The 55,210-nt window shown below is 37.3% G+C and overlaps 1 protein-coding gene across 1 annotated transcript; it reads right to left on the bottom strand.

Annotated features, from left to right (window-relative positions):
* Positions 1-15,971: 15,971 nt before the first annotated feature.
* On the bottom strand, positions 15,972-52,931 carry TES (testin LIM domain protein). Its single transcript, XM_087969308.1, has 7 exons — positions 52,334-52,931; positions 37,568-37,653; positions 35,832-36,084; positions 34,375-34,710; positions 25,424-25,639; positions 23,991-24,149; positions 15,972-18,943 (listed from the first exon to the last, which is right to left on the bottom strand). The coding sequence occupies exons 1-7, from the start codon at positions 52,358-52,360 to the stop codon at positions 18,752-18,754; spliced, it is 1,269 nt and encodes a 422-aa protein (XP_087825434.1). The 5' UTR covers positions 52,361-52,931; the 3' UTR covers positions 15,972-18,751.
* Between the last annotated feature and the right edge of the window lie 2,279 nt (positions 52,932-55,210).

Genomic DNA, 55,210 nt, shown 5'->3' with positions numbered 1-55,210 from the left:
ACTTGAGTAATAATCGATATCTTATTGTAGAACAAAATGTCACGCCTGTTCCCACAATTCTCTTCTACGGTCCAGCTCACTCATTTAATCATTTAATCTTTCAACCTTGCCATTTTTATTAAAGCTACAATGATTGTTGATCCTCCATGTCTTATAAGCCAGACAATACTTCATTTTTTGTTATATCAATAAAACATATTAAGAATTGAATAAAAACAATATGGGGATTTATTTTAAGCTTATTCATCTCTCTTAAAATAAACACTGTTTTCAGGTACAGCCACCAAACAGTCATAAAAAAGTGTCTCTCTGTGTGTGTTAGGCTAGAACCAGGAAATGTAATCCCGCCTTAGGTACAAAGCTGACAGGGGGATCTTGGACCATCACTCTCTCTCAGTCCTAGGAAGGAAGCAATGGCAAACCACATCTAAATAAACCTTGCCAAAAAAAAAAAAAAAAAAACCCTGCAGAGATTTGTGCAAAGAGTCCTCTGGAATCAATGCTGACTCAAAAGTACCAACACATCTAGGAAACGGCTTCTGAACTTTGCGCTTGAAGTGGAAAAGAAGGAAACGTTGATTTGGGGTTTTACCGATGAGATGGATAGATCTTTCTAGAAATGGCTTGATCATATTATTATGGAAAAAAAACCCCAAAAAGCTGTGATTGGATGTTAAATCAAATGTTATTTGACTGCAGCAGAGAGAGTCGGAAGTCAAAGTTTATTTTTCTTTTTTCTTTTCCTTATCTTTCCTCACTTCTCTTTCCCCTCTTCTTCCCCACTGTTTTCCCATTTATTTTCATATTTGGTATCTTATTTTATTTTATAACCCAATAAAAAGGTTAAACATTAAAAAAAAAAAAAAAAAAGCACCAACAGTCTAGTGGATTTAAGGACTATGTCACGACACTACGTCAGATCCACAAAGCTTCATGTTATATTTGTTAACAGAATAATAGAGTTGGAAGGGACCGTGGAGGGCTTCTAATCTAACCACCTGCTCCCCCAAGCAGTAGACCTTATACTATTTCAGATAAGTGCTTGTCCAATCTGTTCCTAAAAACCTCCAGTGAGATGGAGCACCCACAACTTCTTCTTTTTTTTTTTTACAGGTTGAAAAATATTTTACTTTTTTTCTGCTGAAAAATCTTTTAGGGCTGAAAGCAATAAAATAAAATCAGCTTTCAGCGTCATAACTCTGGTGCGCCCATGGCATAAACTCCAGGGGTGGGAAGGGGCCTGTGAGAACCGGTTGACAGCAGCCTGAGAAGAACCAGGGGAGCCGGCTCTTTCCTGGATGGGGTCACCTCAGTGGTGGGGGTCCAGCATCCCCCAGCTGCTTCCGCAAGCACAGCTGGGAGTCTTCCCAGCCCCAGAAGGGCCAGACCCTTCAGCAAAGAGTGTTATATATTTGCATACTCACCTTGGATAGGTTGGTCCGGATGGCGGGAAATTTGAAGAGCCGTCATTGGCCACAAGCCACGAGCAGCCTGCTATAAAAAAAGGCTGCCGTGGTTTCGCCAGCATTCAGGTTCTGAAGAGAATAAAAGATCAACTGGGTCTCGAGCCTTTGTTCCCACACGCAACAAAGAGCCTTGAAAGAAGGAATGGAGGCAAGTAAAACAAAAATGAAAAAGACACAGGGAAACAACCATCTATCATGGTTACAAAACCTCAATGCACTTATATACATACAGTATTTATATCTGAGAAGATGCACCTACAACTTCTAAGGCAAACCGTTTCACTGATTAATTGTTTTAACTGTTGGAAAATTTCTCCTTATTTCTTGATTGGTCTTCTCCTTGATTATTATTTTTCATCTGTTGTTTCTTGTCCAGCCTTCAGGTACTTTGGAGAATAGGTTGACCCACTTCTTGTTTGTGGAAGCCCCTTAGGTATTGGACCATGGCACCCCAGTCCTTCTTTTAATTAAACTAGACAAACGCAATTCCTGCAAACAACCTTCATAAGTTTTAGCCCACAGTCCCCTCATTATCTTTGTTGGTCTTCTCTTCCCTCTTCCTAGAGTCTCAACATCATTTTACAGCATGGAGATCAAAACTGAATGCAATATTCCAAGTGGTCTTACCAAGGCATTTATAAAGTGATACTAACATTCACGTGATCTTGATTCTATGCAGCCTAAGACTGCTCAGTATTTTGGGGTGGCTACAACATACTACTGGCTCATATTAAAGTGGCTGTTAAAACTAGGACTCCAAGACCCCTCCAAGACAGTTACTACTTTTGAGCCAGGTATCACCTATTCTATACCTGTACATTTGGTATTTCTTGTCTAAGTGTGGAACCTTAGTTTTTTCTCCCCTGAATTTCGTTTTGTTAGATAGGGTCCAGAGTATAAGTCTGTTGAGATCCTTCCGCAATATGAGCCTATCTTCCGATGGGTGGACAATTCCTTCCAGTTTGGTGTTGTCTGCATGGCACGATGGCTGAAGGTCAGTAGTCTTGTTTTCAGTCTTTTTAAGGCGGGGAAATGCTGGAAATCTGGAAAAAATGATTCTCATTTCTATTTAGCACAGAAAGATGTTGAAATTCCTGGAGGTGCCAACAAATATGATACAATTACACCCACTATGTCCCCCATGGCCTTTCCAACAAAATGAAAGCCCATAGGGTTCTGCTGCTTGTGACTCTCTAGAAGTAAATGTGTAGGCCTGACCCAAATCCTTCTGAACCAGCTATTCAATTGGGGGGAAAACCTGATTGTTCAATTTCTGTTTCTCAGTGATGCTCCTCAACATACTGAATAGGCTGCCCAAAGTGCCATATTTTATTTCTTATGTCCTTCCCTCTAAAGTTAAAAATTTCAGCATCCATTCCAATCATTACAAGTATACTTACTCTGTACAAATGTATATAATGTATTGCAGGACTGGAGTAGAATTATTATTCAGAGTTAATTCTTTACTGCCTTCCCGTATGCACAACTGTAAGAGTGAGATCGGAACTGGAGCCCTTATATTGTCCTTTTTTTAAGCAGTGCAAAGAAAACCTTTGTTATCAAGCTCACGTTTAACTCTTGCTGCTCTTAATCATTACCACAGTGATCCACCCATATGCAGCTGGAAAAAGGAAAACAGAGCTGCCCTTTTCCTTTGAGCTTGACAGCTGGCAAATATTTATTTCCCCTCTTTTGAATTGGACTTTAAAAAAATTATTTAGAGTAATTAGAAAGGAACCGTCTGTCTTTTGACCTTTTCGGCTGGTAAAAGGGAACAATTGACTTGTGTTGGCATAAAAATAAATAAATAAATAAAAAAGAAGCCAAATGTAATGATGTGAAGTTGAAGACAAGAGTCCAGAACAATCCATTTGATAACTTGAACTAGACAAATTGCAGTCTGTGTATTCCCGCTGGGTTTGTAAAGATCGTTCTTAGAATAGTCACATGTTCTTGTAGTGGCTTTATCGCAGCTTTCCCAATTTAGTTACTCATAGATACGATGGATGACAATACCCAGAATTCCAAGCCAGCAAACAACAACAACAACAAAAACAAAGCATGAAGGGCTGGGAATTTTGGAAGCTGGTGTCCAGCCAGGATGGTGCCAGGGAGGCAGTAGTGCTTAGCTGATCTTAGATAGATAGATAGATAGATAGATAGATAGATAGATAGATAGATAGATAGATGATAGATTATATTTTTGCTACAGGAAATCTGAATAGCCTCTCAACAAATGGGACATTGTTTCCTTCAAGTGACTACCCCAAAATCCATATTCAAAAATGAACAATCAGAATGATCTATTTTATAGGTTTTACAGTCTTTCTCAAGCAGATTGGGCTGAGAAATGGAAGGAGAAAGTGATAGGCCTGTTGAAATCATTCAAGGGCACTGACCAACTAGGGTCAAGGAGCAAATGTGAATGACAGAAGTAAGAGAGCTTCCAAATACCTCCAGGGATTACAGCCTGATTACTTAATGAGAAAGTTGCCCAAAGGAATTCAGCAGTAACTAAGAATAAACTGTTTAAAAATTTCCTCTATGCTTTTCAATGGATGAGAAAAAAAATGAATGGTAGATGCAAATCTCTCTTTAATTAATGTACGTAGTTCAACATAACATTGTCTTAATTTTATGGGGTTGTAAAATTAAAGGGATTTTCCAAGGATGCACACATTTAAGAATACCCCTCCCCCGCTCCCCAAAAAGCACTGTGTTCGTTGGCGTTGTTGGGGCAAACAAATCAGTTAAAAAAATAATTTATAAATAGAATCCAAATATATCTCTTTCAAAACATTTCAAAGGTTCTATGCTTTGGGGCACTCACCACCACCCATTCTTTGATCAGAAGGCAAACTATCTTTCAAGTAGATGCCCTGGATATTTTCGATGCAAAATGTCCAGATTAGCTTGTTTGGTTCAGTGAGGCTCCTAAGGATTTTTTTTTTCTTCATGCTATATACTGATATTACAAATAATACAGACTTTCAGCAGCATCAGACTGTATTATCTGTGAATCACTTGCTTGGTATTTAGCAGTTGCAAGACTGCTAGTTGGGTTGGGGTTGCTTTCAGTTATGGTGCCAACTATTGCATGGGCTAAATCACATTTCCCCATCTGTCAATCTTTTTCATTTTAGATAACAAACTCTTAAGAATTGGGTTTCTTTAAAATAAACTAAATAACATTTTTTTTTTTATCATGGGACTCTTGTTTAGGATAGATGTAGACAGTTTGTGAATACAGCTATGGATGAGATGTGTTTGTAAAATCCCATTAGGCATTGAATGACAGGCACATTCTGAATATATTGCAATTCCTTTGAGTTTTGTTGGCTTTGCTTTGCCATTCCAGGCATGCCAGTTCCACCAAGAGATAGTCTACATTAAAAACAAACAAATAAAGGAAACTATGTGACTCATTCTTTGTGACTGAGTGTTTTCATACGTTTACAGATGTAACTTATTTCTATTTAATCTTCCAAACTGAAGATAAAATTCCAGGGCTGGAATTACATGCCAGATTAGGAGTGGTGGTATTGGTAAAGAAAGGTTTTGTTGTTGAGCCAGCCTAACAAATAAAAAAAAACCAATAATCAACCAGCCTACATAAAGTACAAACCAAAGGAAAACATTGCTCACAAGCATTCTTTTGGAGTGCAAAGAGGGAGAAGTACACATTGAACAGCCCTCCCCAATAGTTCACTTGGCAGAAAATCTTCAGAGGGGATGTACATGTCTTGTTTGAGATATGCTGAACGAGGAAGCAATAATTTGCCAAAAAGGACAAAGGAAGGAAGTAAAAGATGGGGAATCTGTGATATTGCAGATAGTGCTGAACTACAAGAATCCTTATTTTAGTCAATTTTTTTCCTGAGACGGTGGGAGTTTTAGTCAGTCATGGGTAAGAGGACCACATCAAAATGGTTTCCGAAATAAAGGGAGTCAATCATAGTCAACCCGCTTCAAATAGTTCACTGAGCAAACCAAAGAGTTGAGAAGGAAGAATTCAACTTCCACCAGAAACATGTTGGGAATGAGATACAAGATTTTATCCATTTTCTATAGTTATATTAAAGATAAACAAAAAATGGAAGAAGTGGCACTTATCTACAATACGAAATAGAGACACATGGATTTTCCAGTTGGCAGTTCCATTCCTCTATGGAGACAGGAGTCTAAGCTGGTAAAATAGCTTAGATTTTACTGTCAGACCTGTCCTAATCTGATCCCTTAGGAAGGAAAGACCCTCAAATCCGTTTGGTTAAAGCAAAGTGTTCTTTTACTAAATGTATTGTTTGCAGTAAAGCCAAACTAGCTATGAATATTCCCACGTTCAAAAGATACAAAAAGGTTCATCTACAGCCCATCCCTTTTCCCATCACCGGTCTGTTTCCGACCAACTGGACCTTGCCAAAATGTTTTGAGAACACTGAGATATTTGGGGGGTAGTCTGCATATTTTCTCAGGGTGTCTGGCCTTAGCATGCTGGTACAAACTAGATCTGGCTGCTCTGGTCTTTATTACCTGTCATTGCCCTCTCCTGATTTCCCATCATGTATCCAAACAGCTTTATTGTCCTTACATCCTTCACTCACCGCAGCCTTTGATGGCAGGATGCCTGTGAGATGCCAAGCCGAAGCGGGCAGAGGTGACACTTACTTGCAGGAGGTCCCAGATTTGAAACCAGGATTTAGCTGATCATAGATAAGGGCAGGAGGAATTTTCACCTTCTGGCAAATTTGAACTATTAAGAAGGAGCGGGAACTTCTATCCTAAAATACCTCATATACCATGCAAGTATGGATACTCTGAAAATCTTGCCTCCTATTTCTTTCCAGGGCTGGATTAAGATGAGATGCTGGCCCTGACCATTGTCAAGCTCCATAATAGGATTCCATCTCAAAGCTAAATCATACTACTATGATAGGGAAGAATATTTCCTCCAGACAAAGACACATAAGGAAAGTTTTAACCCCACATAGCTGACAGAAATAAAATTGATCCTGAAAAATAAGAAAACCAGACGTCCATCCTCCTTGAGCAAATCATCCCAACAGAATTTCATGGCCTGGCTGCATTTGTCCGTCACCCCATACTTTTGTCATCATGTATAATAGTCATGATTCTGGTCCATGCTTCATAGAGAACAGTTTGTGGATTATAGTTATTATTCTCCATCAAGAACCTGATCGGTCAATTCCTGTCACAACTAATGGATCAATGATTGATCTAAAAAGAGTGGCTCTTGCATTTGTGCAAAAAAAGGCTAGGAAGAAAAAAAATTACTCACTGACACAGAGCTTTTACCAGTATTATTAGGATCATTGTATATCACAATTCTCAGTGTTGATCTGGAAGCCAGAAGCTAATGGGTTTTAATCAATTTTTCTCCTTATCAATAAATCTCCTTATCAATAAAAGTGTTGACCTCCTTCATGTAAACTGTGGAACAGTGGCAAATATTATACTGAAGCGGATTTGCTCTAAGAAAGTAAAAATATCGCAGATAATGTAACAGATATTCTAATGTTTTTCCTAATTTAATTAGCTTTGCACACTCATGGTGCAAGTTTATTTCCTCTTGTGACATCATATGCATGCACGAACCTTGTGTCACGATGTATAACATTACTTTAATCACTTTGATGAATGCTGGGTTCCTGGCGATCGCTCTTACTTAATATAATTGGAGAACTTGACTTTTATACCCATCTACTGAAGTGAAACCTATAATGACAGTTAGTATATTTTGCTATTTTGTAAATCAAATGAGCCATAAGTATTGCTTCTTTATTGTATTTGACTTTATGTTGATCCATTTAGTTCCATAGTTGCAATAAAAAAATCATTTTATAACTCAGGTAATCTTACTCATTTTATAATAAACAGATTGGTTCTTAGCACACCATTTAAACTAACTTATAGGAAATCAAATACATTTTTGCTAAATAGATTGTGGCTTGACTTACTGACCTCGGTAGACAAAAGAAGAACAAATTAAGGAAACAATGATAGCATGGGAAAAAACTTTGGACATGCTATAGAATTAGATAAATGGCAGAAGTTAAAGGACAGGAATTATAAATTAATGATATCGACAGCATATAAAGAAAAATTGTACAAGGTGTTTTATAGATGACACTTTGCACTGGCAAAATTAGCTAAGATGTTCAAAGGTAAACCAGCCAAATGCTGGAAGTGCCACCAGACACCTGAAACATACTACCATACGTGATGGACTTCTACAGAAGCAAAGATATTGGACAAAAATAGACACATGGTTGGAAAAATTGATAAAGCAACACATAGATTTGAAACCTGAAATATTTTTATTAGGAAGGTTACAGTAAAGAAAAAACATATTTAATTATACATGTATAAACAGCAGCTAGAATTGTATTTGCTCAGAATTGGAAAAGCCATAAGATACCGATAGAAGGAAAAGTAATTGAGAAAATATTTGAATGTGCAGAGATGAATAGGTTAAACGCTGGTAATTAAAGAAAAAGAAGAAATGGAATATTACATGGTATGGGACTTATTTTATCAATGGTTGGAAAATAAAACAAATTAAAATGGATTAGACGAATACATAGAGAAACAAGTTAAGATTATTAAATAGTAATAGATATCAAATAATAGCTATAAGAAAATGTGATCATTGTTATATTGGTAAGAATAGTATTAATTATCATTGTAAGTACAAGATATATGTACCCAGTCAACACACGGTTTGAAATGAAAGATGATATTATTGCAAATACAAAATAAAAAACTCCCCCCCCCCAAAAATAATTCCTCTGTAGAACTATCAGTAGCTTGGGCAGTTTAAGCTTTCTGAGTTGGCACAGAGGGAACATTCTTTGTTGTGCCTTTTTAATGACATTTTTGATGTTAGGTGTCCATTTAAGTCTTGAGATATAGAAGAAACTTGAAAGTCTGTACTGTTGATACTGTGTTGTCTACCGTGTTTCTCATATAATAAGGCCGGGTCTTATTTTTTTTGAGCCCTGAAAAAATGGCTAGGCTGTCTTTTCGGGGGTGACTTAATTCCCCCCCTTGCATCTTTGGGTGGGCGGGTGGCAATGGCTTGGATGTTGACCTCGGCGTTGGTGGGGCACTTCGTATCAGGATCTTGCCCATCACAGGTGCCCCAACATGAGTGACATTGAGCTGGCCACGCCTATCCTGGCCACGCCCATCTTTGCCACACCCATCCCAGCCCCCAAGGTCAAACGTAACCCTGATGCGGCCCCCAATGAAATCAAGTTTGACACCCCTGATCTATATTCAAATCCATAAATAATTAATTTTCAGTTCTGTTGTCAGCAAAAAGCCCATAAAGTGTTTCCAGAGCTTTTATAGAAAAAATATCTTATTTTAATCTTGGTCAAACAAACCAACTTTTTATTACTTTCTTTTACTTCTAACAATTTTGATTTTTTTTACTTCATTCACATGTTGTCATAGGATTTGCTCTCTTCAATTTTTCTTTTTTTCCATACCAAATACTTCTTCGAGGCTTTAATAAATCTTTTTTATAAATCCAATTAAAAGTCCTTATCCAGATTATACACTTGGTTTTTCGTTTGTATTTCCAATTTAATTTTCAAAGCGTTACTCAATTTCTTTTATATGGCCCGTAGGAAGTCCTTATCCAGGTCCTTATTCTTGGCTTGTCATTTATGTTTCTATTTTAGCAGCCTTACCTGTAGTATAATTCATCATGCTTTTGTGGTTAGAATAGTTTGTGTCATTTTATAAATGCCTGCACTAAACAAAAAGTTTTCATTTTATCTTTTTTCTTTTCTGCCTAGAATCTTTAGTCCCCTCTAGTGTTCAATTTCTGAAATCATAAAGTCTCAAATCTCTGTTATGATTTAACATACCATGTTTCCCCAGAAATACACACTACCCTTAAATCAAGCCCTAGCTTGATTTGTACACGTGCACACAATATAAGCCCTATTCCCCAAATAAGCTCTAATTAAGACCCTGCCCACTCTGGGGTGCAGGGGGTGGGTTGAGGCACGTGGGTAAAAATTAAGCTATGATTGGGATGGGGGTGGTGGTAGAGCTACCCTACTTACCAGACCTTGCACACCCCAACACCTGCCTTACCTTGCTGGCCCACTTCTTCTGTGGCCTCTTGCTGCTGCTGTGTGCTTCATCCCCAGCCTCCATTTCGCTGTCAGAGGCCTTCAGGAAAGGCCTCTGCAACTGAAAAAGGGCTCCAGATTGACGCACCTGGTGCCCCTGGCCTCATTTTGCTATCACAGTGGCCCCCAACCTTTTTTGTACCATGGCCCGGTACAAAATGTACAAAATGATCCATGGACCGGTACCGGCATCAGCACGCACGACCAAGGCAAGGCGAGCCGAGCGACCGGCCAGCCAGCTTCTCCCCGCCACCTTCAACTCCTCCTTTGTACCTTCTTGCGGTCGATGGGCTTTTTGGGCTCTTTCTTAATCTCCTCCTGAGTAACGCGAGACTCCACCGCCATCGGGATGACTCTTCGTTCGAAGCCACCACCCCCTTCGACGAAACTAAGCACCCAAACGCCGCTTTCCAACTGACGACCGACAAGCTCACCTAGAAGCACTTTCTCAAGCACCGTCGAAACAAGATGGCGGCGCCCAAGCAAAATAGGCGGCCCGGTACAAATTGATCCATGGACCGGTACCGGTCCGGGGCCCGGTGGTTGGGGACCCCTGTGCTATCAGACGCCTTCTGGAAAGGCCTCTGCAGCCAAAAAACAAGGTCCGGATTGACGTGCACGTCGTCTCAGGCCTCCGTTTCACTGTCAGAGGCACTTCAGGAAACGCTTCTTTAGCTGATAAAAATGCTCCAGATTGATCCAGGGATCTGTTATTGGCTGAAGAGGCCTTCAAAAAAAATTTTTTTTTTGAATGTGTGAGTGAGTGTTTTTGTGAACGTGAACACAGGAAATAAATTGGAATTCTCTTTCCTAAAGTTCATATCTTGCTTTATAATCTTTTGTATCTTCTCAGAATCAAGGGCCATTAGGTTCAAAGGTTTTTATATCCAGGAAATGTATGCTTTAACATACAGTACACTGAAGCACAACACAGCACGTTCAAAAGTCAATTTATTCTTGTAGGCTTCACTGCTTCCCTTTCGTGACTTTTTGATATTAAAAGAATATTTACACTCTGGTTTCTCCCAAAGAGGGAGAACTATCCAACTGAGACCCAACCCGTGATACAAGAGGCACTCCGTTATTCAAATATGCAGTAGAGATCACTATTACCATACAAGGCTGCTTACATTCTTACTTGTAATCTTTTATTACCTTCTAAGTTTTGCAGAACGATGCAAACATCTTGAACTTCACAGAATGATTACAAAACTTTGTAAATACAAGCTTCGGATTCTGCTTTGCTATTGGCTTAGGCTATTTCATGGTTTTGTTAGTCTTTCAACTATGGTAACAATACTCAAACCACATATTTTTTTTTAAATGCCTTTAATTTTTGGTGTTTGCAGCCTTTTAACATCTGCACATATTCCTTCCCACAACTGTTTAATAAAGTTGCCGGGGGGGGGCTGTTTACTTTAGATCCCTAACTTGTATTTTTCTTTCATGTCCCTTTCTTTCAATGCTGTTCTTTTACACTATAAATAAATAAATAAAAATAGGGGCTAATGCTTTTTAATGCAATTGGTATAAAATGCCTCATTTTGGAGATTGCATTATGTTAAAAATACAATAGCTTTGAAAGGGCAGGGCCAGCATCATCAGCAGGATGGAGGGTGGGGGTGGCATGGGACTAGGAAATTCAGAGTAATAAAAGCAGTATTTCTTTATAATTTCTCTTTCTATATATTTTCCAACATTGCACACGTTCCCCAAAGGGACAGAATGTGTGCTACAGTATTACTTTCTTCAATCAGATGTAAACTGGAAAATCTGATGCCACTAAGCAGAGCTTCCAAATTTGGGCTGCAAAGTCTTGAGACTATGGAAAAGATACCCAGGAAATCCTAACTCTGCTGCCATCCTATGGTCATCTAGGTGTTTAGGGCCCAGTTACATGTGTGTGTATATGTATATGTATATGTATATGTGTATGTGTGTGTATGTATGTGTGTGTGTGTGTGTGTGTGTGTATATTTGTTGTATTAAGTTTTTGCGGGTACTTACATGTATGGTATTCAGCTTTGTTCGGGTATTTTCCCACGTCATTATAGTTGTGCTTTTAAAGTTGTAGCAACGTTTCGACAGAATCTCATCTGCCATCATCAGGCTTCTGTATTGTGTTCGTCTGGAACACAATATATATTTATACACACACACATATACACATACATACATACATACATACATACACACACACACACACACACACACACATAATATGGTCTTGACGTGTTCGGGTCTTTTCCCATGTAAGATTGAGAGCATCTTGGCAACGTTTCACCGAGGTCCCACTCGCCATCTTCAAGCTGGTGCTTTCGGCTTCGTGCTTATGCGAGCAAAGCGTGATTGGAGCTGCCGTCTCCCTATATATATATACTGGTGGGGAGGTTGGCTGTGTTGTCATTTCTTGATTGGTTGATGGAAACTCCAATCACAACACAGCCAACCTTCCCCACCAGTATATATATAGGGAGACGGCAGCTCCGATCACGCTTTGCTCGCACAAGCACGAAGCTGAAAGCACCAGCCTGAAGATGGCGAGTGGGACCTTTGTCGAAACGTTGCCAAGTTACTCTCAATCTTACATGGGAAAAGACCCGAACACGCCAAGACCAGCATACCTGTACCCATGAAAATCTATGAAAATACACATACACACACACACACACACTAATGTGAAATCATACCTGCCAGTTCTTTGGCTAGTATTGCTCTTCATATATAATACAACTCCACCTCCTCTTTTGTTACGTCTGCTACTTTTGAACAGTTTGTATTTTTCCATCAATGCATTGCAGTCATGAGTTTCATCCCATCATGTTTCAGTAATGGCAACTCTATCATATCTGCCTTCATGTACTAATGCTTCAAGTTCACCCTGTTTGTTCCCTAAACACCCTGTTTGAGTGTTAATTTATAGGCATTTGAGTCCTTTATATGTCTTGGATGTGTTTCTTATATCACCCACTTTGTAACTGGGATTTCCATCCTTTCCATCACTCTCGACTTCATTATGTTTTTCTTTTTTATTTCTTCTTTCTCCTTCCTCCCTACTTATATGATTGGATATTTAGTGGTTGTTTTTTTGCTTGGAATTAGATTCTAAAGGTCATGAAAATTGCCCCCCTCAATTTTAGTTTAAAGCCCTTTTGATATTAACTATAACCTTAATAATAATAATGGAAGTGCAGTCTCATTTAGTCTCATCTACAGTTTGGTGGTAAGAAATAACAGCAACCGTATCATGAGTAAGAGTGAGGTAATTGCTAAAGCAGATTTTAGATATGATAAAAGGCAGGCAATTGTTTATTTACTTTTACTACCAGGCATAGAAGAAAACATTATGAAATATTATATGTCATATGCTGAAGTAATTTTGGGTGTTACAGATCTTGATTTATTGGCTGTGCAAAATTTACCTCAGCCAGTGAAGTAGCTTGAACTAGTCAAGCTTAATAATTCTCTGAGCCATTTATAAATCATGTTTTAAACAGCCTTCTGAAAAAAAAACAAATAAGTCAAAAAAGCAAATCATTTAAGCAAAAATTGTATAATTATATTGCCCCCATCCTACCTCTTTATGTTAAGACAAAGTATGAAACACGTAAATGCAAACACATACATTGCATAATATAAATCATAACTCAGATATTCATAATACTCAGAACATAGATATTCATATCAGAGGTGGGTGTTCAGCAGGTTCTGACCAGTTCTGCAGAACTGGTAGTGGAAATTTGGAGTAGTTCAGAGAACTGGCAAATCCCACCTCTAACTGGAGGTATCACAGTATCCTTCCCCTGCCACGCCCACCAAGCCACACCCACAGAAATGGTAGTAAAAGAAAAAAGAATCCCACCACTGATTCATATGTTGACAAATGAAGAAATGTATAAAGTGGAGAATATTCCTGAAAAGATTGAAAGTAAGAAAGGGATTCAGAAAAATAGTGTGGCAAAAAGAAATCAGAGAAATGAACATCTAATATCTATGTGTAAATGTGTAAACAACAACAATGATCAGAAAACAGTTTTCTAACAACCTATCAACGTTTGAAAGTAAAAACATCATAAAATAACAAATATTTCCTCAGTGAAAATGTTAATTATGTTAGGTCTTTTTGAAACGGATGTGCAATTAAGGAATTCAGAAAGAAATGGTGGTGACATCAGAAAATCTTCAGAAAAATGAAGCTCTGCAAAAAAAACACTGAGTTATCGAGGATGGTTAGAATTTCAGATGCACATTAGGGGAGGCCTGGTTTAAATCATACTTAAGTTCATGAGAATTCTGGCAAATCACTTCTCATACGTTTATATTAATTAGAGCATTAAACAAGTGGTGACTGGGATAAAACTCTTTTGAGTAGTGGAATGCAATGTGAACGAAAATTCAGTAAAGGATTGGATTTACAACATAATTTGTACAAATACAAATAAGTAGCATCCTGCAAGGTACGTACCGCTTGCTTTATCCTTTTTGCAAGACTCAATTTGTATTAAGCAAGATAGAAACATCTTGTCAGACTGGCTGGAGAGGAGATCACAGATTATTAAAGCAAGCAGGGGGCATTTTGCCAGGGCAGGATGAGTTGGGGGAGAAAAGATGGCAGCTGTGACTGCGTGATTGAAATCTTATCCCTTTTTTTAAAATAAGAGTCACGTGTATTACTTTGACATTTTTGACCAAGTTGCAACTAAGAAACGAGTCAGTTTTACTACTAAGCCAAAGATCTATTTATTTTCTGAAACCTATAAATGATGAGAAACTGTTGATTTCTACCCAAACCTGACCTGTGCTAAATTCTGACTTGTAAACCTATGCATATATCCACCAATGACCAGAAATATACAAGCCCCTGACTGGGAGAGATACATTGGTTGATAGTTCATTTTAAGTTGCTGGTCACTTCTTAGAAAGCCATGAAAGGCTCAAGGTTTGTGTAGCTACACCAATTGACCACCTTTCCTAGATGGAGTCTTTCAGGCCAATGGGGACAGCTGCAGAACACCTGTCTGAAGGTTCTCTCCTTTCACAAAATCAAGAGTTCCTGCCTTCCTTTAGAACAGCTCCTCCCCATTTCCCAAAGGTGAGGATGGCTCCTTGCTCATAGCTTTCTAGAAGCTCATGACTTTCTAAAAGTTTCCAAATACCTGGCTGCGCTGGAAGGTGTTCAGTGCATGCAACCCATCAGCAATGAATGGAGTGTACTTTTTGGATTTTTACATTATTATGATTAGCCGTCATTTTAATTTTAGCATCTTGAGTTTGCTTGGGTTTCAGTCAAGAAATAAATGATGTAAGATCAATGCATCTAGACCAGGAATACATCTATTTTAAGAGTAGGACTCACGTTTGGCCTTTGAGGGCTAGACTCTAAAAATGTATTCAGGACAAAAGCAAGGATAAAATTAGGTTGAAGTCAACAGGCTTACTTGAATTCCATGCTTTGGTACTACACTAGAGATTCTGGTTCTGCAGCCTTGATTTAGACTATTCTTTTTCAACCTTGGCAGGGGAGCATTTGCTGGCTGGGAAATTCTGAGAGTTGAAGTCCATGCATCTTAAAATTGCCAAGGTTGAGAAACAATGATTTAGACACCCTCTGATTATCCATATTTGTAAAAACATCTGTGTTTTTGTACATAGATTTATTGCAGAGTAAATACAACAAAGAAATTAGCATTCATTTTTGTCATATGCTATACCTTAAGGTATGAGAGACATTTTTTTTTTAATATTTTTTTGCTAATATGCAAAACCGTCTTCACATTATGAGATGCAAGGTAATAATACCAAAAAGTATTCTGGTGAAACTGTTGAAGATATCCAGCTAAACTTCGCAGTGCTAATACATATAAAGGGACTGTTATACCTGCTACTTTCTCTCTCATTCTGTGAAAAGAAATTAGCTATAGAAATTGTGGTGAATTTCTATTATAAACTATGAAAATTATTTAAACTAAATCTCAAACTGAAATCTCAGACTGAAATCAAAGCTTGGATTATATGTATATAATCCAGAGCATACTACAATCACTGAATTTTAAGCAGACATTTGATTTACAACTAATTAACTACTATGCTTAATATAGTTGTTATAAAACTCAACAGATATAAGTCTGTGGGAGGACTTATTCAGGCAACTATTGTTAATAGTCTAGAATTATGAAAAAGGAAAGGGGATTTTTTAAAAACATCAAAGTAAAATATAAATTTCAACTTATTTAACAAGCTCTTTTTTTTAACTTTTGAACACATCACCCTCTTCTGGAATAGCATGCTCATTACAGTGGCCAAGACAGAAAATAAAACACACAATCTAAAGCTAGGAAAATTTAATTGCGGCAACATATTTTATTTGTGAGCATTTCTTATATGCATACAGTTATTAACCAGAAGAGCTGAGCTATATAAGTTTACAAATCCAACTTCTATCTCTTTCCCCACCACAGTCTTTTGGTGTATCTTCCTACATTTAGCATGCTATGGTACTTATTACATCACACAAAACCAAAGCTTGGTACAAAGCTCTGAGTCAGCCCATTGATCAAACCGAGTCATATTTCCTATACAAATTGACAGCTTCTCTAAAGGAACTGATCAGTCCTACCAGGATACTAAACCTGAATTTTTTTTAATGCAAAACTTTTTTAAATGCAAAACATTCTAATGCAAAAATGTTCAGCTATTAAGTTCATTTTCAGTACTTTCCAAGTTATCACTAAGCTTCCACTGCTCAAAAGAATGTCAAATGAGACATTGGTTGAGCAGATAAGAAACGTGGCAACTTTTTGGTTTACTCACTTCAATTTCTGGTGAAAGTTCAGGATGGTTTGATTTTTCTGTATCAGATTTGGACATCTTAGAATATATCACAGCTGTTGCCAATTCAAATTCTTGAGAAAGCACGTTCTTATACAAAAGAATTGCCATGATGAAGATATAACTGACTAGAATGCAAACCGGTAAGGTTAATTCCCCACTCTTTCTTCTACCCCCTTAAATGCTCCCTACAACCTGGCAATCTTCCTTTCTGTGATTGTGTACCATACATACATGCATGTGCTTATTTTAGGTTAGGGTTTCTAAGCCTTGGCAAATATAAGTTGTGTGGAGTTCCACTCCCAGAATTCCCCATGCTGGCTTGGGAATTCTGGGCCTGGAAATGCTTATGTCTTAAAAATTCCCAAGGTTTGTTCTTGGCAGACAGGCACATGCCCCCCCAAAAAAACCCTGTATTTGCAGATCAAGTCCATCTCTAGAAACGAAGTATGTAGGACGCTGGTCCTTTGTTTGGCAAAAGACTAGCTTTCCATTTATGCATACTATTATTTTAATTAATATTTGATTAGATAGATTCTACAATATATGAGGGGAAGACAGAGATATGCTTGCTATATCTTATCTCTGGGACTCTTGACTGGGCATACGTTAGCAATTTGAAGCCTTCTTTGTTCAAGTGGATTTGTTTAAGAATTTGAAAAAATATCCCTTACCATATCCCAAGAGAAAAAAGGATCTAGGAATTACAGCATGTCCAACAAACTCTATGCCAGCTTCAGAGGCAATTTACACTTTACATGAATGAAGGTCCTTCAAATGGCTTTTTTTGACCTAATTTGATTCAGCAACACAGTATAAAGGGAAGTAACAAACCAAGAGCTATTGCAAAGCATGACAGAGCAAAAATTTTTTGTACTTTCAAAAGTCCATTGAAATTGTGAAGCCCATGTGCTCAGTACTCAGAGGGATTAATCAGATCTCTTGATATTTTAAGAACGTTGCAGTAAAACAAACGCAAATAAAAAAGAGCTTGTGCTAATACACAATAATAATAATTTTCAAAATCGTGGATTTTCTGATATGTTCATTACAAAAAATGAAATCATTAATCTGGGGAACAAAAGGCAATTTGGTCCCTAATATCAAAGGTTTTACATTGCCCAAGGCAAACTGGCCACATTCAACAATAAATCCAACCTCCTGAAAAAAAAAAGAAAAAAGGATGAAAAGACTACTGCATATTTACATCTGGCTCCTACTGGTTCACATTCTAAGCTTAAACAATTCCAAATGTTTCGTTATCAGGCTAAGAACATCTTCAGCCTTTCTCCACAATGGCTGTCCAAAAATTTGTGTACTCCGACACACAAGCTCTCAAACCACAATGCACCACCCAGACAACCACCATGCAAAAACTAACCCCTGAAGAAGTTACCTAGCCTGCTAACAAAATGTTTGGAAACCAACCCACAAGCTCGAAGAACAAATGCCCACTGACATCCTACACATGAGCTTCAGATATACGCCACTATCGCATACCTTACTCTACTATAATACTCTAAAGGCAAAGGGTTCAGTTGTTGGAATGCTTTTGTCGCCCTTTAAAAATTCCTTGACATAAAAATATCAAAAGTGTTAATTCCTATGCTATGCTATAATGACACATGCAGGGAGTTGGAGTACTAAGTGCTCTGCTCATGTGTGCATATATTCATGGAGTCTAAAACAGTACAATTCAGCATAAGACTCACGCTATAGGGACACTATTGGTATATTTTATTAATTAGCAAGTGTGGGAATTTTAACAAAGCACTTTTGAATGCAAGGTTGGGAAATGTCAGTATAAGGCATAAGGTTTACAACATACCCAGTCAATATTTTGTTACTGAAGTATCTGTATAATGTCAAATATAGAAGAAAAACCTGAGGATTATAAGACAAGAGTACAAAGCCAATGGTCTTCCAGATGTTGTGGGATTTTACAATATCTTATCACAACTCTCATCAGGATTCGCTCTCATGTTCAACAACTACTCATAAAGGAAAATGCAGTCCAATTTAATGGTCTGAGGTACCATATCCCTCCATAGGACATTTTTGAAGTGTATGAATACATTGAAGTCCCTATCTTGAGGAACATCCTGCAACAAGAAACCAGTAGCACTGAGAAGTGCCTAAGAATTTAAATCATAATCAATCAAGTTAGTAATATAAAAATCTTTGGATTCTGCCATTTAATACTTGATTTTGTTTAAAATCCCCCAATACAGTAGACATGAAGAGGACATTGAAATAAGGCAAATATTGGTTCCCAGTTTGGTTTCCTTCCCATTAGGACATCATCTTTTTCTTGCACTCCACTGAGCAGAAAACCATTCCTTCTACCGGCATGAATTTCTGGCCAATCAGACACTTGCTGCAACAAGAGCACAGAAAGCACTCTGTGGTAGCATGCCAGTTGAAGTTGTTGTAACTCACACGTTGAACTTCAGGGTCAATAGCATTGTGGCAGCCTTGGCAGACCTGGGGAGTAAAGGAAATCAACATTCATTTCTTTCAAAGTTTGGAAGGTAATGAAGATCAGAATATTCAATACAACACAACTAACTAGTTGAAATTAGTCAACTTTTCTACATCTAGGACACAAAAATATCAACAATCTTATTACTTATAGCGCACTTAAATGCATATGTATTTTTAGCATATTGGTTCTTTCCTCTTCAACAATACCATGTTAAATCTATTGTAAGAGTCTTTCACATTCAAAATGCTATCTGAGAATAATCTAATTAACACCTAACTTTAATGCAGGATTTTAAAGTTACGGGTGGTCATACAATCGATAGTATTTTGATTCAAGCAAAGTTAAACCACAATGGATGGCTTCCTAGTTGGGGTGGAAGCTCAGATGTGGAGTGGATAATTCCACTCCACATCTGATAATTTTGTTCTAAATAATGTTGATTTTATTATATAGCATTATTTAGAACAAAATAATAAGAATAATGGATCCTGCACTGATCACTGCTGTAATGAGCCATTATGGGAATTCTGTATTCCTCCTTGTTCTTCTAGATACTTCAGCATCTGATAGTATCAGCTATTGCATCCTGCTGGATCACCTGGAAGGGTTTGTAATAGGGAGAGTGTCTTATAATGTTGCTCCTTCCTTCCTAATTCCAATCATTGTTTGTTGGGAATGAAGAACAAAACTCTATGCATCTCTATATGAGGTCCAGAACTCAGCCCTTTCCCCATTTTGTTCAACCTCTTCTGTAAATGGTACGTCACTATCCTAGGTGAAAGAACCGATTCCTGGAGGCTTTTAAGAGCGTGCACAGGTAACATCAACTTAGGATCAAGCAAACAGGTAGAGTATCTATTAATTCAGAAGCTGGCTGCTTTCGGGAAGCTCCCTCTGAAAGGACAAGTTTACATTATCCTGGATTAATGGCTATTGCTTGTGGAGAGGCCATGGCTAAAAAGTCCTTTGCTCCATTTCAATGGATATAGCCTTTCCTGGAACAGATGCTAGTCATGGCACTCATATCCTTGTTAAAACTTGATTCAAATACTGCAATGGGCTCTACAGATGCTTGAAGACTCTCTGGATGTAGAATGCAGTTGCCCATTTATCAATAACCCAAACTTAATTCTGCCACATTGATCTGTTACTACTATGTAGGAGTTGCATTGACAGCCAAATCAAATTGTGCTGGATACAATCTTTCAAGCCCTTTATCATTTAGGACCCAATTATCTTTGAGACTACAGTATTCAAAGCAACACATATCTAATAAACTCTGCTGCCCAATCTAACCCAATTAGAAGCAGCCCCATTAAAACTGAGCAATGGATTTCTCCCCCTAGTTGAAAATACTCAGACCCACAACCTCTCCCTCCAAGAAAACACGCAAACACTTAGAAAAAAGACATCAGCCAATATCCCTAAAAAAGTCACCTCAACAAACTCACCTGGGATAAACAGAAAAGCACCCCAGACCCTAAAAAAGGAAGGAGAATGTTGGGGATAGGAGAATCTATTCTCAAAGGAACAGTCCAGCCATCTGCAGACCGGACATACAATCTAGGGAGGTATGTTGTCTCCCTGGAGCAAAAACCAAGGATGTGGTTGAGAACCTAACCAAAATAATTAGGCCCACAGATTACTACACTTTTCTACTACTACATGCAGGGACGAATGACACAAAAAAGGACTTGAAAACAATATTGGACAAGCAGCTAGGCAAAAAGTCAAGGACTTAGGTGCACAAGTAGTTTTTTTCAACTGTACTGCAAATGAAAGGACAATATCCAGTAAGAGAACGAAGAATTCTAGAAGTGAACCACTGGCTAAAGGGTTGGTGTCACCAAAAAAACTTCGGATTCCTGGACCATGGTCTATAGTATCTCCATGATGGCCTTCTGGCAAGGGAGGGCTGTACTTTACAAAGACTGGGAAGAACGTTTTTGGAAAATGACTGGCTCAACTTATCAGGAGGACTTTAAACTAAAACTGAGGGGGGAGGGTGACCAATCTTTAGGGTCTCCAGGACCTAATTCCAAGTAAAAACCTCTAGAAAGCAAGTCAAATAATGAAGTAAGGAGGGATGGGAAGGAAGACAAACTCGAACACCCAGACTTAAAGATCTCAAGTGCCTACATACAGATGCACAAAGTCTGGGGAACAAACAAACAAAACTTAAACTATTAACACAGGAAGGTAGATATGATATAGTTGGAATTACAGAAACTTGGTGGGATGAAACCCATGACTGGAATATACTGATAGAATACTGACAAACTGTTCAAAAAATCCCCAGACCCCCATAAAAGAGGAGGAGGAGTTTCACTGTATGTAAAGGACACTATATTGCTACAGAAATGCATGAAACCAAAGACGAAAACCAGCGATAATGCATATTGATCAATATAAAAGCAAAAAAGAATGACATGGCCATTGGTGTATACTATAGGTCACCCAATCAAGCAGAAAAGATAGATGTCCCTTTTGCTAACATCTAACAAATATATATAGGAAACACACTACAATAGTAATGGGGGACTTCAATTACCCTGACATCAAGTAGAAGATTAATTCTGCACCAAGTGAGAAATCAAAGAGGTTCCTAACCAACCTAGCTGACAACTTCGTTGTCCAAAAGGTAGAGGAGGGAACTAGAGGGACAGCCTGGACTTAATTCTTACCAACAGAGAAGAATTGATAGAGGGAGTTGATATTGCAGGAACCTTGGGTGAAAATGACCATGTCATACTAGAATTCAACATAATGCAAACATAAGCAATAGAACACAATGATACCAGAGTCCTAGACTTTAAAAGAACTGATTTTAAAAACCTCAGAGAGAACTTGGGAAAGATTCCTTGAATGAAAATCCTTAAGGGGCAAACAACTCAAGAAGCTTGGGAAACTCTGAAAAATATGATCATAAAAGCCCAGTCCAGCACAATACTGCTGAAAAAGAAATTCAAGAAATCCAAGAAGCAACTGGCATGGCTGCACAAATCTCTGATAAACTGAAAGACAAAAAGAATAAGTACAAAAAAAATGGAAAGAAGGACATACAACTAAGACAGAATATCAGCAGATAGCCAGAATCTGCAAAGACAAAGTCAGGAAAGCAAAGGCTCAGAATGAACAAAGACTTGCAACAAAAGTAAAAGATAATTTAAAAAGTTTCTTCCAACATATAAATTACAAGAAAAAAAATCAAGGAAACAGTCGGTCCACTAAAGAGAGAAGACGGCAAAGAAGTAACAGGTAGCAAAGTAGAGCTGCTTAACTCATTCAAAAAGAAACTATAGTCCAACCTACCAAAAACAACTGTAAAAGACAGACTAGAAACTCAAGTTAATATAAGCAAAAAACTGGTAAGAGAACACCTGTCTGATCTTGATGAATACAAATCACCAGGACCTGATGGATTATATTCCAGAGTTCTAAAAGAGATGGCAGATGTCATCTCAGAAACTCTGTACCATCTCTTCCAAAAATCCTGGAGCACCAGGGAACTACCAGAGGACTGGAAAAGAGCTGATGTGATTCCCATCTTCAAAAAAGGGAAAAAAACCAGACCCAGGAAACTATAGACCAATCAGCCTAACATCAGTGCCTGGGAAGATACTGGAAAAGTTAATAAAGAAACAGATCTGCCAACATCTAGAAACAAGTAAAGTAATAACTAGCAGTCAACATGGGTTTGTTAAAAACAGATCATGCCAAACCAATCTAATTTCATTCTTCAACATAGTGACTAAATTAGTAGACCAGTGAAATGCTGTGGACCTAGTATACTTAGACTTCAGAAAGGCATTCGACAAAGTTGACCACAACCTATTCCTTGGTAAACTAGAAAAAAGTGGAATAGATAGCATCACCATCAGATGAATTTGTAACTGGCTGACAAATGAGTAGTCCTTAAGATCTACATGGAGGGAAGTAAGCAGTGGGGTACCACAAGGTTCTGTCCTAAACACAGAACTCTTCAATATCTTCATAAATGACTTAGATGAGGGAATAGAAAGGGAATTCATCAAATTTGCAAATGACACTAAGCTGGCAGAAATAGCCAACACCCCAGAAGACAAGCTCAGGGTCAAAAAATATCTTGACAGACTTGAGCGATAGGCCCTATCTAACAACATGAAATTGAATGGAGCAAAACAAGTTTTTTATATCTGGGCAGGAAAATCCAAAGACACAAGTAAAGAATAGGCGAAACTTGGCTCAAAAACAGTAACTGCGAGAGGGATCTTGGAGTCCTAGTGGACAATCTCTTAAATATGAGCCAGCAGTGTATGGCAGCAGCCAAAAAAGCTAATACAATTCTTGGTTCTATAAACAGAGGCATAGAATTAAAATCACATGAAGTACTTACCAAATTTGTGGATGATACGAAACTGGCAGGAATCGCCAGTTTCGTATCATCCTAGATGAGCCACCCTAGATAACAGGCTCAAGATCCAGATGGATCTTGACAGACTAGAATACTGGCTCCTATCCAGTGGTGGGATTCAAAAACTTTTACCACCACTTCGGTGGGTGCGCTTTGCCCGCATGCACACACTTTGTGTGTATGCGCACGCCAAACATGCACTTTGGCAGGCGCAGAGGCATTTGCGCAGGCACGGAGGCATTCCAACTCATCTCCTGCAAGGCTGCACTTTCCTGGTCGCTTCAGCAGCTGCCACACGACACTTTGCTGTGCCGCGCAAAGCAGCTACACTTCAAATTCAGAGGATAAAGGTGAGTATGGGAGCCCGGAATGAAAAGGGCCCTGATAACTTTTACAAGCACCATCACTTTCTCAAAAATCTAAAAAGGAAGATTGGGAGTCAGCTAGTAGTTGTTACATACTGTATCCTTGTATTATCTTACTTACAGTGTGCCATAAAGATTTACAATGTGAAAGATTGTATTGTCTCTTGTTTTTCTCCTGGAGAATGGTCTTTCAAGGAACTACTCATGGAACAAAGTTGGTAAAAGTCCACTTAAGTATGGAACTTTACACAGTAGTTGTATATTCCAGGCAAAGCTAGACTTTCTTACCACAGCATGCTTCTTCACATAACAGGGTTTGCAGATGGGCTTTTCATTAACCATGACGTAGATTTCTCCAGCCAAGACACAGTCGCAATCAAAGCAGCAGAAATGCTTCAGATGCCAGTTTTGACCTTCAGCTTGTGTGTACTCGTTGTTGAAAATAAGCTACAGGAAAGACAAAGTTAACAGGTTCATATTAATCTAGTTGCACAACTGTTTTCTTCCACCACAGCACATGAACTAAGACATGCTTCCTGCATGCCTTGGTGTGGTATTAGTTTGTTCTATTTAATAGATAGGATTTTTAAATAAAACTTTCTAGGGTCCCTTTTTAAAAACAGTGAAAATGAAGAGCAGTCCCCCCTCCTCGTTTCAATTTCAGTTAACAACATATTATTTTTATAGAGCTGTACAAAAGTACGGTATAACTCTGGTTAATGCTAAAGGTTTCTAGGAATTGTTATATGGCAATTGAATTGTCATGTGCAACTGATGCATTGAATTGATTTTACAGAATTTAATTCTCATTGAACTGGTATGCCAGGATAATGAACTTATGAGCCTTACCATCTACATGGCAAAACAGTATGTAACAGAAGTAAGAGAGAAACACGCACCATTTTGAAGTTACTAAGTGTTATAACTGAGACAAAATTTATTTAAGAATTTGCTGATTGACTACAATTTTGAATAGTTCTCAACTAAAAATAGTATTATATTGAGATAAGCTCAGAAAAGAAATACAGGGGCACTTTAAGGCCACTGTTCATAATGAATGTATCATTGTTGTGGAATTTATCTATAAAGCCTAATACGTCTAAGTAAACAGTCTTGGAAAACTGTTTACTTTTATTTTGGGTAAGATGATAAGAATTCATAGTTAACTTTATATAAAATTGGTTTAAACCATTAGATTATAAAAGGCATGTTGACAAATTATCCATTGGTTCAGTTTAAGTAAGCACAAAGGAATGCACATTAGAACAAAAACCATAACTTCATACTCAGAACCAATAGGAAAAATATTCTTGGGATATTTCAAGAAAAATGTCAGAATGCAGCAATGTGGGGAAAATATAATTCCATACTAGGATCTTTTGGAAAAGCAGGCAAAAATAAAAATGAGAATGTTGTAATGACAATAAAGTAAATTACATGTTTGCATCTGAAATATCATGCAACTTCTGGTCCTCACATTTTTAAAAGAGGGCATAATAGAAATGGCAAAAATGTAGAAGAGGATTATCAACACTATTGGGGTTTTAACACCTTCCTATGAGAAATGGATTTGGGATTCTTTTGGGCTGACTGAATCTGATTGAGATGCATAAAATAATATAAAGTACAGAGAAGGTACTGGAAGACTAAGGCTTTTCAGTTAAGCTGAATGGAAATTTTAAAATAGGCACTAAAGAATAACCCGGAAGACTCTTGCTCACCTCATCACATCCAGCACAGCGAGGTTTTTCACTGTCACAGTAGTGTCGGCCACAATAGAGTTTTCCATTTTTCCAGAAATAGATCATATCTACCAGGAGTTCACTGCAGGTGCAGCAGACAAAGCAAGCTGGATGCCAGAGTTTGTCATATCCAGCCCGCTCAGCATACACAGCTGGGTCACCTTCTTTCATATTTTGATTGCACCGGAAACAGAACTGCAAGGAAAACGCAAAAATCACACTGGAGTCTGCTTAACTGGGGAATTGAACTAGTATGTATGTATGTATGTATGTATGTATGTATGTATGTATGTATGTATGTATGTATGCATGCAACCCATTCAGAACAACGTAGATTGAAAGCATAAAGGGTCATTACAACAAGCAAAACATGAAAGGGAAAAGATGTTCAAATTGGGAGATACAGTAACAGCTAAATAAACTGTGGAGTCCTTGGTGCTCTCTGAGCTGGGTTGTTAGTTTTTTTTTTTTTTTTTTTGCAGATGTTTCATTAGCTGGAAAAAGATCTGCTTAAAAAAAGCCACGCCGCCCGGCAGCTGGGACTGTGTCCTTTAGGGAGCTGATGGCAGATATCACCCCAAAAGACGCACGTTTTCAGGGTCAAAAATAAGGCCCGCTCTCTGCAACCCATTCAGAACGATTGAAAGCAAAAGAAAACAAGAAAACATGGGGTTTGTTTATAGATAATAGATACAATAAATAAACGCCTTGGTGCTCTGAGCTGGGTTGTTAGTTTTTTTTTTTTTTTGTTTCATTAGCTGGCAAAAAAATATCTTCTGTGCAAGAAAAGAATGGGGTTTGTTTATATACAATAGCTTGCTCGACGATACGGCATGCGATCTTGGAGGTCTGAGATCGCTGCCGATATCTTTGCTCCTGGATGGTCCTATCAGATCTAAGCCGTCCCGAAGAGATGGTGAAAGTGAAGAGTGCATCCTGTCGATACCGCAAAGTCCCTGGTAGATCCAGGAGAAGCTCTTCTTGCCAGCAGCAAAGAGGCAGCCATTAAAGCTGCTGAAGTTGGGACAGCTCCGAAAGGAAAGAGAACGGAAAGAGAGAGTGTGCCGGTTTGGTGAGAACTTTTTTTTATTCTAAGATCTGAAAGGACACCCTAAGGAAAAGAAAGAATCTGTAAAAGTTTTGACAGAAGTGATTAAGCAGCGATTTTAAACAGGAATGTCAAAGTAATGGTTTTTTTTCTTCTCATTGCTGGATCTTCTATATATGATCTTGTATTTTGAAACTGGACTGGTTTTTTCGTTTATATCTATTTTTTTCTTCTCCTTTTTGATTTTGTGATATTTTAGGCTAGAGGCTCCCTTCATTTTTCTTAAATATCTTTTTCTTTCTTTTTATTAATTCTTATTATATCCTGCTCGGAAAAGGAGGGGGAAAGTGAGAACAAATAAACTTTGTAGCACTGCCAACTAGAGGCTTGAAAATATTCTATTTCCCTGTGACCAGACAAAGCTGAGAAAGAAAGAACTGAGGCTCTTTTTCAAGGACATTGCTATTTGATAAGATAGAGGGAAGAGCATGGGAAAGTATTATTGCAGGTGCTCTTCTGGGTTTCTATCAACAGCTGGAGTCTGGCGTTGAAACAGGGGGAAAAAGGTGATAAGTTTTTGGAGAAGAGAGCTATAATAAGAGCCTTGGATAATTAAACAAAGTGCAGTTTTATTGTATTTCTTTTTATTTTTATTTTTTTTGTAATAATTATATGGGTTTTTGGCTTTGTTGGAACTTGTCTTTGTTTTTCTTTTTTCTTTGGAAGTCCAATTTCTACATTTGCTTTTTTTTTTTTAAAGGGAAGGACTTAAAAGCCTTTCCCCCCCCTTTCCTGGTATTTTTCTTTTTTCATCTACCTTTCTGGTTTATTCTTATGTACTTTTTTCTATTTGAGACCTTTCAATTGGATTAAGGTGTTGAAGAACCTGAAGAATTTTTCCTTTTCCTTTTTTTCCTCTTTTCTTCTTAAGCCTTTGTCTTCATCTAACTATTGATTGGATTAAGGTATACAAGAACCTGAAGAAATTTTGTCCTCCCTTCTTTTTTCTTTCTTTTTTTATTATTGGGCTTCTTTTTTCTACTATTTTTATTTTGAACTATAATTGGTTACTTCACAATTGGATTAATGTTTAGAAGAACCTGAAGATTTTGACTTGCTTAAAATGAGTAGGAAATTTACAGCTCCTGGTTCTTCAACTTCTACTTCTTCCTCTCCACCATCTGGAGGACAACGTTCAATACAGACAATGTTAAAGGAAGAAAAAGAACAAGAAAAAGTGACTCTGCAGATGATTATGCAAGGAATTCAAAATATTCAAGCAAGATCAGAGAATATTGAAAAGAGAATAGAGAACATTGAACAAAGAACAGAGAACATTGAACAAAGAACAGAGAACATTGAACAAAGAACAGAGAACATTGAACAAAGAACAGGAAAACTGATGAAAAAGTGGAGAACATCCAACAAATGATGTTGAAGTATGATGAGAGATTCCAAAAATTGAAGAAGAAGATAAACAAAGAGACAAGAAGATTGGAGATATTGATAATAGATTAACGGTGGTTGAACAAGATAAAAGTGGTATGTTGAGATGGGAGATGGATAGATCAGAATTCTATGTTAGATTTCAAAACATAGAGGAAGAAAAAGGACAAAACGTAGCTGAGATAATGATAGAAATACTGGCTGAAGCTTTGGAAATAACTCAAGAGAAGATGATGGATGGAATAGACGAAGTCTATCGAGTTTTCACAAGATATGCGATGAGAAATAGCCTACCAAGAGAAGTTCACATTAGATTTACAAAGAAAGCCATTAAAACGCAAATATTGCAAGTGGCAAAAGAGAAAACATTGAAATACAAAGACAAGAAGATTGTGGTCTTGAAACAAATACCCAGAAGAGTGAGAGAGATGAGAAGAGAATACCGATTCCTGACTAAAATGCTACTTAAAAAAGAGGTGAATTATAGATGGCTGATTCCAGAAGGTTTAATGTTCACATGGCAAGAACAGAGACACAGAATTGACTCAATTGAGAAAGCGGAATTATTTTATACAGAATTTTTTGGAGGGAAAAAGGAAGAGGCAGAAAAAGAGATCTCACTAATTGAATTCCAAGAGGACTGCCAACTGGCGACTGAAAAAGAAGAAGGTGCAGTAGGTGGAAAGGTGGAAGCCAAAGAACAACGTGAACTAAGATCTACGAGAGCTGCTAAACCTAACTATAAAATATAACCATGGAAGAGAAAAAATTGATTACAATTAATATAAATGGACTTAACTCAGCCATTAAAAGAAGGAAAACCTTTCATAAATTAGAGAAATTAAAATTTGATATAATTTGTCTACAAGAAGTACATATTAAAAAACAATATGAACGATTGTTGGTACAGACAAAATTAGGGAAAATATTTACTTCCTTGACACAATGTAAGAAAAGAGGAGTGGTTTTATATATTAAAGAGACCACCCCAGCAAAATTGATCTATACCAATGATGATGGAAGAATATTAATGGTGGAAATAATGGACAATAATATGAAAACACTCCTGATTGCAATTTATGCTCCGAATGACAAACAAGAAGAATTTTACAAAAAATTACACATGAAAATAATTGAACTGGACTATGCTAATATAGTTATGATGGGAAATTTTAATGGAATTGTAGACAATAAATTGGACTATACAGCACAGAAAACAATAAAGCAAAACAGAAAGACTCTCCCTAAATCTTTTTTTAAAATGGTAGATGAAATAAACTTAAAAGATACATGGAGAGAAAGAAATGCTAAAACTAAACAATACACCTTCTATTCAAATAGACACTTATCATGGTCCAGAATAGATATGATATGGATGTCAACAGAATTAATAAGTAATACTCAAGAAATAAATATTGAAACAAGTACTTGGGCAGATCACAATCCAATGACAATTAAATGGAAAGGACAAAAAAGAAGATCTAGATGGACATTAAATAATAATATTTTAAAGGAAAAAGACTTCACACAGCGGATGGAGAAAGAACTGGCTTTTTTCTTTAGAGAAAACAAAAAAGAAGATACATCAATCCAGAATGTATGAGATACAATGAAGGCATATGTTAGAGGCTTGATAATAGACTATACAAGGAAAAGGAATACTATGAAAAGACTAGTCTCTAAGGCCCTAGAGGATGAGCATAAAAGACTTGAAAAAGAGCTGCAGAAAATGCCACAGAAAAAGGACATCAAGCTAAAAATGGATATAATTAAACACAAAATGGGTCAAATAGAAAAAGAAGAATTAGCACAGAAAATTAGAGGTGCTAAACAGAACTACTTTGAAGACGCAAACAAACCAGGTAGATGGTTAGCATACAAATTGAGAAAGGAGAAAGAATCAAGGAAAATATTGCAATTAATAGATGACCAAGGCCAAGTTTGCCATGGTAGCAAAGAGAAGAAGGAAATCATTCGAGACTTCTATGGGAAATTATATATGCAAGAGAATATTGATGAGGAAAGAGTTAAACGGTACTTACAGAATGCTAATCTACCCCAGATACCTAAAGAGATTGAAACAATGTTAGAAAGCAATATAAGATGATGGAGTTAACTGAAGCACTCAAGAAGCAAAATAATGGAAAGGCACCAGGCCCAGATGGACTTCCGGCAGAATTTTATAAAACATTACAAGAATCGTTGAATCTTCCATTGCTAGAAGTTATGAATGAAGTTATGTTAAAGAAGAAGATACTTAAATCATGGTCAGAATCCTATATTACACTTGTTCCAAAAGAGGAGGCCGACCCATTACAAATTAAGAACTATAGACCTATTTCTCTACTAAATGCAGATTATAAAATCTTTGCTTCAATATTGGCAGAAAGACTTAAAAAATATTTAAATAATTTTATCCATCCTGATCAAAATGGATTTCTGCCAAAGAGACAAATCAAAGACAATATGAGAGTAATCTTGGACACTTTGGAATACTACGAGGCACATCCTGAAAAACAAATGGCCCTGATATTTCTAGATGCACAGAGGGCATTTGATAATGTGAATTGGCGATTCATGTTATTACTGTTGGAACAGATGGGTTTTGCTAGAAAATTTATTCAAGCAATAGAAGCTATATACTATAAGCAAACGGCAAAGGTAATGATAGAGGGAGAACTGACAGGCTCTATCGATATAAGAAAAGGAACAAGACAAGGGTGCCCACTATCACCCTTGCTGTTTGTGTTAACTTTGGAAGTGCTAAACAGAAATATTAGAGATGAAAAGAATATAAAAGGGATGAAAATCAAAAGGAAGAATTTAAGTTGCAAGCATTTGCAGATGATCTGGTTTTCATCTTAGAAGACCCTTTAGAAACCGCATCAAAATTGATAGAAAAGATAGAGACATATGGAAAGGTGTCTGGTTTGAAAATAAATAAAGATAAGACAAAGATCTTGACAAAGAATATGCTATTAAGACAAAAGGAAGAACTGGCAGACCTATTGAAAATTCAGGTCACGAATAAGATTAAGTACTTGGGGATATATTTGACAGCAAGATGTAGTACATTAAAAGAGAATAATTATATCAAACTTAAACAGCAGATAGCACTAGATTTGGTGAAATGGGAAAATTTACAACTGTCACTAATAGGGAGAATTTCAACAATCAAGATGAATATACTACCCAGAATTTTATATTTGTTTCAAACAATTCCAATTAGGCTTGGAAAAGACTACTTTGAAGATTTAAGTAAAATTGTGTTGAAATATATATGGCAAGGTAAGAAAGCGAGAATAAAGTTAAAACTTTTGCAAGATGCTAGAATTAGAGGAGGATTTGGTTTCTTAATTGGGAGTTGTACTACCAAGCTACAAATCTGATGTGGGTTAAGGAATGGATAACACTAAGAATTACTAGATTGTTGACATTAGAAGGACATGATTTTTTGTTGGGGTGGCATGCTTTTTTATGGTATAAAGGAACTAAAACACAGGGGGTATTTTAGAAGACATTATATATGGGAGTCTCTGTGGTTAAACTGGGAGAAGATTATAAGACAATGTTATTTGAAAATTCCAGTCTGGTTATCGACTATTGAAGCATTTTCTTATCCTATAATATACCAAAAGGAACAAACAGTTAGATATGGTGAAATATTGAATGAAAAGGGTGAACTTAAATCTATGCAAAATCTAGATGAACAAGGTATAAAGATGAATTGGTTTTCATATGCACAAATACATTCAAGGTATGATAAAGTTTTTAAAACAGGAGGTTTCTATGATAAACTGACTGACTTAGATAAGATTTTGACAGGTACTGATGAAAAGGTGATTAAAAAATTGTACGGATATTTAATAGAAATTAAATTAGAAGAAGAACAAGTTAAAGAAACTATGATTGCTTGGGGGAAGAATTTTGGATATGGGATCGATTTAGAAAAATGGCAAAAATTGTGGTCTCAAAATTATAAAATGACAATGTCAACAGCATATAAAGAAAATTTGTATAAGATGTTTTACAGGTGGCATTTTCCCCTGACAAGAATAGCAAAAATGTTCAAGAATAAATCCGAAAAATGTTGGATATGTCATCAGACACCTGGCTCATATTACCATATGTGGTGGACTTGTGCAGATGCTAAAAAATACTGGACTAAAATCCACATGTGGTTGGAAAAAATGACAAAAAAACATATAGACTTGAAACCAGAGATATTTTTATTGGGAATTTTACCTGAAATATATAGTAAAGACTTGAAATACCTGATTGTAAATGTATTAACAGCGGCTAGGATTGTATTTGCTAAAAACTGGAAAAATGAGAAAATACCATCACAGGAGGAAATCATTAAGAAAATATTGGAATGTGCTGAAATGAGTAGATTGACATTTGAAATCAGAGAACAAGAGGATAAACAATTTTATAAAATTTGGGATCTATTCTATCAATGGTTAGACAATAAAATACAGTAATGAAATACGTAGACTTTTAGAAAATAACAAATATATAAAGACGTACTTTTTTCTTATTATATCTACAAAATGATTGTAGGATAGATTTGGGATGATAATATGAACGGTTATAAAATAAACTAAGTAAATTATGATTATCTTGTAAAACATGAATGAATAAAAGTATAGTCAAAGGATTGACTAATTATGATACTAAGGTATTTAATTTTTGATTGACAATATGAGATCATATGCAATGTAATTGTAATCGAAGACTACGAAATGGAAGCACAAAACAACTTGTAAACCAACCGGCACACTGTATGTACACCTATGGAACATAGCTTGATGTTTTTATGTTTTGTTTATTTATGTTTGTTTTTAAAAACCAATAATTTTTTTTTAAAAAAAAATAGCTTGCTCTGTCAAAATTAGTAGGGTAGTTGTTCCCTCCTTGGCAGTTCTTTGATTAGGTTATTGTTTACTGCTTGATTGTTTGTCTGAGTTGATAGTTTCTTGATTAGGGTATTGCTTAGTGCCTTTTGTCTGGTATTAATCCTGGTGTAAATTTCTGCCTATCTGGGTAATAATTGCTGGTCTTTTTTTGTATCCTTTTTAGCTTTTGTCATTTTAGTCTCTTGGGGTCTCTTTTAGACTCTTTTAATCCCCTTTGAATGATGTACAAATGTAATTTAGCTCCATGTTCCTGTTTGATGGCTGGTTTGTCTGAGGTTTCCAGAATTCTCTAGTGTTTTTAGATCTAGTTTGGTCTAGAATCTCAAGTTTTCCAGTTGAAGCTATGCTTGAGATTGTTCATGTGCTAGTCACAACTAGGTAGAGCACTCAGTTTGGATTTCAGAATATGATAATATATTTAAATTAGGAAGCAGATATTTGAAGTCCAAATACCAGGTTACCAAAAGTTTCATATTTTCTCCCACCTCAGCCAGAAAGTCCGCCCATGAGCATCAATAAACGGGAGGGAGGGATTGCACCTGTGTCTGTATAGCACACTGGCTTTCTAGTGTATCTGTTTTCCTGACTCATTGATTGAAACAAACAATGGGGAAGTTGTAAATTCAATTTTAAAGTGGAACCAAAGCACCTTCTTTTTAAATTAAGTGGGAAAAGAGGAAATAAGATTGGCTTTCTTTTGTTGGTTTCCATTCAATGGTCAATTTCCTCTCTACGCCTCTAGGGAGATTTGTTTTCCTGCAGAGTTATTAGTTTTCCTCTTGAAAAACACTGAAAAAGAAATAATACAGCACACTACTTTGGGGGAACTAATGGCTCTCATCTATATATAGTTCACTCACTAGCAAAAGACAAAATATTGATCTCCATGCAGATCTCCAGTTGGGCATGTTATATTAATATTATTGTAAGAGCACTGCATGGTTGACTTGCTCTCTGTTGCTGCCCAGAAGATATTGTAATTATGAAGTGGATATTTTGGCTTAGCTTTTTGAATTTTTTTTTAAATGAGGCTGTCTAATACATGGTGACTGCCTCTAAAGATATTTAAGCAAATCATGCACTGCTATATCTCAGTTACTTGTTAAAAGAAAGATTTTTGCACTGAGCTTGGGGCTGGCCTAGGTGATCTCTAAGGTCATTTTTCCATTAAAGTCTAACCAGTAGTAGAACTTGTCAGATTCTATGAATCCCTCTTCCATCAGTAATCACCAATCTTTTATTGGCTTTTACCATAGGCTTTTATTTTTGTTCTACCAATTTTAGTTTGCAGAAACCACCCCCTTAAAATAATAGCATCTAAAGGGATAAGATTTGATGCAAATTTGATGCAAACAAAAACTTCGTTTCTTTTTTTTTTTTTAAAGAGGCAAAGTTATAATACATTCCATTGCAAATACAGGAAGCACATTATGAGAGACTAAACATCCAAATAATTTATTTTCTTTGATCTGCTTTTGAACACTCACGCTCAACGTACACATACATCGCCCACTTACATATTGAGGTCCTTTCTGACCCGCCGGTTTGTCTTCCATGGCTCCAACAGTAGTGGGGGTTCCTTTCTCGCCATTACTCAGGATATCCTTCTCCCCGGCTTTCCCTTCCAGTTCACTGGGAAGTTTGACATCACCCACACCCAGTGCTTCAGTCTTGTATTTCTTCACAAACTGCTCCATCTGCTTCACCTCATTAGGTGTCAGCTCGTGGCACTTGGAAGGGTCCTGATCATGAGCAGGCAGCTGTTTGGCCAACTGTTTCTTGCGGTACTGAGCCCCTTCCGAGCCAGCCACGGGCTGTTTCTCCTTTGGAAGCATCTGCATATAGTGCCTCGCCTAAAGAGTGAGGAGAGAGGGCTAGAATTAATGGTCCATGGGATTCCAGCTTTCTAAACAAAACAAAACAAAAAGATGAGATGAGATTGAGGAGTGCTCTGTACAAATTGCTCATCTTCAGGGGAAACGCAGATCAAGGTGTGCATGGGGGAGATGGAGCTGATGAGCCAGGAATTCAGATTTAAAGTTATAAAAGTATGGCTTTCCTCCATTGCCACTCAGAGCTAACATTGAATACTTTTAGTTGTTGGTTAGCTTTTATCCTAACTATGATTTGCTATTGGTTTCCTGACAACAGAAGGATTATTTTCTCACAACAGAAAAAGGATTGTTTTTCCTAAGGACAAAATATAACACATCTGACAAATATCTTCACCAGAGTTTCTTAAATAATCCCTAAAACCTAACCCTTTAAGGTTTACAAGGGCTTCTGTTTTAGATCACCCAGCGTGACATTATATAAACTGAGGATTGAAGCACTAAAATGAAAAAAAAGAAAAACCCCAACAAGGCTATCCAACTATCTCGCCTAGAACAAGCATTTAATAAACCAGAGGGAGCTTTTTCTTTTGGTTGACAATACTGAATTTAGTCTGACCATATACAGTAACAGAAATGTGTGTGCTTGAGTGCTATTCCTCAGCCTTTAAGTGATGACATAGGTTCATGGATTTTTTCCCAGTGTGGTGTCCCATTTCAGGATGTCATTTTAAAATGGTTCATTTGGGGGACTCATAAATTATCTCAAGTGTCTGGGATGCCTCCAGTGTAATACTTACTCCTAATTAGGAACACAAACTCACATCCCCTTCCTTCTTAGCCTCACTCAAACACCATTATTACTCTTATGTCCGTGCTGCAAACTAATTGCACTTGGCTGCTTGAAGAGAAACTTGCACAGGAAAACCAGGAAACGAAATCCTTCTTATCTGCATATACAATTATGAATTATAGCTGAGACAATTTTGTCATTTGCATATAACATTCCTTATATATACTTCCTGCCCCACAAAAGAGACTATTCTTGACTTGCTTGTCTCCTCCCAACTTCACCATAAGCAGAAAGGATAACTATTCCTCATTAACATATGAGTCTTTATGATCGTAAGCCGGTATCTCACCAAGGTTTGATTCTGAACAGGAGGTGCCCATTCGTAAGTTACTGTATTGATGGACACATTCTTCTTGGCTGTTACAGGATTAGTCAGGATCATTACATTACGCTTATACATGGGGATACCATCGGTTTTCAGCTTTGCAATTAGAGTTGTATACTTTGTATCCTCAAAAAGTTTCCCCACTTTGCGGTCATCTTCATTACTGGTGGGAATATCATGTTCCTCTTGGCCACACTTGCAATTTCGACATATTTTTCTAGGTTCAAAAGAGAAGCATAATTTAGACAACATAGATACATGAAAACAGAACTGGTCTTGCAGAACTTATTCAGCCCAGCAGAATCCCAGTTTACTTTAATTCTAGCACTAAAGATTTTATCTAGTTGGATAATGAAATGTCTGCAAGAAAACAAGCAAGTTCAGAGAGCATTCAGGACTCCATAGTTCAACCCTGAGCGACAGATATATCTTCTATGGTCATCTAATGAGTCTTGAAAAGGACTTGTAAGTAGCACCCAAATTTCAGAACTTGCCCTTATGAGATGTCGCACGAGTTTCTTATTTGTTCTGTTGTTAGCAGGAGGTTAAATTGGATTTTTAACACAAAGACACTATTTTTGAATTGAACAGTTATATAAGCCTGTTAAATAAATAAAGTTATATATAGGCAAGAATGAAACAGCATTGGATGTTTGTTGTTCTATAATTTAAAACTACCAATTTTATTGTATTTTCTCTATCTTGAGTTTTTATAACACACTTAACTGATTTTTGTCTCAATTTACACATTTTAAATGATAGGTTTTCCTTCTAAATTATATTTCATTACAAAAGAGTTTATATACTGTTTCCCAATTTACATCCAAACCATTAGGAAAGTAATGGTTAAATTTCAGCAAAATTTAAAAGGAACTGTGTTGATAATAATTTTAATTTAGGTCAGCATCTTCCAAGGCAAAACAGAACTATTCAAAACTACCAATTCTCAGATTAAATTGTTATCATTAATTTGGGAACAGCATTCCTTTCACTGACAATAGGCACCCAACAGTGGACTATGGATCTACCTCCGCTTTCTGCTTGAGGTCGCTCTGAAGTTCTGCTTGATCACTGTAACCAATCTGATCCAGCAGTTATATTTTTATGTTTTTAATTATTAACAGCAGTTTGGAATCCCTTCTGCACAACACAAATCTCCCCAGTTTTCTGAAAATGCTCAAGAATATAAAGGTTTTATTCACATCCTTCTTTCTACGATGTGAGAAGCAACAGCGATTCCAACATCTGAAAGCACTGAAGTACAGTTCCAGGCCATATATGGTCCTGGAATACAGTACTAAACTGGATACCTTATCCCAAAAGAAATGTAATGATCACAATTATGCAGTTAAGGCCTTTGACATCATTAGACACATACCAGTAATTTAAATTCCTCAACTGGTATGTTAGGAACTTTTGTTATAACTAAATGGAGAAATTTTGTGTTTTTTTCCTCATTCATAGAGGGGGAAAAAAAAATACTGTAACAAGTGTTATACTCCCACCTAGTGGGAAAGTATTAAATTGTAGGTTCTAAAGCAAATCATATACGTGTGTGTGTGTGTGTGTGTGTGTGTGTGTGTGTGTGTGTGTGTTGTATGCACCCTCTCTCTCTTCTCTTCCCCCCTCTCCCTCCCTCCCTCCCTCCCTCTTCTCCCCTCCCTCTCCCCTCTTCTCCAAGTTTCTATATAAAATTTTACCTCCAGAAATGTAGTTCAAATCCTTCACATTTATCTTTACATTTTAAACATAGGGCTCCAAATCCTTCTTCATGTCCTAAGCCCATCTAAAGTGAGAGAAGCAGAAAAGGGGAAAACCAGTTTTAGCATAATATTAGCATGATAGAAGTATTATTGTAAGGCTTTTACTGGTGTGGCCAAGAGTGGCATACTTCCAAAATAAAATTTAAAAACTTGCCACTTTGGCATTGCAATGAAATTAATCATGCTGTGGTGCTTTATTTGGGTCTCCATAAAAGATTATAATCACGATAAAGAAGTTAAAATGGAGAGAAAACATTCAACACATTTTTCTGGTAGCGGATGCTGGTATGTACATATACAACTGACACTTTTCCATTAAAGGCTAGATTTCAGAAGAATGAATACCCATTATTGGGCTGCCTGCACATTTAAGCATACCATGGTTAATTTTTGTTAATGTACAACTAAACTGATACTCCATACCTGAAAGAGTCAAAGTAGAGCATAATCTGTACTACAAACCAGATTAAAAAACAGGAAGTTGAGCACAGCAATATATCCTTGAAATAGTGGTAAAAGTTATGAGCAATATCTCGTTATATAAATAGTCATTGTTGTCAGCCATTCAGTTGTGTCCTACCCTCGGCCATTTTATGGATCAGCACTCTCCATGCATGTCCCTCTGCCTCACATTGACTCTTTCAGATCCGTCATGGTCATCTCGGTTGTCATCCTTGTATAGTATAGTAGCCCCTTCTCCATTATCTGATCTCTCCCCGAATGATTGACATTTTGAGTAAGTTAACTCTCATGACACGATCAAGGAATGACAACTTCTGTTTAGCAGTTTTTGACTTCAAGTGATATTTTTGGTGCAATAAAAATATAAATTTATAAACTACAGATTTTTACTATTTAGATTTTATTTTATTTAAATAGTACTTGCTATTAATTCAGCTTCGCCTTGTATGTTTCATATCTATAAATTTTTCCAAATAAAATTAAATCATTTATAATACGTTGCAAAATCCAACCAAATTCGGGTTGGAATTTAGGAAGCATACAGCTAGTCCTCATTTAGTCATCATAATTGGAACTGGCATCTTGGTGGTTAAGTGAAACGGTCACTCAATTAAACTGCAACGATGCTTATGATCTTACTTCATCTTTCCCTCAATTTACGGACTTGCAAAGGTTGAGAATTTGTCATTTTTATTATCGCCTTTGTAATTGTGAATCATTGCTAAGCAGGATATTGTTAAATATAGCTCTCATCAATTAGTAGCTGTCAGAAACCAGTACCAGTACCTATGAACAGTTAATTGGGCTGTTTATTTAGAGACAGAACAAGAAGAGAATGGTAGTTTCAGAGTTGCAAGATTGATATTAGCCTCATAGGATAACCAGATAACCAGATGAGGCAATTCTATTTTATTGTAGTGATACATTGACAGCTACTTGAAAATCTGAAAGTACGATTCTCTTTCTGCTCCTTTATTGCTTGAAAAACTAGGGAGGGTCTCTTTTGAGCCACTTCCCTCACTCACTATCCAGCCGTGGGCTATGCCGGGGGTCCCCAACCACCGGGCCCCAGACCAGTACCGGTCCGTGGAACATTTTCTACAGGGCCGCCGGTTTTCTGGGCGCCGCCATCTTGTTTCGATGAGAAAGTGCTTCCGGGTGAGCTTTTCCGGTTGGAAAGCGGCATTTGGGTCCTGAAGGAATCCTCGCGCCTTAGTTTCATTGAAGGGGGGGCGGCTTCGAATGAAACTAAGGCGCGAGGATTCTTTCAGCACCCAAGGCAAGGCGAGCCGAGCGACCGTCCCGAACCCGTCCCAAAGCTGCCCCGAAGCCCAACGACAAAGGTACAAAGGAGGAGTTGAAGGTGGCGGGGAGAAGCAGGGACGGCTGGCCGGCCGGTCGCTCGGCTCGCCTTGCCTTGTCATGCGTTCTGATGCCGGTACCAGGCCGTGGATCATTTTGTGATGCCGGTACCGGGCTGTGGCACAAAAAAGGTTGGGGGCCACTGGGCTATGCTATCTGACAGTTCGGTGGTAGCATCTCTTTGCTCAGTCTCCCAGGTTCTTTCTCACATATTCTCTTCTTGACTCTTTTTTTTTTTTTTAACAAATTTTATTCAGTTTTTCACATTAAAAAGAAAAATCTCTTTTTAGTGGACAACATATTTCCGGGTCATCACCTTTACATACAAATATGACAGCAATTATACATTCATATATGCATATTTAATTCTATTGTTACCTTTTCCATTCGAAATTTTCAGTAAGGAGAGAAACAAACACATTAATTCTGGCCTCTTTCATTAATCTCAATCGAAACATCTTTTTGTTTCATTTCAATTATTTCAAATATAATGTTTTTAATATTTATTTTAAAAAGAAAGATAAACAGTATGTGTTTGCCTAATAATAATAATAATAATAATAATAATAATAATAATAATAATAATAATAATAATAATAATAATAATGTTACCAATGTCTCTCGTTGCTTTTAATAGTCTATATTAACTTATTAATTTAGTTGGTTCTTTAGTCTGTCATATTTCCTTTCCATTACACATTCTTTTTATAAATTCTAGATTAATTCAAATTTTAACACTAAAAAAAAAACAAGTATAGGTTTCACCCCTTTTACTGCTTTGAGTGTGACACCTCAATGATTAAAATATACCTTTATTCCCTCATCTTGATTCCCAATAAACCATTATTTTTAAGAAGTTACAATAATAATCATTACATCTTTTCATTTAGATTCCGCAGCATATTTCCCCCCCTTGATTTTTAATAAGAGTTATCAGTATCTATATTACCCTATTTTCTAAATATTTTTAATTGCAGAAATATTATTACCCCTTGTCACCCTACAGAATCCCCTTTTTAATTCATCAACCATTATCTCTGAAAAAACAATTTCTTTTCAACATTTTACTATTTCCGTATTTCTTTATTTCATGCACCTGTTTCTTACTGCTTCTCCTCCCCCTCTTTTTCCCATATCTTTTCTCATTCCAATTTATATCCCTCTCTTTCTTAATATCTTCCTTTCCCCTTTTCTGCTGGGTCTTTCTGCCTTTCCTGACTTCACAGGTATTCCCCCTTTTGATTGCCTTCTTAAATCTCAACTTTTTAACCTTCCTTCTTTCCCCACTTCTTTGTAGTGTTCTTTGTGTTAATTGTCTATTTAAGATGTCTTCTCCTTAAGTCGACTCCTCCTCCTCTGAAGCTCTTTCTTCTTGTTCTTCAATCGCCATTTCCATTTTTTCTAACACAGAGCAAAGTGATTCGCCTCTTTCCTGTAATAATTCTCTCATATTTTTAATTCCCAAAGAGATATCATCATTACACACTCTTATATTTTTTGATCATTAAAGTCCACAAAAAAACCACTTTTACTTTCCTTTTTTCTTCTTTCAATTTTCTAAATTTCTCAGTTATTCCAGCCCAGGGTCTATGCCAAAAACATCAATCAATCCCACAGTCAGTCTTTCCTTGTTTTTTTCTTTATTCTAGTTCTGCTTTCACTTTCTAAGATTCTTACTTTGTTTTAATATTTCTTTAGTGTTACATCCACACAAGTTCATTCAGAAACAGGATGCTTTCCTTTTTATTCGAGCTCAAGTTTTTGTCAAAAGGTGGCACTCTCCATTATACAAAGTCTTCACCTTTTTCTCCTATTTTTTTGTTTAGGGTTTTTCGAACCTCAATATTCCAGCACAGTCCAGTCTCCAATTTGTAAACTTTATTATTATTATTTTTTGACAATCTTAAGTCCAGCTTTATTTTATGCCTGTTTACTCCCAAAATATTTTAGTCCAATTTAGTTAAATCTTTAGTTCCAGCTTCTTCCTTTCTCGGTTCGAATCCCCACTTAGCTGTCAAAAATATTTTCTTATTTTTTTTCCTGTGCCTTTGTAATTTCGCCGCTCACTTTTCTTTTCTTAAAAATTCCATGTTACCTTAATCCCGGGGTACTTTTGTTTAGTTGTATTGCCCAGTTGTCCCGGTTCAGATGTTATCCACCTCTTTTTTCCCTCCTGCACAAATCTTAATCCAGCTGAGTCCTCCTCTTCGGGGTGGCCATTTTAAACCACCGCTGCAGTCATCTTTGGGGGGGAAAGACCAAGCCCAGGGGGGGAGATGCGGCTCCCCTCAACTTGGCTTGTGGCTTCCCCTTACTCCGCCACCCCTCCAAGGCAGCTTCAGCCCCTAATCATAATGATCGGGGCTCTCCAATGAAAGAGCACGGACCATAGCCACAGAGAGTCGTGATCTACGGTCCGTCAGCGAGGAGGCTTCACCTTCTTCCCTTGATTCTTGACTCTTGATGAATGTATCTTTTCTTTTATGTACACTGAGAGCATTTGCACCAAGACAAATTCCTTGTGTGTCCAATCACACTTGGTGTGTCCAATAAAGAATTCTATTCTATTCTATTCTATTCTATTCTATTCTATTCTATTCTATTCTATTCTATTCTATTCCATTCCATTCCATTCCATTCCATTCCATTCTATTCTTATTTCTATTTCTATTCTACTCTCATTTACGTCAAGCCACCATAATCCTTTTATCTGTGAATTGTAAAGGGGCCTTCTGAATGGTTTTCACATCAAAAGGCATTATAAAGTAATTATCATAGCTAACTCTAAATTGTGTAGATAAATACTTAACAAAATCAGTTAGGACTCAAAAAAGATTCCCCACTCCATCCCAGGATGGAGCTATAATTTTGGTCACTATCCCACTATCATCTTTTCAGGGACACAAATCATCACAAGCGAAATAAAGAAAATCCTTTGTGGTCTATGAGGTGCTGAACCACACAACTCTGGAATCAGCACATTGTGTTTAGCAATACATTTATAGCATTATAACGTGAATTGAACTGTATATTAAATAGCTTATAGCACAAACTGTTATAAACAATTTATAGCATAACATAAAATGAATTGTTTGGATGCTATATTGTTTTAAATTGATTTATTGTAATAATTGTTATATTTATATATTACTGTTTTTAATAGATTTTAACCAATACAGAAAAGCAACAGTGATTAACAGTCTACTATTTCCTTAATTCAGCCAATTTCCTTTGCAGTGGCAATGATTAATCCATCCTCAGCATAAAATGTGTGTTATAATTGCTATAAACTATAGATTGGACTGACATGGAATTATTTCTGAACACAAAAACTAATCTTCCAACATATCCAAAATTATAACAAATTGGCCCATGCAAGGGCCTAACAGAGGATGGAATCAATTTCTCCATAAATGGAATCATGGAAGAAACGAAGATACATAGGTCATTTGAGATGTTGCCAGAAGAGATGTCTGTATGTCAGTTGCTAAAAATTCTAAAAACATCTGGCATTTTAAACATGTCCGTTCCGATTTTAAACCCATCGGCATATGAAAGGCATTATAAGCAGACTGATCGAAATCATCTGCTTCACAGTGTCTCCATGACTAAAATATTACTTCAGAGCCAAGTGTTGTAAATGGTTACAGACAGCCTAATGTTTGAAGAAACAAAGGGCTTGCTTTAATCAGTTTGGAATGCTTTTTTTTTTTTTGGGGGGGTCAGCACTGGCTGACTTCTACATTAAACTGCATTGTCTTCAGTCTGCATCTGGCCTCGCTCAAATTACTCTCACCTTGACTTTTGCATGGAAGATATGCTGCCGTGTTAAGCTAGGTATTCTTAGCTTAACATGGTTGGTTTTACCTCAGCCCCAAAAATCAGCCTTCCCAACAGATTGCCCTCCATGCTGCTTCCTGGGAGCCTCAAGGAAATTACAGAGTAACATTGTGAAACCATGAAGCAACCCTTGACTTCTGCAAAGATAGAACTTGGGGGTCCCAGTTAGTCTAGGCTGGGCTGATTTTGATAGGAAGTGCTGTTTAAGAGGAAAAGCATCATAACCAGCATCCTGTCCTCAGTTGGATGGCCGTCATTTGTACAAACCCAGACTACACATCTGCTTTACAGTCTACAATAAATTGAACTCCTTTATTTTCCTATCCTTACCGCTTCAATCCTGGCCGGCCTTTTCCACGAGGGAGGGCAGGGCTGTCGATTTGCTGCAAATCCCAGATCACAGCCACAGACACTGAAACCATCACATGTCCTGCCATGAAAGACTACAGAAATGATAGTGACACCAAAGCTCCACAAATCCCATTTGAACATCGTGGAGCAAACCATCTGTTACTGCAGGACTCTCTTATAACTTTAGAGAGCTAGAAATACTGTATATAAGCTTATGCCCATGACAGGTAGTCCTTGAGTTATGAATGGAATGGAGCCTGCCCATTCCATTCATAACCCAAGGATTTGTGGGAGTGAATCTCGTACTTTGAACGAGATCACACCCTGCTTTCGCCCACACCTTCGATAATCGTTAAGTGCCCAAGGTATCTCGGGGAGGGCTAGTGATGGAACAGGACACTTACTTCAGACCACCCAAGGCCTCTCCTGATCCACAGATACCTTATTCTCCCTCCCCTGGGTCCCCACAATTGCTTTCCCCCCAATCTGGCCGCACCAGGTACTTACCTTATGAAGATGTGTCTCCTCTCCAGCCTGTTTCTTTGCCTGCTTTTTCCTTTTTCATCAGCAAACAGCTTCACGAGGCCTCTGGTGATGAAAAAGGAAGCCCGGAGGGCTGCTCATGGCCTTCTGCATCTCCTTTTCATCGCCTGAGGCCTCATCAAGCAGATCTCTAGTGAGCAAGGAGGCCCGGAGGGCCACATATGGCCTTCTGGGCCTCTTTTCTCATTGGCAAAGTGCTTGAGGATTGCATCCCTTTAGGCTTCAGCAGTCCTTTTCAAAAAGTCTTTGCCGGTAGAAATAGAACTTTGGAAGGACGAGCCTTCCCCTCCCAAGCTCTGTTGTTGCCAACAAAGGCTTTTTGCAAAGGGCGGCCAAAGCCTATAGGGCGGCCAAAGCCTATAGGGATGCAATCTCCCTGCTGGCTTTGGCAAATGGAGGGAAGGCCTGAAGGACCAAAGCTTTCCCTCCATTGGTAAACTTCCAGGCCTCAATTTGTAGAGAATAGAGGCCTAAAGTTCAAGATCAGTGGCACAAAATCTCACGCTACTGATCACAGGATATCACGGTATGTTAGGCCTCTTTTCTCTGTGAATGCACTGAAAACCTGAAGAAAAGGAACTAGGCAAAGAAACAGACAGAGAAGGAGATCTTTGCAAGGTGAGTCTCCACCAGTAAAGTGCCTGTGAAGACCCAGCTGGGGGAAGGAATAGGTGGGGCGAATGTTGCAGAGCCTATGCGGTCGTTCGTAAGAGCGAACAACTGCTAAGGTGCTGCCATACTCAATTTCAGGACTTGTTCGTAAATGCTAGGGGGCACTTATCGTGTAACTTCATTCGCTAAGGGCACACTTGTAACCTGGATATTACCTGTATTTTCTTTTGCCCTGCAGAATAAAAAAATACTATCCAGCCCCTTCAGCCAGTTAGACTGCATTGTGTCTAGCATGTGTAGATTTCCCTGACCTTCTATGCCAAAATAAATAAGAAGCTTCTCAACAGTTTTTAAAGGCAGACTAATGTTGGCTGCATTGCACTAATCTAGAGGTGTGGTGATGAGTGCAGGAGTCACTGTCACAAAGACCTCTTATCCCAGGAAAATCTGCAACTGAAACTGCAATGAGTCCTACCCATAGTTTTTATCTACGGGTTTAGTGTGAACCCAAAAGTCACGGCTCCTCCCTGTCCAAAGTGATTACTAGGCCTGAAAGAACCCCAAGGCACAAAGAGTAATTCTGTTTTGCTTGGGTTCAGGTTCCAACTTGGTCTTCTTAATCTTGATTGAACTTTAGCAGCATCCTCCGTATGGCCTGGGTTTGTATTATAAAACTGGGTATCACTGGCAAACATGATACTAAAACCACAAACTGCCAGATGACCTTTCCCAATAGCTTCATGTAGAAAGCAGAGATCCATAGGGGAGCAGATCTCTCTTCTACTATCATTGACTGGTACAATCTGCTTAAGGGTGTCTGCCCTGCAGGCAGTCATAAAAAACGGTCATTCACTAGAGTGAACAATGCAATCTGGGTCTGGTGCCCAGGCCTGAACCCTAATTGATTGGTCCAAACAATGTATTCCATCTACGAAGCTCAATATGGATCTCCGAGTCACTGTCCAAACAAAAGAAGAAGGTTAGAGATTGAATTGTGTTGTCTAATAGGGATGGACCTTAGGAGGTCTCTTGAGGAGAAGATGCACCATTGCATCATGGCCTCTTTCAAAACCACATTTCCCCCTCTCTAAGCAAGTGTTAATAAGCTCTTGGTTGCAGGAAATCCCTTCCTCCCATCATGCAAAGGAGCCAGGGCTGAGGAACCAGTTTACAAATAGCCTACAGATAGTCAATGTCACCCTGCAGATGACCCTATTCACTTCCTCAGATAATATGCCTAGAGAATTTTCCAAGCACCAAGCTACACCTTGCCCATGTGGAGGTCCAGACTGAGTTTAGTCTGCATTCGAATTTTGTATTTTTGAAAGAAGGTTATAATTTAAAAAAAATCAACACTGCAATTTTAAATGCAATTTGCAAACTAGATATATCATTCATATATATACATATACATCACATAAACATCACTTATATATCACATATATATCATATATCACACACAGAGATGTATATAGATATGTACACACACACACACACACACACAGACAAAATTTATAAAAATAATGCATTTGTGGGATATATACTTTTTCCTTATTGCAATAAAGGCAAGAAAAGTTATTGCCTTCTTCGCATTTTTGAAAACTTGAGAGGGGGACCAAGAGGATGATAGTCTGGACAAATGTTAGCTAAAGCAAGGCTGAGGATGTGCAGTGCTCTCTGGAAAGTGCATTTCTACATGCAAACTCTATCCAATCCTGGCATCTTTTACACCAGTATTATTATTGAGCCATTATTCAGAAAGTTGGAGCTCACACAGCTAAATGTGGCCAAGGTCCAGAAGTGAAAGAACATGGTGAACATAAATAAAAACACTGAGAGATATATTGCTATTAAACACTATTTGAATATAAACACTATAGAGCCCTTCTTTGGTTCAATAAGGTTTTAAATAGATGAAAACAATGTATTACCTTGGTTTTGGGAATGAATATTTGGTTTCTTTTAAAACTTACCCTTTCATGTTATTATTTTATGCTCTTAAGTTATTTTATTAGGTTTCTTGCCTTGTAAGCATCACCACATAGTTCTTGCTTAGTTCTGCTTTAATAGAAGTCCAAGTATAGAAATAAATTCAGGGTTTTCTTATGATAATGCCACTTCTATAAAATAGCCTGCAAAAAGTTCTAAAGCAATTTTAAGTCTGTTAAGAAGAAGAGGCTTCCATTTGGCTTCACTTCAGACAAGTTGCACTGAATTCAACTTCAACCAAATGATGGCACTGAACCCAACTTCAGAGTCATTAAAATAGTGATTTTCATGTTTCCTTGTTTCCATGGTAGCAGCCACAAAGCAAGAAGAATTAAGAATAGCTCTGTGGAAACAATGAACTAGCACTTTGTAGTAAATGGAAGTCACAATTTTATTCTTATATGTTAAATAGCACTTGTGCTATATGATTATAGCCACTTGTGCTATACGATTAAGCATTTTTGACTCTCTTCATTTTAATTTTTCACACATTGAAGAATATTTATTTTCCAAAAAGAGTGGGACAGATGGATTGAACACCCTGTGCCAGTTTCTTCTTTCCTGAGATAAACTATGTAAGATTCCCATGCGAATTGACCCGTGTATGTGACCTGATGACGTATATGATGGAGGTCACCAATGTTACAGACGGCAACATTGACTCCAGCCTGGAACAAAAGCTGATCCAGGAAGCATTTAATAAAGGATGAACTGGATTGACCTTGGCTGATTTATGGTGAATGTGATGTAATATATGCTGGGTATATATAAAATGTCTATGTGCATAGACACACATGTACAATACACACAAATTCACATATTTGTATAAACATACTATATACAAAACACAGGCACAGCTTTTTAATTATATCCTGTACAATGGAAATAACTTTTTATTTGTGGAATAGATCTGACTAATTTTAAAGACATTCCTGGCATTTTAAAACATCTATAGAAATGGGTTCATTAATTACTGACCTTTACAACTGATTGATATTTAGGCTCTATCCTTCCAAACCATCTATTGCTTGGAACACACCCATTTTTCCCCTGAAAGGGATGATTCAAATTTATTGTTGAAAATCAACAATCTCCCTGAGATTGCATCAGTAAATTGATGTCATGCTTATGATCTTATCTTGGTCAAACCCTCCATACCTCTAAGATGACTTCACTGCATTACATACTATTAGATGAAATAAGACAATGTGAGAGACTCTATGGATTTTTTTCACAGGTAATTAGGCAAGGCATTTTAAACAATGTAGGTTCTGTACTTGAACTCTATGACATTTACTGCTGAAAGGTTAAGAATCTGTGGAAGATGATAGGAACATTCAGGATTTGAGAACATATTGTGGCTCCTCTTGTAAAATGGCTGCCATGGGGAAATAACTATGAAAAGTACAGATTTCTACCAGCCCCTTTTTTCTGCACTGCCCTTTGCAATTCTTCAGCTTACTTTCATCCTTTATCTGAGTAGTTCATAAATAAAGGCAAGTCTCTTTAAGCCCAACCTTAATGACTTTACAAACATATTAATGTAGGTATTTTGATAACAAAACAGAGGCAGTTTTATCACTTCCTTAGTGCAGTATATATTTTTGATTTTGCAATCTAGTCTACAACTTTGGAATCTTCTGGAGGTTTTCCACTTAAGTATTATGCTTATTTTTCTGACATAGCAGAGGTAAGTATAGTTACAAACCTACCAGTACATCATAGCAATCTAAAATAAAATGTTATACTTTGTGTAAGTTCTCTCTCATTATTTGAATTATATTTGATTAGCACACAGAAGACTGCTTTCAAAACAGCAAAAGACTGCTTTTAAAACAGCTTTTAAAACAGCAAACAATCCTCACTCATTATTTTACAGCTATTTGAGAAAAAAAAATATTTTCCCCAGTATTATTGTATTGCTAAAAGTTACTATAATTGATACATTTAATAACAAAATATGTTCTTGAATGTATTATGCATACACACTATGTGGTTTCTAGCTGGACGGGAATCACTCTCATAGATGATTGGTGAGATTGAAGATAGGCAAGACTGGGAAACAAGACTGCTCTATACAGCAAAGATGAATCTAATTTCTGGATACTTGGACAGCGAAAAGGCAAAATAGAATGACCTGACCAAACATAAAAACATTCAAAGGAAGATAGAAATCCAGCCGAGACAGATTAAAATGCTCCTCCAGAAAGCACATTTTAAAACAATTAAATCTACTGCCTCAAGATGAAACAAGGGTAAACAAAACTTGGGTTGTTTTAAATTCATGCAGGATTAAACCATCAGTGCCTTTAACTATGATGTCTAAGTATTGGAGAAAGCTGTCAGGTTCACAAGTAATACTACATCATAATGTAGCTGGTTTTATCTCAGTTGAGTTAAGTACAAGCCTCCCTGTTGCTGCTTAGTCTTAAATTAAAAAAAGTTATTCAACAAACTCTGATTTTAAAAAATAATGTTTTAGCATCGTATCTGAATCTCAGTCAGTTGCTGAGCACCATTTTATGGTGGGAAGAATATCACTGTACAAGTGTGCAGCTCTTGGGCTACAAATAAGCATCTAGTTTTCTTTATAGGAACAGGCTACGTAATTAATGCTAGGTATTTATAAACAACCAAATGTTTTGGAACCACAACTCACACCATCGTTCGCAGGGCTGGTAAGATTATTAACATGTATAGCTCAACAGCATTAGAGCTGTTTTTAACCTTTGACACAAGTGTTTGTCCTATATAGATTTTCCATACATTATTTTTTAAAACTCTCTTTTAGGAAATACAGGGAGGCGGGGGAAGATAAAGACTCCAATAGTCCCAGGACTTAATTCTTCTACATTCATTTTGACTTCTGCACCATTTTCAAGAGGGATAAGGAATTGCATTCCCCACCTTTTCTTTAGTTATAACCAGAAACGGTTGATAAAAATGGAATGTCTGACAAGCCATAATAACAAAGAGCTTTCTCTGCAAATTTCTAACATTTAGCATGCTCTATAAAGAAAATTCTCTGTAATTTTTATAAAGCACATTTCACAGATATATAATCAAATTTCTTTAAAACAAAAGCTTATACAGAAAACTGATGTAGCAAAGTCCATTGTTCAGATGCTTTTCCAGACGTCTGATTATATAATAGATCTAATGTTTATGCTGTTTACATGCTTGATATAGATGATAGATAGATAGATAGATAGATAGATAGATAGATAGATAGATAGATAGATAGATAGATATAGATATAGATATAGATAGATATATGGTATTCAGCATTGTTCGGGTATTTTCCCACGTCATAGTTGTGTTTTTAAAGTTGTAGCAACATTTTGGCAGAATCTCAGAATCTGAACACCATACATATAAATACCCGCGAAAATTTAAGAAAACAAACAAACATACATACATACATACATACATACATATATATGTTATTCAGTTTTGTTCGGGTATTTTCCCACGTCATTGTAGTTGTGCTTTTAAAGTTGTAACAACGTTTCAGCAGAATCTCATCTGCCATCATCAGGCTTCTGTGTTGTGTTCGTCTGTGCAGAATACAGAAGCCTGATGATGGCAGATGAGATTCTGAAACGCTGTTGCTACAACTTTAAAAGCACAACTACAATGATGAGGAAAATACCGAACAAAGCTGAATACCACATGTAAGTACCCGCAAAAACTTAAGAAAACAAATGTATGTATGTATGTATGTATGTATGTATTTGTTTTCTTAAGTTTTCGCGGGTACTTACATGTATGGTATTCAGCTTTGTTCGGGTATTTTACCACGTCATTATAGTTGTGCTTTTAAAGTTGTAGCAACGTTTCGGCTGTAAAAGTCTGACTCACGGACGAACACAATACAGAAGCCTATGTATATGTATATATATATATCAATCAGCTTTTCATATCCTGATTTCATATTTTTTTTCTGTTGAACAGCCCAAGGACTGAGGCCTTTTAAAGGACTTTGTATTGAGGACCACCGACAATTTCAACCAATACAGACACAATAGCAGCAACAAAGTCAGTAAAGAATGCTGCAGGACATATGATGTTTTTTTTCTCACCCCGCCTACCTAAATAGAGCAAAGCTTTTATCTGCCATCAGAGGAAGAAGTTTTCAATTTTAATATTCTCAAGATTTTGGCTTTGGGAAGATTCACCTCCATGTAACAATGTGATATAGCCAAAATTAAAGTCATCAATTGGAGTAAGGGATGACAAGTTGAACTATGTCAGTGTTTTTAACCTAATGTCTTAGAACTACAATAGGTATAACAAGATCAGCTCATCTAAAGTCACCAAAGCCAGAATCAAAAATTACAGAAAATGTTGACAATAAGTTAATATATTTATCATAGAAATGTTATGTCTCGATGTCTTTGCACCCAAGGAACTTTTGTTTCTGGAATCTTCCTGAGCAGACAGGCAGAAATTAAGATAGGCTTCTTTTTATGTTGGGAGGATTACCTCAGCAACTTTGTTCAGATAGCATTTTGAATCATATGTAAGTACGCAATTTTATGCCAAATACAGGCAGTTCTTGACTTAATACAGTTCACTGAATGCCTGTTCAAAGTTACGGTGGCACTGAAAAATGTGACTTATGACCATTTTTCACACTAATGACCATTACAGCATCTCCATGGGTCATGTGATCAAAATTCTGATGCTTGGCTTGACTCATATTTACGACAGTTGCAATGTCCCGGGATCATGTGATCCCCTTTTGTGACCTTCCGAGGAACAAAGTTAACGGGGAAGCCAGATTGACTTAACCACGATACTAACTTGACCACTGCAGTGATTCGCTTAACAACCGTGACAAAAAAAAAGGTCATAAAACGGGGCAAAACTCACTTCAAAATGTCTTGCTTTGCAACATAAATTTTGGGCTCAATAGTGGCTGTAAGTCAAAGACTATCCGTACCTCATTTCAACATTACTAACTGAAATAATTGTACATTATTAAGTGGTTGTAAGTCAAAGACTATCCGTACTTCATTTCAACATTACTGAAATAATTGTACATTATTAAGTGGTTGTAAGTCAAAGACTATCTGTACTTCATTTCAACATTACTAACTGAAATAATTGTACATTATTAAGGGTCACCCTCCACCATCCCCCACAACCATTTATATTTGGATTCGGCTGAAAGGGGTAGATAATTCCATGTAACTTTTATTTACAGGAGTGAACATGACTTACTTCTGAATAAATTTAATGATTGTATTGTATTAGACACACATTTATGTATCATTTATGCAGCCTCACCCCTTTAACCCAATCAACAGCCAGTCAACGAACCAACCCACCAAATAATGATTTCACTACAATAAAGAAAGCCGTCAATTTCTCTTTCCGAAACACTATCCTCGGAAATGGTGGGTTGCCAAATTCGAGATCACGTCAAAGGGCAAAGACAAGGAAAGACAAGATTCCGAGGGATCCACCCACGTTGCCCAGCGCGGACAGGTAACTTCTGATCAACTCCCCAGTTTCCTGATTCCCTGTTGTTCTCTTTACCTTCTTGATTTTGCTCTCCAAATCCATGTCGGGATCCTCAGCACAGACCACACGAGATTCCGGGACCAACGGCAACAGAGACGCCTTTTTTTTCTTCTCCCCTCTTCCTCCTCCACCCTTAACTGTCAGAAGGATGTGGTCAGAAAGGAAATGGGCTGCGCGAGATTGCTTCACACCGCTCGCTCCTCGACTCTTTTTTGCATCTCTCCAGCTGCTGCGGAGTAGAGTCAAAGAGGAGTAGTAAAGAGTCTTCCTGCGGCAGCGTAGGAAAGGAACAAAGGAAGCCCTGCAACCAATCGAAGTCCAGCAGCTTGCAAGTCTGATAGCCAATGGCTGGCCTTCCGAATACCTTTTGCTCCGCAGACGGGTTGGCTTTTTTGCTCGTGGGTGCAATTTCGCGTTGAACTGCGGGCGTTGAGTAAAACGCAAGTCGGAGCCTTGGCAGCGGGGTTGAGCTAACCCGGGACTTTTTTGCAGGGGTTTCTGAGTCAGTCAATGAATGGGGGTGTCAAAAGAAGGTCATGGCAAAGGTATTTGCTGACTCAGCCGCCCAACTCAGCCAATTGCTGCTGGTGCATTTGCTTCTTTCTTTCTTTCTTTCTTTCTTTCTTTCTTTCTTTCTTTTTCTTTCTTTCTTTCTTTCTTTCTTTCTTCTCTCTCTCTCTCTCTCTCTCTCTCTCTCTCTCTCTTTCTTTCTTTCTTTCTTTCTTTCTTTCTTTCTTTCTTTCTTTCTTTCTTTCTTTCTTTCTTTCTTTCTTGTTCTTCTCTTCTCTCTCTCTCTCTCTCTCTCTCTCTCTCTCTCTCTTTCTCATCTGAGACGAAGGAAAGGCAAGAACAATTTACGAGCGGGTAGGATTGAGGGACTGGCTTGCTCGTCATGATCCTTTCTTTTCCAAAACTGCTTCACCTCATTTGGGTAATGAATGAATCTTTGTCCCCTCACTCCTGAGTTTTGGACTGAACTAGATAGCAATTGCTTGCCCGCTCTACAAAAGCTAAGCTTGGTGATACCATCAATGGAAGAGAAGTTGTTAAATGTCCCAAGCAGAACTCGACTGGAAGTTATGTATTCTGTATTATATTGAATGGTATAACCTTAAAGTGATAACCTTGAAGTTTAAATAAAGAGTTGAATGGATAAAATTAAAAGATATAAAAAAAAAGGTGTCGTACTCCAATTAGTAACGACAGGAGAAAATTTGTTTAATGAGAAAAGATAATATGAAATTGAAACAGGACAGACAAAAGTATAACTATAATGATTTGAATTGAGATGAGATAATCAAAATAAAGTTGAGAAAATTAAAATAGGGGAAAAACTATATAGAAAATGCAAAATAGTAATCAGATATAGAATAGAACACAAAAATGAGCATGAAAGTGAGTTTGTGTCTGTATAAAGAAGTGTAACCCGGGACCATGCTATTTTCAAAAAAGATGTTTTACTTGTATTTTGCATGTGTGAAAACCCAAATAAAACTTTAATAATAATAAAAAAAAGTTGCCTTCAGAAGTTGTGGGAGCTTCATCACTGGAAGCTTTCAAGAAGAGACTGGACTGCCCTATGTCAGAAATGGTGTAGGGTCTCCTGCTTGGGCGGGGGATTGGACTCACTGGATGACCTACAAGGTCCCTTCCAACTCTGTTAATCTGTTAAAAATTCTTAGTAGAGAATTAGAATAGAATAGAATTCTTTATTGGCCAAGTGTGATTGGACACACAAGGAATTTGTTTTAGTAGAGTATTAGAGTTCTGAAGGCTGTAGAAAATGAAAAATATCAAAAAAGGCAATGGAAAAATGTATGGATATGGCGTCATCAGGAGTTGAGTTCTGTTGAAGGAGATATTTGCCTTCTCATTTTATATCCTCTACTATCATTAATTGATTTCTTTCATATAATTGATTTTATGTTCAAAAGTAAAACCAAGCTACCCTTGGAAAAAAAATAGGGCTGCAAAAACTTGGACAATCACAAGATGGCAGGAGAAAGATGTAGCATAGTCACTCTTACCTGCCATTTGGCTGTGGTCCAAGTTTGGGTGTTCTAGCTGGACACCATTTGCTCAGGAAGTAGAGCCATTTGCTCTAATCTAAGTAGTTTCCAGCATGGAGTAACAAAATGGTTTCTCCAGTTGAAATTGAAAGCTATTGGGTGATGAGATGGGGGCAAAAAAGATTTTTGGCACGATATGGCTTGAGAAAAGGGGTTAACTAAAGTGGGAGTGGTAGTACAGAACTGAGGCAAGAAAAAACAAATGGAAAAAATCTCTGAAAAACCGGGCCTTGAACATGGGAGGCCAGGGAGTAGCATGGCAAAAGATATCAGACTGAAGTAGAACAAAGTACAAAGCTGAGGCTGGGCCTTTGAGTTTTTTCAGCTCCTAAGACATTTATTGTTCAGCAGCTTTTACAAAGCTGATAGAATGACTCATACAAGTTTGTTTTAAGCATGGTTTAATAAATCAGTCACAGTGTGGCTCATACCTAGTGCTAAGCCTTTGTTTACCAAACACGGACTGGATTCATGTACTGGACCACATTAAATCAAAACCAAGTAAAACCTGTTATGGTCTGGCATATTCTGTGAAGCTAGAATGTTTAGGAAAAGGGCTCACTACATATTCTGTTCCTTCCAATCTGTCATTGTCCTGGTGAGGATAAATGATTCTTTCAACCTGGAGAATAATTATGAAGCACAGTGGAACTATTATACATAAGAGAAGATGGACATGGAGCAAATCAGATACAGGAAATTATTTTGTACAAAAGCAAAGAACATTCTGAAGGGGTTTGGAGGAACGAGGATCTCACAGTTAGGTTCAGGCAGGGTTGGACCCTTTAAAAAAAAAAAAGTTTATTTGGCTGTTAAGGATGCA

This window comes from Notechis scutatus, chromosome 6, assembly GCF_049901735.1.
Source record: "Notechis scutatus isolate UNSWTSFEM ecotype Mainland chromosome 6, rNotScu1.2, whole genome shotgun sequence".
Classification (NCBI taxonomy): domain Eukaryota; kingdom Metazoa; phylum Chordata; class Lepidosauria; order Squamata; family Elapidae; genus Notechis; species Notechis scutatus.
This window is presented reverse-complemented; position numbering and strand designations above follow the sequence as displayed.

What these genes read in the sequence shown, in the direction of transcription:
- TES (XM_087969308.1), bottom strand. Translation starts at nt 52,360, where the DNA reads ATGGATTTGGAGAGCAAAATCAAGAAG. An exon ending in CTGTTCAGAATCAAACCTTG is followed by an intron (nt 34,711 to 35,831) that starts GTGAGATACCGG and finishes CTCACTCTTTAG; the next exon opens with GCGAGGCACTATATGCAGAT. An exon ending in GCTGTGCTGGATGTGATGAG is followed by an intron (nt 24,150 to 25,423) that starts GTGAGCAAGAGT and finishes TCTTTCCTGTAG; the next exon opens with CTTATTTTCAACAACGAGTA.